This window comes from Bufo gargarizans, chromosome 3 (assembly GCF_014858855.1).
Source record: "Bufo gargarizans isolate SCDJY-AF-19 chromosome 3, ASM1485885v1, whole genome shotgun sequence".
NCBI classification, from domain to species: Eukaryota; Metazoa; Chordata; class Amphibia; order Anura; family Bufonidae; genus Bufo; species Bufo gargarizans.
The window spans coordinates 480,471,738-480,543,826 of record NC_058082.1 but is presented as its reverse complement, the minus strand read 5'-3'; the positions used below and the strand labels follow the sequence as shown (position 1 = coordinate 480,543,826).

At 44.4% G+C, this 72,089-nt stretch overlaps 1 protein-coding gene across 1 annotated transcript; it reads left to right on the top strand.

The window, feature by feature from the left end:
* The first annotated feature begins 50,287 nt into the window (after positions 1 to 50,287).
* PROCA1 (protein interacting with cyclin A1) lies at positions 50,288 to 67,202 on the top strand. The gene is made up of 4 exons (XM_044285762.1): positions 50,288 to 50,660; positions 54,951 to 55,083; positions 64,394 to 64,528; positions 66,518 to 67,202. Exons 1-4 carry the CDS (start codon positions 50,288 to 50,290, stop codon positions 67,200 to 67,202), a joined length of 1,326 nt encoding a protein of 441 aa, XP_044141697.1.
* Positions 67,203 to 72,089: the final 4,887 nt, after the last annotated feature.

Genomic DNA, 72,089 nt, shown 5'->3' with positions numbered 1-72,089 from the left:
AAAAAATACTTTATTTATACACAGAACACCCCATCCCCCGTATGGTGGAGGTAAGAATTAATGAAAAAGACAGTGTGCAATTATGACATGTTTGTATAAAGCGTCCCTACGCGTTTCGCCCTGTTGATGTTATTCCCATAGAAACAGGGGGCAACACTAGGTAAGCGATCCGATGATCGCACTATAGCAGCCGCTTCATTCCAGCGGCTTCTACATAACAGGGACCCGGTCTCCAGGACGCTATTACAAGTCACATGACCGCTGCTATGCGGTCATGTGTCTACACGTCACACCCGGAAGCTGTGCTTATCTAGCACAGCCGGCGTCTCCCAGTTGCGGCCGCGTCTTCATCTGGATACCGGTCACGCCGGGACTCCTGCACACCAGCATTTCCCAGCCCTCCATGAAGTGATACCATCACCCACCAGAGCGGGCCATCCATTAACAGAGGCATTTTTTCCTTTACCTGGACACGCAAGTTCCTGTGTATTACTATATAGTAGCTATTCAGCCCTATTTATATCTATAATAGGTTTATAATGCCGCCATACTATTGCTGCTAGGTATCAGTATCCTACTTTGAATAATGTATTAATATATTCACAGACTGAGAGGGCATTGTCATCACAGTGACTGGATTCCACTAATAATGTAACTGGATGGGACATGCAAATTCTCTTGTATTACTGTACATGACCTTCCAGCCCCATCTATATCTATAATAGGCTGCTATTGCCTGCCACACCAGTACTGCTATCTATTAGTATTTTGACTTTTGAATAACGTATTAACATATCCATAGATTGAGAGGGCATGTGTTACTACAGTGACTGAATCCCACTAATAATGTGATTGGATGAATATCGCCACCTTTCCAGCTGTATCATCTGGCATGCTTTTTGCCTCTTTCTATAGCTGGAGTTCCGCATGCTATATTTTAATAGCTATCTGTAATTAAGTGACCAGAGCTTCAAGCTATATAAATATATTGTGGTCACGTATATGTATCTTTTTCTCTGCTACTTTGCTTACTTTGGTTTATGGTGTTGGACACTCCGTATGTTTTTTGGTTTTTGTCCCCTGAGGAGCCCAACATCAACAGGGCGAAACGCGTAGGGACGCTTTATACAAACATGTCATAATTGCGCACTGTCTTTTTCATTAATTCTTACCTCCACCATACGGGGGATGGGGTTTCTGTGTATAAATAAAGTATTTTTTATTTTTGGCTCACCTGTAGACTAGTATTGGCCTCTAAATAGGAATAGTATCATCTGTCACCTGTATCAGGGTCCTCCAGGGTAATACAGGAGGTACGAGATACGGGATCGCCCCTATCGGGGCGGCCATTCCGTTTCCAGGCAGGGCCGAAGCATTAGGGGAAAACATTAGGGATATTGCCCCTATAGATTATTCACTTGGTATCCTGCCACTTAAGAGACAAATGTGATAGATTTTACTTTGCTTTATTTTTTGTTTATTTATTTGTTGTATCAAAAGGGTCTAAAATTTTAATCATGAATATTAAAAGTGAAGTTTTAGAATTAATGGTAATTCTGTGATACCCGTTTATTAATTGACCTAATTCTACTATAGTCCCGTGAACAGGGTTTTTGTTCATTCTGTGAGTCCATCCTCCTGACTTGTTGACCTAACAAAAACCTCACTTATTAACTGTGTCTCATCTTCATCATCAACCTCTTGAGACACTAATTGCGGTTGACTTATTGGCAACTGTGTCTCATCATCATCATCATCCACCTCGTGAAACACTAATTGCCGTTCCCCACCGTCATCTTTTTCTGACTGTGGATGCTCAAGAGTTTGGGAATCAGGGCACAAGATCTCCTCATGTCCCTTTTCAAGCGGCCTTGGCGAGAGGGCCAAATCAAGGAATGGCGCTGAAAAGAGCTCCTTGGAATATCCGAGTGTGGGATCACTTGTTTGCCAAGACTCTCCATGGTGGGAGGAAGGAGGATCAGGGTGAGGATTCTGTTGACTAGACTCTTGGCTACTGAGACTGGACCTTGTGGAAGACAGGGTGGTGCTTAACCGATGGGAATCTGCTGCAATCCAACCGACCACCTGGTTGCACTGGTGTGATGTCGAGAGTGGTGTCCTGCACCGCCCTGCAAACTGGGACATGAAGCTAGGTATCACATGCTCTGCATGCACCATCAGTAGCACTGCCACTTCTTCGTCCCATACTGCTTGCCTTCCGCATATTAAATGGTATATATGCTTGCAAGTATGTTACACGTACAGTAGCGCAGGTTTTGTAAGTGTATGCTCAAATAAATTAGACTGAATGTCACTGATATTTAGGATGGGCAAATGTTATACAGTAGATGTAGCGCATGTAATGTCGCTGCCACCAGCAGCGAAAAAATTACACTGAATGTCACTGATATTTCGGATGTGCTAACGTTATACTGGTGATGCAGCGCAGGTAATGTTGCTGTCACCAGCGGCGAAAAGATTACACTGAATGTCATTGATATTTATAGGGATTCTGTCACCAGGTTTCACCCCTGTCAGCTAAACATATGCTGATGTTCAGGGACTCATCACGATTCCTAATGTGGGCTTCTAAATGTGATCTGTAGTCTTATTTTGCTAAAAAACTGCTTTTACTAACCTGTCACTCAAAGAAATAAGGTGCCCAAGGGGATGTCAAGGGATGCAATGTGCCGGCCGCACCCGCCGTTGTTCGTGTCCAGCGCCGCCTTTCCAGACTTCTGCGCCGCATCCTAATCCTCTGTGCCGCCTCTCGCTCTCCCTCCCTCCCCCTCCTCCTGCTGCAAGATCTCGCGCGTGCGCACAGGGCTCTGCCTGATGCACCCGTGCGGACTTCTCCATTTGGCTTCTCACAGCGAAGTGCGCATGCGCCGGCACTGTATGAGTGCAGGTCATACAGGGGTTGAGCGAAGTGCCGGAGCATGCACACTTCTCTGTAAGAAGCCAAATGGAGAAGTCCGCACGCGCAAGATCTTACAGCAGGAGGAGGGGGGAGGGAGGGAGAGCGAGAGGCGGCACAGAGGATTAGGAGGCGGTGCAGAAGTATGGAAAGGCGGCGCTGGGCACGAACGGCGGCGGGTGCGGCCGGCACATTGCATCCCTTGACATCCCCTTGGGCACCCTATTTCTTTGAGTGACAGGTTAGTAAAAGCAGTTTTTTTGCAAAATAAGGCTACAGATCACATTTAAAAGCCCACATTAGGAATTGTGATTAGGCCCTGAATATCAGCATATGTTTAGCTGACAGGGGTGAAACCTGGTGACAGAATCCCTTTAAGATGCGCTAACGTTATACTGGAGATGTAGCGCAGGTAATGTCGCTGCCTTTAAAAGGCTAAAAGGCATTCTGTTTGCTTTCCATCCTAATAGAAGTCTATGGGAAAGCATAACGAATCCATCTGGGTCCCGTTATGCAGAAAGGACAAAAAAGTCCTGTCGACAGGACTTTGTTTTCCGTCTTGCATAACAGGAATCAGATGGCTTCATTATGATTCCCATAGACTTCTATTAGGACGGAAAGCAAACGGAATGCCTTTTTAAAGGCTTCCGTTTTGCATAAGGAGCGAGCTCCGTACAGTGTTAGAATGTATTGGCTCTGATGAGCCGAATTTATTACGTCGCGAAGTCTCGCGAGACTTTGCCTAATAACTTGATAAATTAATTTGGATTGTAAAAAAACATTTACCGAACTCTGGTTCGGTTTCAAGTGGTATTCAAACAAAGTATTATGCAAATCAACTTTTGATGTTTCATCCGAAGTCGATTCGCTCATCCTTAGTCAGTGTCACAATTAGTGCCAAAGTTATTGCTCGAAAGAACAATATAATCATACTGACCTGCAAGATAAAGTTATCATGTCTACTGCAGGTGAACACCATTAAAATAAAAATGTATAAAAGTTATACATTAGATATACCTCAAAATGATGCCATTAACAAATGCAACTTTTCCCACACAAAAAAAGCCCTTATACACCTGTATGTCGAATGAAAAATAGAAAAGTAAGACTTTTTTAGTTTTTTTTAAAAATGCACAGATAAAAAATGTGTCCTTTATTGGTAGTGTGTACTTTTTCAGGAGGCCTGTCCTCTCTCGTGCTTATTTCTCCCTGTAACTGTCACAGCTTTCAGAGGCAACAAATGAAGAATGGATCAGAACATGTGTGACCTGCTTATTCTGCTCATTAGAAGAACATGCATATCACTACACACATTAAACACCAGGGGGTGCTATTATAATGAAGTAAATTTTTAAAACAAGTAAACCCAAAGTAATTTGTTCGTCATGCTGAATTGTAATAAAATAACATTTAATGTTGGGACAACCCTTGTAATACCAAACTATGAAAAGATATGTGTTACTAAAAAGAGAGAAAGGGAACGCAGTGATTTCTGTACTACAGTACTATAGCATTCTGGCATCAGAATTTATGAAAAAAATTGGCTCATAGTTGGTGTAGCGAGTGCAGCAACCTGTCAATTCAGCTAAGTCCAGAAGGAGGTCTGCAGCCTGGTGGAAGGATAGGCAGTTGGTTCTGTTGGTTCTGTAGCAGTTTCAGAAGTCCTCCAGTGTGATGTATTGATTGTAAGTGAATTGCTGTTTGTTGACATAGTCCTCCAAGACTGGCATTGATGCTGTGGAGTCTTAGGCCCCTTTCACACGGGCGAGTTTTCCGCGCAGGTGCAATGCGCGAGGTGAATGCGCATTGCACCCGCACTGAATCCGGACCCATTCATTTCTATGGGGCTGTGCACATGAGCGGTGATTTTCACGCATCACTTGTGCGTTGCATGAAAATCGCAGCATGCTCTATTTTGTGCGTTTTTCACGCAACGCAGGCCCCATAGAAGTGAATGGGGCTGCGTCAAAATCACAAGCATCCGCCAGCAAGTGCAGACGTGGTGTGATTTTTCACGCATGGTTGCTAGGAGATGATCGGGATGGGGACCCGATCATTATTATTTTCCCTTATAACATGATTATAAGGAAAAATAATAGCATTCTTAATACAGAATGCTTAGTAAAATAGGGCTGGAGGGGTTAAAAAATAAAAATGTAACTCACCTGATCCACTTGTTTGCGCAGCCCGGCTTCTCTTCTGTCTTCTTCTTTGCTGTCCAGGAGGAAAAGGACCTGTGGTAACGTCACTGCACTCCTCACATGGTCCATCACCATGGTGATGGATCATGTGACGGGCCATGTGATGAGCACAGTGACGTCACCACAGGTCCTTTTCCTCAAAGAAGAAGAAGAAAGAAGAGAAGCCGGGCTTTGCGAACAAGTGGATTAGGTAAGTTGAATTATTATTATTTTTTTAACCCCTTCAGCCCTATTTTACTAAGCATTCTGTATTAAGAATGCTATTATTTCCCCTTATAACCATGTTATAAGGGAAAATAATAAAATCTACACAACACCTAACCCAAACCCGAACTTCTATAAAGAAGTTCGGGTTTGGGTAACAAACATGCCGATTTTTCTCACGCGCGTGCAAAACGCATTAAAATGTTTTGCACTCACATGGAAAAATCGCTCATTTTCCCGCGACGCACTCACATCTTATCCGGCCCAAATCCATGACGCCGTGTGAAAGAGGCCTTAGAGTGGTTTAGAGACACATTCAGTCTGTGCACCTATTCCATATACTCAGCGAAGCCCTGTTGCTCTGGGAAAAAAGGCCAAATACAGTATTGTGTTCCCTTTATTACCATTAGTTGCTCAAGATGTTAACCAATGCCATATACTGCAACCATTAAGCTGTGTGCCTGCCATAGAACTGTAACCACTAAGCTGTGTGCCCATCAAAAAAATGGAAAGTGTGTTCCGATTGAATAACTGTGACCACTAAGCTACACTATATTAATAAAAGTATTGGGACACCTACACATTACACCTACATGAGTTTTTGCGACATCCCATTCTAAATCCGTAGTCATTAATATGGAATTAGTCATCCCTTTGCAGCTAACTTAGCTTCCACTCTTCTAAGAAGATTTTCTACGAAGGCTTTCTACAAGATTTGGGAGTGTATCACAACCTCCATTTTTGTTTATCCCAAAGTTTTCGATGGGATTGAGGTCAGGGCTCTGTGAGGGACAGTCAAATTCTTCCAAACTAAACTTAGCTTTGTGCACTAGGGAACATTGTACTGGGACAGAAAAGGGTCCTCCCCAAACTGTTCCTACAAAGTTGGAAGCATACACTTATCCAAAATGTCTTGGTACTAAGAGACACCTAGGACAATCCTTAAAAACAACCCCATAGCATTATCTCTCCTCCACCAAACTACAGTTGGTACAAAGTAGTCAGATATTGTTCTCTTGGTATTTTTCAAAACCCAGACTCGTCCATAAGACTACCAGATAGTCCAGTGAGTGCAGTGGCGGAGTGTTTTACACCTCTCTATCTAAAACTTAGCATTGCGGTTGTTGACATAAGGCTTGTATTTGGAGGTCTGCCGTTAGGGAGCTCAAGGAAGCTGGCTTTCATTTAGACCAGCGCTGGATATGCTGAAGATATGTAGAGGCCGGCACCTCTACATAACTTCAGCGGATCCACCGCCAGCACAGGGGCTTAATAAGACCAGCTTCTAAAACACCATTCTTAATAAATGACCCCCTATGTGCCTCAACACTTGGTGACCCCGCTCTGTAACTTTACATATAGTCTCCACTTAGTGACTGAGTTGCTGTGGTTCCTAAACACTTCCACTTTGCAGAAGTACCTCTCACAGTTGATGGTGTAATATCTAGGAGGGAAGAAATGTCACACAATGACTTGTTGCAGCGGTGGCATCCTGGAATTCAGTGAGCTCTTTAGAAGGACCCATTCTTTCACAAATGTTTGTAAAGGCAGACTGCATGGCTACAGGCTGGATTTTATACATCTGTGGCAATGGCACTGAATGAAACACCTGAATTCAATGATAATATTGTGTATGTGCTGATGACAGAACTGCAACCATTAAGTTGTGCATTGTTCTACTTAACCACCAAGCTCTGTACCCACCTGTGATTGTAACAGCATAGAGTAGTCTAAATAATGCTATTATAGAAAAATTTCGATATAGATTAAACCCCTGCAGAAAGAGAAGACCTACCATGTTCTGCACCTACCATTAAAATAGCCCAAGTTATAATTTTCCTAAATTGCTTGCTTTTAATGAAATAAAACTTTAATTCTGATGCCATGGATGTATGTTCTTGGCTTACAATGAAGGTGAACAAGCTTATGGATCAGGAGTAATGGAGCCATAAAAGATCATGTTCTGGACAGCTTATCTAGAAACTATTCTACATAATGTCAGGTAAAATTGGGACTGGATATCTATCTATCTATCTATCTATCTATCTATCTATCTATCTGTCTAACGGAAAGTTGTACTTTGTCCCAGTTTCTAAATCCAGTTAGAGTTTTTGACCTAGATGTAAAATCTATAATATGCCTACACCCCAGCCGGCAACTGATATTCACAGAACTGCTGTCCCGAGTATAGAGGCAACTGAGACATCTGCACCCCCTATGACTATATCACTATATCCCCATAAGTAACCTGAAAAGTAAAATGATCAGTAAATGGATGGCAGGTTGTCTATGACTGTTTTCAAATAAGGTCTCTAGAAAGTTTATTTCTGGGGGGAAAACATATTCCACACTTGTGCATCCAGATTTACATTGCATTAGGCAAGCAATGAGAGGATTAATAGACAAGCAGCAGGAAAAGTTTGGAACTGGCAGTACACAGGGGAGGGAGGTGGATTAGAGTCAGATCTTTAAAGCATATTGTACAAATCCCCTCTTCAGTGGGGGTCTCCTCACACCATCTCACGCCACTTTCTTCTTTTTTTTCTTCACATTTCGAAATACAAAGCTTCATTCTGCACTGAGCTGCCTCCTAGAATGGCAAGTATGCTGCCTCAAAGAGGATTGTGTGCGACGCACTGGAGGTGAATGAACGGGAAAGACCTCTGGCAGGCTGGAAATATTCGGGACACTACTGACTCTGAACCAATCAGTTTGCACCCTGTACAGTAATACGATCATTAGCTTCATTACTGGCAATTTGCATTTATGGCTAATTAGCTTCTTTTGAAATGTTGGCATAAAGCACAGTAAGACAATTATGGGGTATGATAATGAGATCTAGAATAAAGGTCTGAGGGTTCTAGCGCACAAATCCCTACTAATGTAAAGAGGGAGACCACCCACTGGACTCTTAAATTCAGAAAATTCTGAGATTACAATAAATGAACTACAAGTCATACTCCATTTTTCTTCCAAAAAAACTGTATATTAATCTGCTCAGCTCTTTTTGTTCTATAGCATGCTGGAGATTGGACTTCATTTTCATGGCAAATTTGTACCCATGAAACTGGCTGGCCTGTTACATGTGCGCCTTGCAGCTGAAGACATCTGTGTTGGTCCCATGTTCATATGTGCCTGCAGTGCTGAGAAATATGATGTTTTAATATATGCAAATTACACCTAGAGGCTCTCTTCTCTCTGCAACTGCTCTGTCCTCTCCACTTCAATTGACAGGACCAGGCAGTGAAAACATAATCATGCCTGACCCTGTCAAAGTGCAGAGGGTGCAGCAGTTACAGAGAGAGCTGAGCCTCTAGGTGTAATGGCAACGCCCCCGTTGCTCCTAGAGGCTCATTTGCATATATTAAAACATCATTTTTCTCAGCACTGCGGACACATATGTACATGGGACCAACACAGATGCCTCCAGCTGCCAAGCGCACCTGTAACAGGTCAGCCAGTGTCATAGGCACAAATCTGCTGACAGATGACCTTTAAAGATGACCTTCATGTTTTTTTTGTTTGTTTTTTAGCCACATGCCTCTATATAATGCCACCTGATTTTCAGTGATCTCACTGTTATTTTAACCTCCCGTGCTGTCCCACTCCTGGTCCCTGCTCCTTTTTGGCATCAGATATGCTAATTGGCAGAGAGAGAGAGGGGTGGAGACCATTTCTGTCCTCAGTAGGCGTTGTGTCCTCCTTTGCTCTGATACCATCCAATCAGAGTGGACAGACCCGCTGATCTCGCAACATTTACCTAATGTTCTGTCATCAGCTGCTGTAAAGGCTTTAGGTCTTCTGCATGGCTCAGATCGCACATCTTTAGAGTGATGTAGGAGGTGTAGCCTCAGAATCTCTGTACTTTGACTGCCTGTTAGCATTTCCAGCACCAAAACTGGGCTGAGGCTATAGCAGGACAATGGAGAAGGGCTAAAAAATAAATAAAAAATTACTGGAATCAGGAGGAAGGTTTCATGAAGAGGAGGTAGGTAGCTAAAAAAAAAACACTTGACAGGCCATCTTTAAGTATCAGATTATAATACCCTTTATATCGGTGGGGAAAAATTTATGGTCAAATAATATACTTTCTAATATCAGACTAGAATGTGTGTTTATAATAAAAGCCTGATTTCCGGGAAAAACTATTTCTTTCTCCCCCATACAGAATCACTATTTTTTATTTGATGAAGATTCACGGATGAATACCTGCATTTCTCCCCGTCAGTTCTGCAGGTACAAGGACAGCTTTAATTTACTCTATCCTGACAGAATTTTTAAATCAGAGTTTTATATGAACCATATAATACATGCACATTTTGTTGCTACTTGTTTTATTTTAAGGGATTGTCTAAGTGTTTTATAGTGCTGGCCTATCCTTTTCCTAGAGCAGTGACGACGCGATCATTGGTCACATGGCCCAAGTGCAGCTCAGTCCTATTCAAGTACCATAACACTGTACAGTGGCTGGCGCTGTGCTTGGTAAGCTATGAGGAGACAGTGGGGCTCATAGGAGCACCTCATCCTCTTTAAACAGTTGGTCAGCAGGGGTGTCGGGAGTTCGACCCCCACTGATCAGATACTAATGACCTATCCTAAGGATAGGTCATCAATATTAGACATTCCAAAAAACACTTTTACCTTCAATGTCACTATCTATTTCAATAATAAAAGAAGCTTCGTTCCCAATTTTGGCTGTTATACAGCAAATCTCTAGGACTGCTTTTGAAGTAGAATATCTGCCCTCATAATCATGTACAAAAATTGAATCATAAGAAAAAACATATATACAGTTGCAAGAAAAAGTATGTGAACCCTTTGGAATAATATGGATTTCTGCACAAATTGGTCATAAAATGTGATCTGATCTTCATCTAAGTCACAACAATAGACAATCACAGTCTGCCTAAACTAATAACACACAAAGAATTAAATGTTACCATGTTTTTATTGAACACACCATGCAAACATTCACAGTGCAGGTGGAAAAAGTATGTGAACCCTTGGATTTAATAACTGGTTGAACCACCTTCCCGGGCTACTTGAGAAACCTTGACGTGGTGCCCGGGCTTAGACATGTTCTACACCGTAGGACATGTTGACTAATCTCTCAATTTTAAAATCAGTTTGAGGGTTTAGTGAGACCGCAGAGTGCACCTGTATTTGTTGTTGTTTTGTTATATTGTTATATTGATTATTACATCCGCACTTGTTACCTTGTGTGAGATGTCTATTGTGGTACTTGTGGTTCGCTGCGGGCATCCTCCACCGTATGCATTTTGCTGGGGATCGCCATTAGCAACGGACCACAAGTGCAGGATTTGCTCCCCTATATATATGCACGACTGCATGTGGGTTTGAGCACCTCCTGCTAATGCCACCTTGTCTTTTTTGGTTTGTATATATAGATTCCTGGAGGTGTATAAACTCCAATTTAAATGTGCCTGTTTTCCATCTACAGGCCACATTTAGGTGCACCTGTGAGGCCTGGGCCATATCAGTCAGTCTTGAGTGGGACTCACAGACTCCTCCCTCCTCCCATTGCAAGCATGGTTACATGCTGGAGGTAACTGGTGAGCTGTCTGTGAGTCGGCCTCATGCTCCTGTAATTTGCCCACTGGCTCCTGGTGTCGCCCATACGGCGCAGGTAGGAGAGCGTTAGGTCCCGGGCTACTTGAGAAACCTTGACGTGGTGCCCGGGCTTAGGCTACTTTCACACTAGCGTTCGGGCGGATCCGTTCTGAACGGATCCGCCCATAATAATGCGGACGGAGGCTCCGTTCAGAACGGATCCGTCTGCATTATATTAGCTAAAAAAAGCTAAGTGTGAAAATAGCCTGGGACGGATCCGTCCAGACTTTCAATGTAAAGTCAATGGGGGACGGATCCGCTTGAAGATTGAGCCACATTGTGGCATCTTCAAACGGATCCGTCCCCATTGACTTACATTGTAAGTCTGGACGGATCCGCACGCCTCCGCACGGCCAGGCGGACACCCGAACGCTGCAAGCAGCGTTCAGCTGTCCGCCTGTCCGTGCGGAGGCGAGCGGAGCGGAGGCTGAACGCCGCCAGACTGATGCAGTCTGAGCGGATCCGCCTCCATTCAGACTGCATCAGGGCTGGACGGCTGCGTTCGGGTCCGCTCGTGAGCTCCTTCAAACGGAGCTCACGAACGGAAACCCGAACGCTAGTGTGAAAGCAGCCTTAGACATGTTCTACACCGTAGGACATGTTGACTAATCTCTCAATTTTAAAATCAGTTTGAGGGTTTAGTGAGACCGCAGAGTGCACCTGTATTTGTTGTTGTTTTGTTATATTGTTATATTGATTATTACATCCGCACTTGTTACCTTGTGTGAGATGTCTATTGTGGTACTTGTGGTTCGCCGCGGGCATCCTCCACCGTATGCATTTTGCTGGGGATCGCCATTAGCAACGGACCACAAGTGCAGGATTTGCTCCCCTATATATATGCACGACTGCATGTGGGTTTGAGCACCTCCTGCTAATGCCACCTTGTCTTTTTTGGTTTGTATATATAGATTCCTGGAGGTGTATAAACTCCAATTTAAATGTGCCTGTTTTCCATCTACAGGCCACATTTAGGTGCACCTGTGAGGCCTGGGCCATATCAGTCAGTCTTGAGTGGGACTCACAGACTCCTCCCTCCTCCCATTGCAAGCATGGTTACATGCTGGAGGTAACTGGTGAGCTGTCTGTGAGTCGGCCTCATGCTCCTGTAATTTGCCCACTGGCTCCTGGTGTCGCCCATACGGCGCAGGTAGGAGAGCGTTTGGTCCCGGGCTACTTGAGAAACCTTGACGTGGTGCCCGGGCTTAGACATGTTCTACACCGTAGGACATGTTGACTAATCTCTCAATTTTAAAATCAGTTTGAGGGTTTAGTGAGACCGCAGAGTGCACCTGTATTTGTTGTTGTTTTGTTATATTGTTATATTGATTATTACATCCGCACTTGTTACCTTGTGTGAGATGTCTATTGTGGTACTTGTGGTTCGCCGCGGGCATCCTCCACCGTATGCATTTTGCTGGGGATCGCCATTAGCAACGGACCACAAGTGCAGGATTTGCTCCCCTATATATATGCACGACTGCATGTGGGTTTGAGCACCTCCTGCTAATGCCACCTTGTCTTTTTTGGTTTGTATATATAGATTCCTGGAGGTGTATAAACTCCAATTTAAATGTGCCTGTTTTCCATCTACAGGCCACATTTAGGTGCACCTGTGAGGCCTGGGCCATATCAGTCAGTCTTGAGTGGGACTCACAGACTCCTCCCTCCTCCCATTGCAAGCATGGTTACATGCTGGAGGTAACTGGTGAGCTGTTTGTGAGTCGGCCTCATGCTCCTGTAATTTGCCCACTGGCTCCTGGTGTCGCCCATACGGCGCAGGTAGGAGAGCGTTAGGTCCCGGGCTACTTGAGAAACCTTGACGTGGTGCCCGGGCTTAGACATGTTCTACACCGTAGGACATGTTGACTAATCTCTCAATTTTAAAATCAGTTTGAGGGTTTAGTGAGACCGCAGAGTGCACCTGTATTTGTTGTTGTTTTGTTATATTGTTATATTGATTATTACATCCGCACTTGTTACCTTGTGTGAGATGTCTATTGTGGTACTTGTGGTTCGCCGCGGGCATCCTCCACCGTATGCATTTTGCTGGGGATCGCCATTAGCAACGGACCACAAGTGCAGGATTTGCTCCCCTATATATATGCACGACTGCATGTGGGTTTGAGCACCTCCTGCTAATGCCACCTTGTCTTTTTTGGATTGAACCACCTTTGGTAGCAATAACTTCAGCCAAACGTTTCCTGTATTTGCAGATCAGACGTGCACAACGGTCAGGAGTAATTCTTGACCATTCCTCTTTACAGAACTGTTTCAGTTCAGCAATATTCTTGGGATGTCTGGTGAGAATCGCTTTCTTGAGGTCATGCCACAGCATCTCAATCGGGTTGAGGTCAGGACTCTGACTGGGCCACTCCAGAAGACATATTTTCTTCTGTTTAAGCTATTCTGTTGTTGATTTACTTCTATGCTTTGGGTCGTTGTCCTGTTGCAACACCCATCTTCTGTTGAGCTTTAGCTGGTGGACAGATGGCCTTAAGTTCTCCTGCAAAATGTCTTGATAAACTTGGGAATCCATTTTTCCTTCGATGATAGCAATCCGTCCAGGCCCTGACACAGCAAAGCAGCCCCAAACCATGATGCCCCACCACCATACTTCACAGTTGGGATGAGGTTTTGATGTTGGTGTGCTGTCCCTCTTTTTCTCCACACATAGTGTTGTGTGTTTCTTCCAAACAACTCAACTTTGGTTCCATCTGTCCACAGAATATTTTGCCAATTACTGCTGTGGAACATCCAGGTGCTCTTGTGCAAACTGTAAACGTGCAGCAATGTTTTTTTTTGGACAGCAGTGGCTTTCTCTGTGGTATCCTCCCATGAAATCCATTCTTGTTTAGTGTTTTACGTATCGTAGATTCGCTAACAGGGATGATAGCATATGCCAGGAACTTTTGTAAGTCTTTAGCTGACACTCTATGATTCTTCTTCACCTCATTGAGCAGTCTGCGCTGTGCTTTTGCAGTCATTTTTACAGGACAGCCACTCCTAGGGGGATAGCCGCAGTGCTGAACTTTCTCCATTTATAGACAATTTGCCTTACGGTGGTGTTACCACCAGACATCTGAGAAGCTCTGACAGACGTCTAGAACCTCCTCCTTGAGTTTCCTTTGTTTTGATTTCATTTTATCATCTCGTTAGCCTCTCTCAGCTGTCATGTAGTTGCACTGATTGCATCCCTTTAAATCCTTTTCCCATAGTGCATCACTTTGCCGTTTATACAACTTCCTGGAGTGTGTGCATGTTGTTCCTACTTCTGAGTCTTCTACAAGATAAGTTTTGTTCATTTATTTGTGTCTTTCTGTTTGCTGGATCCCAGGTGACCCTGACTCCCTCCGTATCTAGAGTAGGGAGCCGGTGGTCATGTCTCCTCACTATTATAGGGTGTTCAGGTGTTATACAGTCGAGGTATGAGGATATGCGATCATCTACCATTGGGATTTTCGCATAGGCTGAGCAGTCAGGGAGAGAGCCAGGTCTGATGCAGGGCTCTCCCTTTTTGTTCCTTAGTTTTGGATCCAGTCAGTCGTATATTCATTTTGTGTTTTCTAGTTTCCTGCACACCTTCCGTGACATTATAAACCGCCAAAACCGTCTCAAGCATGGATCCGGTTTCACTTTTGACTGAACGCATGCAGGGTCTTTCATTGGAGGTAGCAGATCTCCGTAAGCCTCTTTCTCAGTTTCAAGTGACCGGTTCAGCTTGCGTTCATGGAGCTTGTTCTGAGCCTAAGATCTCGCTCCCGGATACGTTCTCCGGGGGGTAGTGAGAATTTTGTGCGTTTTAGAGAGGCTTGCAAACTCCATTTTCGCCTACTTTCCCATTCCTCTGGTGATGGGGAACGGAGGGTGGGGATCATCATATCGCTGCTCAGGGATAACGCTCAGTCCTGGGCCTTTTCGCTGCCGGTGGGGGCACGGCCCCTCCGTTCAGTGGATGAATTCTTTTTAGCCCTGGGTCAGATATATGATGATCCGGATCGTGTTGCTCTGGCTGAGTCTAGACTACATCTTTTATGTCAGGGTAAACAATCCGCAGAGATATACTGTTCAGAATTTCGGAGATGGGCAGCTGATACTGGTTGGAATGATGCTGCACTCCGAAGTCAATTTTGCCATGGTCTTTCACAGGGATTGAAAGATGCATTTGCCTTTCATGAGAGGCCTACCTCCTTGGACTCTGCCATGTCTCGGGCCGTTCGTATTGACAGGCGTCTTAGAGAGAGAGGAGAGATCACTCCTTCCTGTCATACTCAATCCCAGGACAGTGCGGCGGTCTCATTCTGTGCACAGGGGTCTCAGTCGCTGTCAACCCCTTCTGAGCAGGAGCTCATGCAGCTGGGTTTGATTGCCTCTAACAATAGAAGACCTCATGGGAAGGTTTGTTTCTGTTGTGGAGGTATAAATCATTTGGCAAATGTTTGTCCCTCTAGGAGATTCAGGCAGTTTTCTGAGAGTAAAAAAGAAACAAAAAGGAAAAAATCCTTTAAAAATGTTCCATCTGTTACCATTGGCAAGGTTGATGCGGAAATTGAAGGTTTTCCGTTTGCTTGTAGTTCCCGTTTTGTCCTACCTGCCAGGGTGGCGCTAGAGAGCAAGAACATTTTTGGTGAGATTTTTGTAGATAGTGGAGCAGCTGTCAATCTCATTGATAATCAATTTGCTATAACTCATGGTTTCCAGGTATGCACTTTGGGAAAGGATATACCTGTTTTTGCTATTGATTCCGCTCCACTTTCTCAGAAATCATTAAAGGGCATAGTTCACAATATCCGTTTGATTGTGAGTGATGCTCATGTTGAGGATGTGTCATGTTTCGTCCTTAGTGGGTTGCCTACTCCTCTAGTGTTGGGGCTACCCTGGCTCACTAAACATAACCCCACCATTGATTGGCAAGTGAGGCAAATAAATGGTTGGAGTGACTTTTGCAGAGAGAATTGCCTCACGACATCTGTTTCTGAGGTTTCTACTAAGACTGTACCATCTTTTCTCTCAGAATTTTCGGATGTCTTCTCTGAGAGTGGTGTTCAGGACTTGATACTCAACAAATAAAAGTGAAAAAAGATGAACAGGAAAAGTAAAATTAAATAAGGAACTCTAATGGAGATCATTGTGAGAGGCCCTCAAAAGCTAAAACAATAAACATAATATTAGGTACTACAAATGGCAAAAATCGTGGACAGAGAAATGTCATCTATCCAATCGGACGGTACGAATAACAATAACAAATGAGGTACTGACCTATAATCCTTGATCCTGATGGACATTCTAGGGAGAAAGATATTCGAGGAAAGGAGGAAAAGGAACCTATAGAAAAATAATAATGAAATAATTATAAGCAGACATTACAGTATGAATGAGAGGAAACAACAAGAATAAAATTGGGGAAGGGAAAAAAAAGGGGGGGTAAAGAGATAAAAAGAAGGAAAAAGAAAAAAGGAAAAAAGAACAAAAAGAGAGACAAAATAATAAAACAAATAAAAATTCATCAAAAACTTAAAAAATAACAATAATAAAAAAAAAAAAAAAAAAAAATAATAAATAAAAAAATAAAAAAACAAAAAACAGAGATAAAAAGATAAAAATTTGAAAAAGGAATAAAAGAAAAGAAAACATTAAAAAATAATATAAAATAAATGAAAAATTTAAAATAAAAAATAAACAATAGGATTAAGATGTTAGATAATCCAATAGGGATTAAAAAATAAAAAATAAAAAATAAAGAAAATATCTATAGGACATATAAAAGAATACAATTCTCTCTATGTAAATAACAACAAAGAGTGATACAAATATGTAATATAAGTATCATAAAATAAGCTTAGTTCTCTTCTCTCCTCCTAAGAATTAATATAGGAAGGAAATTAATTTGAAAATAACAAATCAATAAACAATGAATAATATGGATTAAAGATATAAAAAGTTCCCCTATATATATATATATATATAAAAAAAATAAAAAAATAAAAATAAAAAAATAATAGATGAGATATTCCCTCTGAAGTGGGAAAAATGTAGGCAATGTCAAAATTAGTTCCTCCCAATGGTCCTCTCTCATTTCTCCCTCCACCTTCATCACCCACCTTCTCCTATAGAAAATGATAAGGTTCGGGCGCAAGCGCAGGTAAGGCAGTCGGGGAGAGAAACCGATCGAGACGTTGAAAATCTCTAAGTCTTGGCGCATGCGCGAAGCAAGAATGTAAGGCGAACCGAAAGAACAAGTACACGTCATCAGAGGAGGACCCGCGACGCAGAGCAGAGACGTCACGGGTAGGCGACGCTGAGTCATCAAAGGTGGACTGATGACGTCAACACAGGATACCGGCAATAAACGTCTATTGGCCGTAAGGAGTGTCAATCAAGCTGAATCTTGCAGCGATTGGCTGGACGACACTCGCCCACACAAAGAGAAGGCATAAAGCCTTGGAATAGCCTCACACACGTTGTTACCTGCACGCCATCCCCTGAAGAAGCCGTTTGTACGGCGAAACATGTAGGGATGCAGGAGTAACATTGATTTTTAGTTCAATATTGGAGAGAAGGGAACCCCAACAGGGGAGAAAGTGTATACAGTAAAATAAGAGCCGAGATATTAAATAGACTGACAGATAGGAGTAGGATACATGAAGAGAAGGGAGACAGCACTGAGAAGATATCAGGCACCCCAATAAGGAATAAGTCCGTATGTCAGTACTATACATAATTCCCATCTCTCCAACATTTGAGGAATTTTAAATTTAGAGTGGAAATAAATAAATATTTTAAAATGAACCATTAAAATGTATGTTTTATGAAAACAATTAGTCAGCGAGGTGAGAAAAAGTCACACTTCGGTCCTAGTGACCACTGAATTTCATATATATATAAAAATATAGTGTGACCACCTCCTGAAGGACCCAAAAGTCTGTTGAATACAGGACTTGCCCCCGCACAGGGAGTACGATTGCCCTATTAATCTCATCCCAGGCGCCAAGCTACCTAAATCTCGTTAATACAATCTCTCCCAACCTGAAAGGGTCGCTATGCGTGCTTATATCTCTGAGAGTCTGAGAAAGGGACACATACGACCCTCGAAGTCACCTGTTTCCGCTGGTTTTTTCTTTGTTAAGAAAAAAGATGGTTCTTTAAGACCATGTCTGGATTTCAGGGAGCTGAACAGTATCACAATTCGTGACCCTTATCCACTTCCTTTGATCCCGGACCTGTTTAACCAGATTGTTGGGGCTAAAGTTTTTTCCAAATTGGATCTAAGAGGGGCATACAACCTGGTCAGAGAAGGAGACGAATGGAAGACGGCCTTCAATACCCCTGAGGGCCATTTTGAGAATTTGGTTATGCCTTTTGGTTTGATGAATGCTCCAGCCGTCTTTCAGCATTTTGTGAACAGCATTTTTTATCATTTAATGGGGAAATTTGTATTAGTGTATCTGGATGACATTTTGATTTTTTTCTCCTGATTTCAAAACTCATAGGAAACACTTACGTCAGGTCTTGCTCATCCTGAGGGAGAATAAATTGTACGCTAAACTGGAGAAATGTGTGTTTGCGGTTCCAGAAATTCCATTTCTGGGGTTTCTTCTCTCAGATTCTGGTTTTCGCATGGACCCCGAGAAGGTCTGCGCTGTGCTTGAGTGGGAGCTTCCTGAGAATCAGAAGGCGCTGATGCGTTTTTTGGGCTTTGCCAATTATTACAGGAAGTTTATTTTGAATTAATCCTCTGTTGTTAAACCACTCACTGATATGACTAGAAAGGGGGTAGATTTTTCCTCCTGGTCGGTAGAGGCACGTAAGGCCTTTTCTAATATCAAGGAGAGTTTTGCTTCCGCTCCCATCTTGGTACAACCTGATATTTCTCTACCCTTCATAGTTGAGGTTGATGCTTCTGAGGTGGGTGTGGGTGCGGTCTTGTCTCAGGATCCCTCTCCTGCCAAATAGCGACCGTGTGCCTTTTTCTCGAAGAAACTCTCCTCCGCAGAGAGAAATTACGATGTGGGAGATAGGGAGTTGTTGGCCATCAAATTGGCTTTTGAGGAATGGCGCCATTGGCTAGAGGGAGCCAGACACCCTATTACCGTGTTTACTGACCATAAGAATCTGGCCTACTTGGAGTCAGCCAAGCGTCTGAACCCGAGACAGGCCAGATGGTCTTTGTTCTTTTCCAGGTTTAATTTTGTTGTCACGTTCCGCCCTGGGGTTAAGAATGTGAAGGCAGATGCCCTGTCACGTTGTTTTCCGGGAGGTGGGAATTTTGAAGACCCGGGTCCCATTTTGGCTGAAGGTGTGGTGGTCTCTGCTCTTTATCCTGAATTAAAGGCAGAGGTTCAGGTAGCCCAGTCAGAGGATCCTGATCTTTGTCCTCCTGGGAGGTTGTTTGTGCCTCTCGCTTTAAGACACAAGATTTTTAAGGAACACCACGATACTGTCCTTGCTGGGCACCCGGGGGCAAGAGCCACAGTGGATCTCATCGCTCGGAGATTCTGGTGGCCGGCGCTTCGTAAGTCGGTTAAGGGTTTTGCGGCAGCCTGCGAGACCTGCGCTCGTGCCAAAGTCCCTCATTCACGGCCATCAGGTCCTCTCCTTCCGTTACCCATTCCTTCCCGTCCTTGGACACATCTGTCCATGGACTTCATTACAGACCTGCCTCGTTCCTCGGGGAAGACTGTGATTCTGGTGCTGGTGGACCGTTTTAGCAAAATGGTGCATTTCATCCCTTTTCCTGGCTTGCCCAATGCTAAGACGCTGGCGCAGGCATTTATTGATCACATTGTCAAATTGCATGGTATTCCTTCAGACATAGTCTATGATAGGGGCACGCAGTTTGTTTCCAGATTCTGGAAGGCTTTCTGTTCTCGCTTGGGGGTTCGGTTGTCATTCTCTTCTGCTTTCCACCCGCAGTCGAATGGCCAGACGGAGCGCGTCAATCACAATCTGGAGACATATCTGCGCTGTTTTGTGGCGGAGAATCAGGAGGATTGGTGTTCTTTTTTGTCTCTTGCTGAGTTTGCTTTAAATAACCGTCGTCAGGAGTCCTCAGATAAGTCACCATTTTTTGGTGCATATGGGTTTCATCCGCAGTTTGGGACATTCTCGGGAGAGGGGTCTTCTGGTTTACCTGATGAGGACAGATTCTCCTCGTCGTTGTCATCTATTTGGCAAAAGATTCAGGATAATCTAAAGAGCATGAGTGAGAGATATAAGCGTGTGGCGGATAAGAGACGTGTGCCTGGTCCGGACCTGAATGTTGGTGATCTGGTGTGGATGTCTACTAAGAATATCAAATTAAAGGTTCCCTCCTGGAAGTTGGGTCCTAAGTTTATTGGGCCTTACAAAATCTTGTCCGTCATCAATCCTGTTGCCTACCGTCTTGATCTTCCTCAGAATTGGAAGATCCATAATGTTTTTCATAAGTCCTTATTAAAACCTTATGTCCAACCCATTGTACCCTCGTCTTTGCCTCCTCCTCCGATTGTGGTTGATGGTAATCTTGAATTTCAGGTCTCTAGGATTGTGGATTCTCGTGTTGTCCGCGGTTCTCTCCAGTACCTCGTTCATTGGGAGGGTTATGGTCCTGAGGAGAGGATGTGGGTCCCAGTGACGGACATTAAGGCCGCTCGTCTCATCAGGGCTTTCCATAGGTCCCATCCTGAGAAGGTGGGCTCTGAGTGTCCGGAGTCCACTCGTAGAAGGAGGGGTACTGTCACCACCAGATATCTGAGAAGCTCTGACAGACGTCTAGAACCTCCTCCTTGAGGTTCCTTTGTTTTGCTTTCATTTTCTCATCTCGTTAGCCTCTCTCAGCTGTCATGTAGTTGCACTGATTGCATCCCTTTAAATCCTTTTCCCATAGTGCATCACTTTGCGGTTTATACAACTTCCTGGAGTGTGTGCATGTTGTTCCTACTTCTGAGTCTTCTACAAGATAAGTTTTGTCTTTCTGTTTGCTGGATCCCAGGTGACCCTGACTCCCTCCGTATCTAGAGTTGGGAGCCGGTGGTCGTGTCCCCTCACTATTATAGGGTGTTCAGGTGTTATACAGTCGAGGTACGAGGATATGCGATCATCTACCATTGGGATTTTCGCATAGGCTGAGCAGTCAGGGAGAGAGCCAGGTCTGATGCAGGGCTCTCACTTTTTGTTCCTTAGTTTTGGATCCAGTCAGTCGTATATTCATTTTGTGTTTTCTAGTTTCCTGCACACCTTCCGTGACAGGTGGACTGATGAACTGCAAGGCTTTTGGAGATACTTTTATAACCCTTTCCAGCTTTATGCAAGTCAACAATTCTTAATCGTAGGTCTTCTGAGAGCTCTTTTGTGCGAGGCATTATTCACATCAGGCGATGCTTCTTGTGAAAAGCAAACCCAGAACTGGTGTGTGTTTTTTATAGGGCAGGGCAGCTGTAACCAACACCTCCAATCCCATCTCATTGATTGGACTCCAGTTGGCTGACACCTCACTCTAATTAGCTCTTGGAGATGTCATTAGTCTAGGGGTTCACATACTTTTTCCACCTGCACTGTGAATGTTTACATGGTGTGTTCAATAAAAACATGATAACATTTAATTCTTTGTGTGTTATTAGTTTAAGCAGACTGTGATTGTCTATTGTTGTGACTTAGATGAAGATCAGATCACATTTTATGACCTATTTGTGCAGAAATCCATATAATTCCAAAGGGTTCACATACTTTTTCTTGCAACTGTATATATATGTTTTTAGTTAAAAGGTTTTAGCAAAAAGAAAATCTAGTGATACATTCCCTTTAAGGCCATTGCAGATAACGTTAAATTTCCAGAATTAGCCATAATGGGTCTACTTGATTAATGACCTTAAATGTCTGAACACAATTTTACCTGTATTAAGCATTTTTATCAGTTTTCCTCCTCTGCTCACATAGTTTTTAGTTGTTACTTTTTCTAGAGCTTATATCTAGAAGATATGGACAGTATTTGCTTTTATATTCTCCAGTACTGATATCCCCAGCCCACAGTTCTGTATCTACTTCTAATGGACCAGCAGACATACCAATCATTGTCCTGGGTGGGCTGCCCAAGTTCATCTAGCCTCTATACCGAGATCAATCATATGTTCCTCCTCACGACATGAAAGTCTACAGACCGACCTTCCACAGACACTGCAGCAAAGTTTTTACCACATTATACAGTAACTAGAATTTTACACTAAAATGAATGAGCAGGGCTCTAAAAATGGTGTAACATAGTGCAACATTTAATAGATGATCGGTTCTACAGGCAAAATAGATCCGCTGTGTATGTGTGTGTGTTCTCGCTCCCTCGTCTGCAGGTTTTCTGCTCTGTGTGATATGATCCCTTGGTCAAAAGCTCGAAAAACTATTGTACCTCATACTTGTCCAGTCTTTTAAGTGCAGCAATTTTGGAAAGTTACAGACAGTGCAGTGGCGTCTCTAGCTTTTAAATTTTGGGAGGGCACACTGGGGGTCAGAACAAAAGTAGGGGGGGGGGGCAGCTATAACAACGATATATTTTTACAAGTATGCTTAGAAATGCTGCAATACCTACTACCTTAAACCGCAACAGGGAAGAAAAGTCCTGCTGTATGTAGTTTTTACAAAAAAAAAATCGCTCAGATTTCAACATGTGCTAGTTGCCTGTGGATGATACTTTTATAGGGAGGGGGATCTGTGGATGACACATACCGTATATAGCATCTTATGCCATATGTGTCATCCACAGATCCACCCCATGACAGTGTCATCCCCATTTCCCCCTCCATAACAGTGTCATCCACAGATCCCTCTCCCTATAACAGTGTCATCCACAGATCCCCCTCCCTATAACAGTGTCATCCACAGATCCCCCTCCCTATAACAGTGTCATCCACAGATCCCTCTCCCTATAACAGTGTCATCCACAGATCCCCCTCCCTATAACAGTGTCATCCACAGATCCCCCTCCCTATAACAGTGTCATCCACAGATCCCCCTCCCTATAACAGTGTCATCCACAGATCCCCCTCCCTATAACAGTGTCATCCACAGACCCCTTCCCTATAACAGGAGTGTACATTTGACATTTCTAAACTGTAATCCATATCCTGCAGTAACTTTAACTTTAAATCAGGATTCAGCGGCCGCTCATCTCTACTAGTACCTTAACCTTACACCACTCGGCTAGCTTTGGTAACAGGGCCAGGCTACAGCCTACAGGCACTGCCTGTTAGTTGTTACCGAGCGAGTGCTGATTTCTGCAGGTCAGAAGATACGGATTACAGTTTAGAAGAAATGTACACTCCTGTGAGCGGTCCAGTGGCGGATCCAGAGCCTGGTCTCGGGAGGGGCACTTCCAGATTATTTTCTGTCCGCCGCCACAGAACAAGGGTGCTTATAGAACAGACTCCACAGTGTAGAGGTATACTGTATATTGTGTGGCACAGTGTAGAGGTATACTGTATATTGTGTGGCAGTGTAGAGGTATACTGTATATTGTGTGGCACAGTGTAGAGGTATACTGTGTATTGTGGGGCACAGTGTAGAGGTATACTGTATATTGTGGGGCACAGTGTAGAGGTATACTGTATATTGTGGGGCACAGTGTAGAGGTATACTGTATATTGTGGGGCACAGTGTAGAGGTATACTGTACATTGTGGGGCACAGTGTAGAGGTATACTGTACATTGTGGGGCACAGTGTAGAGGTATACTGTACATTGTGGGGCACAGTGTAGAGGTATACTGTACATTGTGGGGCACAGTGTAGAGGTATACTGTACATTGTGGGGCACAGTGTAGAGGTATACTGTACATTGTGGGGCACAGTGTAGAGGTATACTGTACATTGTGGGGCACAGTGTAGAGGTATACTGTACATTGTGGGGCACAGTGTAGAGGTATACTGTACATTGTGGGGCACAGTGTAGAGGTATACTGTACATTGTGGGGCACAGTGTAGAGGTATACTGTATATTGTGTGGCACAGTGTAGGCTATATGTGTATAACAAACATATTTCATATGAAAACTTACAATTACTTGGCCCTTGGGGATCTCGGACACCACTTCAACACTTGGCCGGGTCTCGGCGGAGCTGATGTTGTGTTTTATCCTAATGAGAAAGATTTCATAATAAGGATTTGGAGAAGGGGCAGAGGGATAGCCGAGCAGGGAGAGGCTGGTGCTGCTACTAGGGAGCTATACTATGGTGGAGTAATAAAGCCCACCATAATGCCCCCCCCCCCTTCCCCAGTAGAAATAATTTTCGTTATAATGTGACAATGCAAAAAATACCCCCTTGTAATGCCTCCAGTTGAGCTAATGTCCCCATAATGTGCCAGTATAAAATACCCCTATATAGTGCCCCCAGTAAATGCCCCTATAGTGCTCCTCTCCCCCTTCCTCCTAGTGCCCCCTATAATGTACCAGTATAAAATGCCCCATATATCGTACCCCAGTAGATGCCTTCAGTGTCCCCCATAATTTGCAAGTATAAAATACCCCTTCTTAGTGCCCCTGTAGATGACTTTATAGTACTCCTCTCCCCCTTCCCCGTAGTACCCACCATAATGTGTCCCAGTATAAAATGCTACTGTACAGAGCCCCCTATATAAAATACCCCTTCTTTGTGGCCTCAGTAGATGCCCCTATAGTGCCCATCAATAATGTGCCAGTAATAAGTGCCTCCAATCACGTGCCAGTAACAAGAGCCCCCCAATGTGCCAGTAATAAGAGCCCAGCCCCCCATCATGTGCCAGTAATAAGAGCCCCCCAATGTTCCAGTAACAAGAGCCCCCATCATGTGCCAGTAATAAGTCCCCCATCATGTGCCAGTAATAAGCCCCCCATCATGTGCCAGTAATAAGCCCCCCATGTGCCAGTAATTATCCCCCATCATGTGCCAGTAATAATCCCCCCCAATGTGCCAGTAACAAGAGCCCCCCTAATGTGCCTGTAAAACTATATATAAAAAAAAAAAAAAACATTTATACTTACCTCCATGTCAGCGATGCGATGCAGGCCTCTTCCGGCCTGTGTACCGCGCTGTATGGCTCAAGCGGCGCGATGACGTCATCACGCCGCCTGCGCGGGCCTCTGGTAGGCTGCCGGCCTAGTGCCTGCAGCCTATCAGAAGAAGGGACATGCCTCTCCCTCCCCTGCCCCGCCACAGCAGATGACTATGGAGATGAGCGCAATGGAAGCGCTCATCTCCCTGTGCCCGGCTGCAGCCGCTCAGTTGGGGGGGCATTTTAGTTGGGGGGGCACAGCCTGATGTAGGGGGGGCCGTGGCCCCCTCTGGCCCCCCCTGGCGACGCCACTGGTGCAGTAGCCAGGTATGTGAAGAAAAAGAAATCTGATAGCTGGAGAATGAGGCATTTATCTTTAATACAAAATGTTTCACAACACTAAAACAGGTATATTGATGCACTAAAATGTGCTGAAATGCCTAATTACAAATGGTAAAAACATGGCAACTGTGTCTTAGGCCAATTGCTCTGAATTTGCAGCGGGATTTATGCTATCGATGCTGGGGGTACTGGTAAAAAGGCCTATAAACTGCAGAAGCGTGAGTTTAAAAAAAACAAAAAACGCTGTCTGGCTGGTCATATTCAGAAAAAAATATGTTGTAGAATTTTGTAATGTAGACCTTCCCTGCAAGCTGTATGAAATAACACAGAACTCTGAGTGACTCTCTTTCTCTCTATTTTCCTTGATAAAACCCTAAATCTAATTATATCACTAGACTCTCCCCTAAACTGTCTCTATCATACCTATATTTCTAGCGTGTGTCTGCCATAACTTTTTGGCAGACACAACAAAAACACTTGCTTTAGGATCACTAGCTCTGCACAAAATGATGTTTTTTCCTTCTGAGCAAAAGGACCTGCAAAAATTTTGCACCCTGATTGGTTGATCAGGCTGTCAGCCTCTGAGCCAATCAAGGCAAACCCCCTCTCCTTCCTTGTGTCATGTGATCCTTCATCTTAATCCTCCCACCTATTTTCCCTGCCAATTTTCACAGTACAATACGGCTGGGTGCCTTTTTGCACTACTCGCTCAAAGCGAATCACCAAAATTTCAGATTTGTTTGGCAGACATATTTTTTAGAAATTTTTAACAAATCTGATTAGTTCCCTTCCAGCATGCATCCCCAACCAGCACACAGCCAGTACCTGAACCACTGAGAAATGGACGAGGACAAAACGCAAACACCAGTGACGGTTCACACCAACTGCAACCAACTGTCACAGGGAACCGCACTGTTAACAGCGTCTCACCTTTCACCCTCCCTCTGGAGGATAAGCATGTGCGCCAGAAAATGGCAGGCGACACATGCTGGGCCCTCTTCCAAAGGCTCCAAGCAAGGAGCCTTTGTGGTCATACTGTCACGGCGGGGAGTGGGGAAAACTCCCCACCGTGCGATGTCAAAGGGTAAAAGGGAATCAGCCTGGCCAAAAGGAGTAATAAGGGAGCAGGTCACCTCCTACAGCGTCCCTAATCCTCTCCCTGACTCCTCACCGTATGAGTGGACCCCGATGGTAGGACGACTCATACTCTGGATTCCTAGAGACCCTAAGTCGTCCTGGTAATCCCTCACCAAGGAGCATGGAAGAGTCGACCTGTTCATCCCAGTCATGGAGGAACAGGAGTCTCTATCTGAGGCCAGGCTGCAAGGAGAGGGGAACACATACAGCTTAAGGAGATGGCAGGTAAGCGACACCAATAACACACTTACCTGCCACAGACACACTGACTGGAACCCGTGCACTAGTGCTGCTGTCCACACCAACATTAAAGGACACAGCACACACCACAAACCACACAGGAACCCAGGACACCCATGGCTGCAATAACATGAGACAGGGGAATGTCTAGTAAAGAAGCTGGACACCAAACACCACCAGACATGAAACACCAAACTAGACATACAAACACCCTGAACTTAACCCACTCCATACAAATAGGGACAGGAAGGGAAGGAGACACCGGGATAACATTGGTGACCACAAGGGTGGCCCTCACTGGACAGATGGAACACCCTGCACTGGGGCAGAGCTCCAGCACCAACAACAGCTGAAGTACCACTGACTCCAGCCAGGAAACCACAGAGGAAATAAGCCAAGTGACCACACCCAGTGAGGGAGTTAACCCTTACTGCACCAGACAGAGGGAGGCTACAACTAAAAGGGGAAGTGCATACACAAGCATACAAAACCATACGTTATCACCAGCAACAGCATGCGTGGCAACCATGTGACGGCAATCACCCATAAGGCCGAGACACTGCCACTGCATGCTCTCACAGCAACACGTTGCCGCAGGCAACCGCAAGTGTGGCAATAATGTCACAGCGTACACCATAGGCTGTGACAAAACTTGGGACGAGAAGGTCACCCACCAAAACTCACAGACCGGGAAAGAAGGGCATTGATCAGCGATTGATCAAAGATTCAAAGATGATAACTAGAGATGTCGCGAACATAAAATTTTCCGTTCGGGAATGGCGAACACGATTTTCTGCAAATGTTCGCGAATGGGCGAACCGCCATTGACTTCAATAGGCAGGCGAATTTTAAAACCCACAGGGACTCTTTCTAGCCACAGTCGTGATGGAAAAGTTGTTTCAAGGGGACTAACACCTGGACTGTGGCATGCCGGAGGGGGATCCATGGCAAAACTCCCATGGAAAATTACATAGTTGACGCAGATTTGGATTTTAATCCATAAAGGGCATAAATCACCTAACAATCCTACATTTTTTTGAACAGCGTGGTTTAAAACATCCAGTGTGTGTATACGATCAGGTATGATGTTGTATCGATCAGGTAGTGTAAGGGTTACGCCGGCTTCACAGACATTGACAGACCAAACTCCCCTTTTAATGCACCGCAAACAACCGGAAACAGTCCATTTGCCCAACAGCAAACTTCCCATTTGCACAAGGTTGGATACCAAGCTAGCCATGTCCCGTTGATGTCATTGAAGGTTTCTTCCTCCACCCAGCCACGTACAACACCAAGGGTCCCCGAAAGGTGAATTGAATTGATTTTTCGAATGGGGAGATGGTTAAAAAAATGCTGGCTCCCTCCCCTTTGTTTGAATCCACGCCACAGTCACTGCGTCTGCGCCGTGCAATTTACTGTCACACCCGATATGAGTGGTATTTTCTTTAGTACTATTCTCAACAGTTTAATCCCTGTTACGTGACATCCCCAATCTGGGGTCCATTTATTAAATAGATTTTTCGAACGGGGAGATGGTTAAAAAAAACACTGGCTCCCTCCCCTTTGTTTGAATCCACGCCACGTTCACTGCGTCTGCGCCGTGCAATTTACTGTCACACCTAATATGAGTGGTATTTTCTGTAGTACTATTCTCATCAGTTTAATCCCTGTTACGTCCCCTATCCGGGGACGTGTGTCGAATTGATTAATCATTGTCGAATTAACGACATCCTAAAATAATTTTGTTCTGAGCTCTGTACTTGCTTTGCATTGGAATTGATGGGGATTTTTTTAATTGTCTGCATTATTTCTAATAAGCTATTAAGATACTTTATTATGATTTTCTTATTTTATGTATTAAAAACCCATACAACTTAAAAAAAAAATGTTTTTTCCATGAAAAATTATCCAGCCGATCGCTTTTAGTCTGATCATAATGAAGCAACGGCCTTATCTGGGGTGTGGCAACATTGCCAACACACTCATAGAGGTGATGATCATCGCTTCATTGTGATACGCAAGCCCCTTCACCACAACAAGGTACCGATCACGAAGGGGAATTAACACATGTATGTGCCCTTTTTTTGTTTTATTTTTGCAGCCACAGTGCAGCACTAGAGGCCATAAAAATTAGGCATGTACACATGCCTGAAAAATGAGGTATTGTTGCTGTAGCAGTGGCCGGAAAAATTGATGTTTTCCAGGCAGAAAGGTGACTAAAACATTGCGGCTTGAACCCTAGTTGGTGGCGGAGAATTCACGAAAGTCATCCGGTATGCAGACATTAAATACAGCAGCGTGGGGACCATTTTGAGGCCAAGGCATGTCATCAGGCCTTTTGTTAGTCAAACGTATCCCCTACTGTCAGTCCCTTCGGGATCCATGCCTCATTCATCTTAATGAAGGTGAGGTAATCAACACTTTTTTGACCAAGGCGACTTCTTTTGTCAGTGACAATGCCTCCTGCTGCACTGAAGGTCCTTTCTGACAGGACACTTGAAGCGGGGCAGGCCAGAAGTTCTATCGCAAACTGGGATAGTTCAGGCCACAGGTCAAGCCTGCACACCCAGTAGTCAAGGGGTTCATCGCTCCTCAGAGTGTCGATATCTGCAGTTAAGGCGAGGTAGTCTGCTACCTGTCGGTCGAGTCGTTCTCTAAGGCTGGATCCCGAAGGGCTGTGGCGATGTGTAGGACTGAAAAAGCTCTGCATGTCCTCCATCAACAACACATCTGTAAAGCGTCCTGTCCTTGCCGCCGTGGTCATGGTAGGAGGAGGATTACTTTCCCCTCTTCCCCTGTTAGATTCCCGTTGTGCTGTGACATCCCCCTTATAAGCTGTGTAAAGCATATTTTTTAGTTTGGTTTTGAACTGCTGCATCCTTTCTGACTTCCGGTAATTTGGTAACATTTCCTGCCACTTTCTGCTTATACTGGGGGTCTAGTAGCGTGGCCACCCAGTACAGGTCGTTCTCCTTCATCCTTTTTATACGAGGGTCCCTCAACAGACATGACAGCATGAAAGACCCCATTTGCACAAGGTTGGATGCCGAGCTACTCATTTCCCGTTCCTCCTCCTCACTGATGTCATTGACGGTCTGTTCTTCCCCCCAGCCACGTACAACACCACGGGTCCCAGATAGGTGACAACAACGAGCACCCTGGGATGCCTGCTGTGGTTGGTCTTCCTCCTCCTCAAAGCCACATTCCTCCTCTGACTCCTCTTCCTCATACTCCTCTTGCAGCGTTGCCGCAGGTCCGGCAAGCGATGATGACAAGGCTGTTTCTGGTGGTGATGGTGACCACAACTCTTCCTCTTCCTCTTCACGCTCATCTACAGCCTGATCCAGCACTCTTCGCAGGGCACGCTCCAGGAAGAAAACAAATGGGATGAGGTCGCTGATGGTGCCTTCGGTGCGACTGACTAGGTTTGTCACCTCCTCAAAAGGACGCATGAGCCTACAGGCATTGCGCATGAGCGTCCAGTAACGTGGCAAATAAATTCCCAGCTCCGCAGAGGCTGTCCTAGCACCCCGGTCATACAAATACTCGTTGACGGCTTTTTCTTGTTGGAGCAGGCGGTCGAACATTAGGAGTGTTGAATTCCAACGTGTCGGGCTGTCGCAAATCAAGCGCCTCACTGGCATGTTGTTTCGGCGCTGAATGTCTGAAAAGTGCGCCATGGCCGTGTAGGAACGCCTGAAATGGCCACACACCTTCCTGGCCTGCTTGAGGACGTCCTGTAAGCCTGGGTACTTAGACACAAAGCGTTGTACGATGAGATTCAACACATGTGCCATGCACGGCACATGTGACAACTTGCCCAAATTCAATGCCGCCAACAAATTGCTTCCATTGTCACACACCACTTTGCCGATCTCCAGTTGGTGCGGGGTCAGCCACTGATCCACCTGTGCGTTCAGGGCGGACAGGAGTGCTGGTCCGGTGTGGCTCTCTGCTTTCAGGCAAGTCAACCCCAAGACAGCGTGACACTGTCGTATCCGGGATGTGGAATAGCCCCTGGGGAGCTGGGGGGATTCAGTTGATGTGCAGCCAGACGCCGCAGCAGAAGAGGACTCAGCCGAGGAGGTTATGGAAGAGGATGGAGTAGGAGGAGTAGAGGAGGTGGCAGTAGGCCTGCCTGCAAGTCGTGGCGGTGTCACCAACTCCGCTGCAGAGCCACGCATTCCATGCTTGGCAGCCGTCAGCAGGTTGACCCAATGCGCAGTGTAGGTGATATACCTGCCCTGACCGTGCTTTGCAGACCAGGTATCAGTGGTCAGATGGACCCTTGCCCCAACACTGTATGCCAGAGATGCCATGACTTCCTTTTCAATCACTGAGTAGAGGTTTGGGATTGCCTTATTTGAAAAAAAAATATTGTCCGGGTACCTTCCACTGTGGTGTCCCAATAGCGACAAATTTTTTGAAGGCCTCAGACTCCACCAGCTGGTATGGTAAAAGCTGGCGGGCTAAGAGTTCCGTCAAGCCAGCTGTCAGACGCCGGGCAAGGGGGTGACTCTGTGACATTGGCTTCTTACGCTCAAACATTTCCTTTACAGACACCTGACTGTGGGCAGATGAGATGGAACTGCTGAAGGTGAGAGGCGGAGTGGCGGGTGGTTGAGAGGGGGCAAGGAGGACAGCAGTGGTTGACGTGGCTGAAGATGCTGGACCAGGAGGAGGATGGTGGCTTTGAGCTTGTGTGCTGCTTCTACTCGTCATCATGTGTTGATCCCATAGGCGTTTGTGATGTGCGATCATGTGCCTTCGCAAAGCAGTTGTACCTAGGTGGGTGTTGGATTTCCCACGACTCAGTTTCTTTTGGCACAGGTTGCAAATGGCATCGCTGTTGTCAGAGGCAGACACACAAAAAAAATGCCACACTGCTGAGCTTTGCAATGACGGCATTCTGGTGGTGGCAACAGCATGCGTTGATTGGCGTGCTGTCTGGCTGACCCCGGGTGCCGATACATGCTGTCTGACTGTGCCACTAGCTCCTTGCGACGACCTCCCCCTGCTTCCAACTCGTCTCCTCCTTCTCTCTGTCTCCCCTTCTGAACTTTCCCCTCTTCTTCTTCTCTTCGAGCAGGCACCCACGTGGCATCCACGGACACATCGTCATCATCAACCACTTCACTTGTATCTGACACCTCAGCAAAGGAAGCAGCAGCGGGTACAACATCATCATCATCATCACACTGTACGTCCATGTGTGTAATGTGTGAGACATATCCCTGTTATCTACATCCCCTGGCAATAATGGTTGCGCATCACTAATTTCATACAACTGATGTGTAAATAACTCCTCTGAGGGATCAAGTGAAGCAGCTGTGGTGGCTGTGGGGGTGGTTGGCGGCGGGCGGGAGAGTGGTGACCAAAGCTGAGCTGGAGGAGGATGGTGCGTCAAGGTTCTTAGCGAAGGCTGTTGAAGATTGGGTGTCCTGTGTAAGCCAGTCAACTATTTTCTCCAAAGTTTTTGGGTTCAGGGTACATTATTCCAGGGCCAGTGGAAATCACAGCACCAAGTGGTTTATGCATGCAAGGCACTGTGCCACCCTATATAAGTTGTGGGCAGTGGGCACAGTACAGTCTGTGTGGGCCTTACACACACGGGCTTGCAATTTGCAAAAGTGGTAATATCACAGAAAAAATGTATAGAATTTTTTTTATCTGCAAGGTATTTGAGTGAATGACACCCTGTAACGGTATGAGTGGAGGCCTAGCCAGTGGCCACAATACAGTATGTGTGGGCCTGACACACACACAGGCTTGCAAATGTGATTATATCACAGAAACATTTTAAATATAATTTTTTTATCTGCAAGGTATTTGAGTGAATGACACCCTGTAACGGTATGAGTGGAGGCCTAGCCAGTGGCCACAATACAGTATGTATGGGCCTGACACACACACGGGCTTGCAAATGTGATTATATCACAGAAACATTTTAAATATAATTTTTTTTATCTGCAAAGTATTTGAGTGAATGACACCCTGTAACGGTATGAGTGGAGGCCTAGCCAGTGGCCACAATACAGTATGTGTGGGCCTGACACACACACACGGGCTTGCAAATGTGATTATATCACAGAAAAATTAGACACAAAGTGAAAAAATAGAATTTTTTTATCTGCAAGGTATTTTCTGTCACACCCTGTATGAGTGGTGTGCACTGTGCACACAGTGCTGTCTGTGACTGAGCCTGCAGCCTCTCACACACGGGCAGCCAGGCAACTGCAATATATATATATATATATATATATATAGAAAGAAAAATCCAACGGGAGCACCATCCAGAGAGCGGCTGCAATGTCCAGCAATGGGTTACGGCAATACCCAATATTATAAAAAGGAGAAAAAGTAGGACTGCACTCCTGAATTGTAGTGAAAACAATAAAAACTTTTATCCACCCATATTGTGGCAAACCTGCGACGTTTCAGCTCACATGAGCCTTCCTCAAGCTTGAGGAAGGCTCATGTGAGCCGAAACGTCGCAAGTTTGCCACAATATGGGTGAATAAAAGTTTTTATTGTTTTCACTACAATTCAGGAGTGCAGTCCTAATTTTTCTCCTTTTTATATATATATAAATAAAAAAAATAAAAAAAAAGCACACTGATGTACCAGCCCTGAAAACGGCTTTTTGGGGTGCTGTCAGGACGCTGTCCTTACAGCAGATGAGTCTGTGGACACAGAACAATGCCCTAGCTAACGCTTTCCCTATTGAATCAGCAGCAGCACTCTCCCTCCTCTCACTGTGAATGCAGCTTCCGAATGAATCTAAAATGGATGCTGTCCAGGAGGTGGGAGGGTCTGGGAGGGAGGGTCTGCTGCTGATTGGCTGGAATGTGTCTGCTGACTGTGAGGTACATGGTCAAAGTTTACTCAATGATTATGTATAGGGGGCGGACCGAACATCGCATATGTTCGCCCGCAGCGGCGAACGCGAACAAGCAATGTTTGCCAGGAACTATTCGCCGGCGAACAATTCGGGACATCACTAATGATAACACTGATGGAGCTCCAATGATACAGAGCAGAGATGGAAGTATCTGTTTATAGGACCACTATAAGCCATACACTCTACAGAGTGGAGACTTATGGAAGAGTGGCCAGAACAAAAGCCATTGCTTAATCAAAAATACATTTGGAGTTCACTAGTAGATATGAGCAAATGAATTCTAAACTAATTGGATTCAACCTGAATTTTATAAAAACTTGAGGTGGATCCAAATTAGAAAATTAGAGACAAGAGGGAAAACATAGTTTAAGAGACGTCAGGCCAATTGGAGCACTTTCTATTCAGGTACTCATCGCTACTAGACAGCATGTGGCAGACTCCCCTCACACATGAAAGAAGGTCCTCTGGTCAGATGATGTTAAGCTCTGACAGGCAAGTTTAAGGAAAACAGAGAGGATGTAAACCCACTGGCAGGTAGCAACTGGGAACGAGTTACTCAAGCACAATTCCGGAATAGTGAGGCAAAATCCAAGGCGGAATGCACAGGGTCAGAAGCAGAGGTTGGTCAAAGTTGGTACACGGAAAGTCAGCAAGGAACAGCGAACAAAATGCCTAGGAAGCTTTGTATATCTCACCATAAGGTGGAATAAATCGAGTCAGGATATAATAAGGTCTTTATAGCCAGAGGGTAGGGGTGTGAATTGGGAACCTCCACCAGCAAGGCACAGCTATATCTAAATATGCGCAGTAGCTGCTGGGGCGCCCATGTTTCTGCCAGGCTGAAGGAAGGCCCGTATCCCACTCCGCACGCTCCGACCCCGGGGGGAGATGACGTCCCCCGGCTTCCTGACAGAGCCCCCCACCAAGGAGCGGCCTCCGGACGTGACCTCGGGAAGGCCTCTCGGTATGGGCCTGATGGAATGCCTGTACCTTGGCATCCGCATGGACCCCCTCCAAGGGCTCCCAGGAACGCTCCTCGGGGAATGGATTGGCACAGTGTGGCTTCAGTAAGGACACATGAAACACGGGGTGGATGCCTAAGGATGCGGGCAACTGTAGCTTAGCAGCAACCTCATTGATCATGTCCATGATGGGAAAAGGACCAAGGTAGTGGGGACCCAGTTTCTTGGAGGGGCAGGAGAGCCGAAGGTCCCCTTTCTTATACCGTGGGGACACCATCCTCCGGCGGTTGGCTTGTATCTGGGCAACTTGGAGCTGCCGCAGGAGGGTCCGCCGTAGTTCTCGGAGGTGTCAGAGCCACTGGGTCACCTCTAGTACTGGGGCGTTAATAGGTAGGTCCGGAAGGGTTAAGGGGTGATAGCCGTAGATGGCAAAGAATGGAGAGAGACCGATGGATGAATGCCAGTGGTTGTTGTACGTGAATTCAGCCAGGGGAAGATGGCTCATCCAATCATCCTGCAGATATGAGAAGTAACACCTGAGATATTGCTTCAGTGTTTGATTGGTCCTCTCGGTTTGCGGATGATATGTGGAAGATAGGCTGCGAGTGATGTGGAGACTCCGGTAGAAGTGGGTCCAGAATCGGGACGTGAATTGGGAGCCCTTGTCAGAGACAATGTTATCCGGGAGGCCATGGAGCCAGAACACATGTTGTAGGAAGAGGTTAGAGGTCTCCTGGGCAGTAGGAAGGTTAGACGTTGGGATGAAGTGGGCCATCTTGGTCCACCGGTCCCCCACCACCATGATGGTGGTACAGGATTGTGAAGAAGGTAACTCCACGACAAAGTCCATTGTAATATCTCTCCAAGGTGCCAATAGTATTGGCAGAGGTTGTAGTAGGCCGACAGGTCAGGTAGTGGGACGCTTGTGGAATGCACAAATAGAACAGGACTCTATGAAGGGGCGTACATCCACCGCCAGAGAAGGCCACCAGAAGTAGTGTAGGACATACTCCTGAGTATTACGCCAGCCCCTATGGCCTGCTGTAGGGTGGTCGTGGCAATGTTGCAGTACAGGTACACGTTGGCAGGCTGGAACGTAGATCCATTGAAGGTGGTAACACAGTCCCTGTTTGAACGGTAGGTGGGCAGCCTCCTCTGGAACCGGTGAACTGGCCTTTCTGATTCCTTCAATTAGGGAGTGATGGGTAGCTAGGAATAAATCTGCTGGCAGGATAGGTTCTGAAGTTCTTGGTCTCGGAACAATGCATTTGGGATAAGGCGTCAGCCTTGCCGTTCTTGGACCCCGCCCTGTAGGTGATCTGTAGAGGGAAGCAAGAGAAGAAGAGGGCCCACCGGGCCTGTCGGGGTCTCAATCGGTTAGCGTTATGAAGATATTCGAGATTCCGGTGATCTGTATAGACCACCACCAGGTTTTCTGCTCCCTCGAGTAAATGGCGTCACTCTTCCAGGGCATTTTTGATGGCGAGTAATTCCCACCCGCCGACGTCATAATTGCGTTCATCCCCAGTGAGTTTGCGGGAGTAGAAGGCCACGGGGTGTAACAATTGCTTCTCCCCTCGACACTGGGAAAGCACTGCTCTGACCGCCCCCTCCGAGGCGTCCGTCTCCAAATAGAATGGGTGGGCGGCATCTGGCTGTGCCAAGACAGGATACTATACTATACTATGCTTGTGGATTGCACAAATAGAACAGGACTCTACGAAGGGGCGTACATCCGCCCCCAGAGAAGGCCACCAGAAGTAGCGTAGGACATACTCCTGAGTATTACGCCAGCCCCTATGGCCTGCTGTAGGGTGGTCGTGGCAATGTTGCAGTACAGGTACACGTTGGTAGGCTGAAACGTAGATCCATTGAAGGTGGTAACACAGTCCCTGTTTGAACGGTAGGTGGGCAGCCTCCTCTAGAACCGGTGAACTGGCCTTTCTGATTCCTTCGATACAGTAGATTTTTTTAAAAACATTTGAAATCTCTTATGCTGTCTTCATTTGCACCAGAAAACTGGCACAAAGGAAGAGAAATGCACTGGCTCTGGCCTCATCCCAGACCCTTTTCGAGAAAATATTGGCGTAAAAATGACACTAACGACTGAACTTGTTGCAAGTGTTTTATAAAAGGTTGCAAACACAGTGTTTGTGACTAGAGATGGCCTTGCGGTTCGCCCGGCGGTCGTTTCGCTGCGAACTTTGCGTGTTCGCGATTCGCCGAACATGTGAACATATGGAGATATTTGCGTCCGCCATATTCTTTTACATTGTGAAGAACTTTGACCCATGACACATCCATCAGGTCGTACAGGACAGCCAATTGAGACGTTTCAGCACATGGACATACCCCCTACCTCATAAATAAACCTGATCTGGCCGCCATTTTACATTCAGTGTTTTGCCAGTGTAGGGAGAGGTTGCTGTGTGGAGCAGGGACAGGCTGTTAGGGACACCAAACGCTAGCTAATAGGGCCACAAAAGTCATTTTAAGGACTGGTATAGGTGTGCTATCGATAGGTGTGATACAAAGAGGGGTGCGATATACAGTCATATGAAAAAATTAGGACACCCTTTGAAAGCATGTGGTTTTTTGTAACATTTTTAATAAAAGGTTATTTCATCTCCGTTTCAACAATACAGAGAGATTAAAGTAATCCGACTAAACAAAGAAAACTGAAGAAAAGTCTTTTCAAGATCTTCTGTAAATGTCATTCTACAAAAATGCCTATTCTAACTGAGGAAAAAGATAGGACACCCTTGCCCCTAATAGCGAGTGTTACCTCCTTTGGCTGAAATAACTGCAGTGAGACGGTTCTTGTAGCCATCTACCAGTCTTCGACATCGGTCTGAGGAAATTTTACCCCACTCCTCAATGCAGAACTTTTTCAGCTGTGAGATGTTTGAGGGGTTTCTTGCATGTACAGCCCTTTTCAAGTCACCCCACAGCATCTCAATGGGATTCAAATCTGGACTTTGACTTGGCCATTCCAGGACTCTCCATTTCTTCTTTTTCAGCCAATCTTTGGTTGATTTACTAGTATGTTTTGGGTCATTGTCATGTTGCATGGTCCAGTTCCGCTTCAGCTTTAATTTTCTAACTGATGGTCTCACATGTTCTTCAAGCACCTTCTGATACACAGTAGAATTCATCGTGGATTCTATGATGGTGAGCTGACCAGGTCCTGCTGCAGCAAAGCAGCCCCAAACCATGACACTTCCACCTCCATGCTTCACAGTTGGTATGAGGTTCTTTTCTTGGAATGCTGTGTTTGGTTTACGCCAAACATGTCCTCTGCTGTTGTGTCCAAATAATTCAATTTTGGACTCATCTGTCCAAAGAACATTATTCCAGAAGTCCTGGTCTTTGTCAACTTTATCTCTGGCAAATGTCAGTCTGGCCTCGATGTTTCTCTTGGAAAGCAAAGGTTTCCTCCTTGCACACCTCCCATGCAAGTTAAACTTGTACAGTCTCTTTCTGATTGTAGAGGCATGTACTTCTACATCAACAGTAGCCAGAGCCTGCTGTAGTTCTCGAGATGACACTTTAGGGTTTTTGGAGACCTCTTTTAGCATCTTGCGGTCTGCTCTTGGGGTGAACTTGCTGGGGCGACCAGTCCTGGGCATGTTGGCAGTTGTTTTGAAAGCCCTCCACTTGTAGACTATCTTCCGGACAGTGGAATGGCTGATTTCAAAATCTTTTGAGATCTTTTTAAATCCCTTCCCAGACTCATAGGCTGCTACAATCTTTTTTCTGAAGTCCTCTGACAGCTCTTTTGCTCTCACCATGGTGCTCACTCTCACTTCAACAGTCAGGAGCACACCAAACTAAATGTCTGAGGTTTAAATAGGGCAAGCCTCATTCAACATGCAGAGTAACGATCTACTAATTATGTGCACCTGGTGTGATATACCTGTGTGAGATCTGAGCCAATTTAAGAGGGAATACATGTGAGGGTGTCCTATCTTTTTCCTCAGTTAGAATAGGCATTTTTGTAGAATGACATTTACAGAAGATCTTGAAAAGACTTTTCTTCAGTTTTCTTTGTTTAGTTGGATTACTTTAATCTCTCTGTATTGTTGAAACGGAGATGAAATAACCTTTTATTAAAAATGTTACAAAAAACCACATGCTTTCAAAGGGTGTCCTAATTTTTTCACATGACTGTACTTATAATATACTTTTATAATGAGTCAAAAACACATAGATCTATATAGTGATCATCTGGAAGTCAGGGGCCTAGGGGCTAGGGGCTTACTAGGGCCATTTTTATATAGGGTAAGGTTCCGGACGGGGTCGCTCTTATCAGGGCGGGTGGTCTGTGGTTAGGCTATCAGGGTCAGAATAGCACCCCCCTGTAGGGCAATATCAGGGACAGTTCTTTGCCCACCCTGTCCTCTAATACCACATCATCATCTAGCCCAGGGATAGATGTTTTTTGATTTCCCTCCGGGATTCATGGGTGCACTGGAACCCCCCAGATTGCGGTAGGACATATGGTTTCTGATTTAGTGCCGCCGAGCACTTGTTATTGCCTACCACATCTATGCTTTTTGCTTAACTTTAATAATTTAATTTATTTTCATTTTGAGGGCTATCTTTTCCATTCACACGTCCACAAAATGGGTCCGCAATTTTGCGGAATGGGTGCTGCCCCATTCATTTTCAATGGGGCCAGAATGTGCTCTCCGCAACCGCATTTGTGGATCCGCACTTCCGCATCCGTGCTTCCGTTTCCGCAAAAAATAGAACATGTCCTATTCTTGTCCGCAATTTCAGACAGGATTAGGCATTTTCTATTATAGTGTCGGCGATGTGCGGTCCGCAAATTGCGGAATGCACATTGCCGGTGTCCGTGTTTTGCGGATCCGCAAAACACTTACGGACGTGTGAATGGACCCTGATAGTAACATTATTAAAGGAAGGTTACATTTTATCTTTATGTATATTCTAACGGATTGCCTTCCGTGTACAATGTTATAATATACTTTCTATGTTAGAAAGTATATTATAGTGCATTTGTATTGTGCGGCAGTTGTGTGCGATTCTACTGCGATACTGCAGGTATATAGGGGGACAAGCGTTATTGGAACAAATAATTTCTACTGGTGTGATATACCAGTCCCCCCCCCCCCCCCTAAAAATTATGGGGATATGTGAGGTTTTAAGGTGTTTTCTGTTTTTGGGGAAAAATGTGTGTTTTCTGCCTGTGAGTGATTAAGTTAGGACATTATGTTTGGTAACTGTATCACAGGCAGAGCCCATTGTGTTTTGGTAATTGTATTTTGTTGATTGTGTCAAAGACAATGCCTATTCTGTTATTGAGTGCGTCACAGGCAATGCCATTGTGTTTGTTAATTGCGTCACAGACAATGCCATTGTGTTTGTTGAATGTATAGTTTTTGTGTTTAAACTGTAAGGATTGGCTGCTATGTTATGTCCTCAGTTCCCAACCAGGTCCACCGGGGTGGTACCCTTGTTGGAAAATATGTATATAAGTCAATGCTTGTGTGTTCAATAAGGAGACCTGCTTTACCCCTTCATGAAGTTTTGGCTCATGTTTGGGGGATGGGATAACTACACTCTTGGGGATTGCTATATCACAATACTCCCCTGAGTATAAGCTCTTGTAAGAGCTTGTTCATGGTTCCTGCTCTCTGGATTTAGGAGAGGTTCACCCACTGGAAGCTGAAGCCTGGTCTTGGGTCCAGCGTGGGTGGAGGACGGTGAGACCCCAACCAAGCTGCTGCGGTTCGTGGGGTCTCTGGTGGTTATGGTGTCAAGTTGAGTGCTTGGAGCCCTCAGGAAGCACTAGGAGCATCTATCAAGGGTGGTACCCAGTACGTCCATCACTATTTGTGACTTTTTTGCCAGAAAAGTGTCACAGGGGAATGATAAATCTCTCCCTATGTGTGCAGCAAGCCAGGCGCGTAACTACCATAGTGTCAGACCATGTGACTGCTATGGGGCCCAGGGCAAGAGGGGGCCCAGTTGGGATCATCCCCTCTTCTACTGGGGGTGAAAACTTGGTCAGGACTCTACCATCTAAAGGAACAACTTTTAGCAAATGAAGCAGTAGAAAAAATGGCCCAAGGTGGTTTAGGTGGAAACTCTTCTGTCCTGTGTGGAAGGTCTGGTTTGATCCTTGCTATATGGCCCTAACTTCTCTATGTACACCACAGCAGCAAGCCCAATACTTCCTTCACCCCAATATCACTATTTTCCACAGTAAAGTATGTTGGTGGCAGAATCATACTGTGGTGATGCCCTTCATGGTCAAGGACTAGAAAACTGGTCAAGATTGAAGGAAAGTTTTATGTTAGTAAATATAGAGCAATTCTTGAGGAAAACCTGTTTCAGTCTGCTGGAGATCTGAGACTGGGATGAAAGTTCACCTTCCACTTGGACAATCACCTTAAACATACTGCTAACGTTATGCTGAAGTGGTTAAGGGGGAAACATTTAATTGTCTAATCAAAGCCCAGGCCTAATCAAAGCATGACTTGAAGACTGCTGTACAACAACACAACCATCTAAATTAAAGGAGTTGAAACAGTATGGCTGGAAGAATGGACAAAAATCGCAGCATTTGGATGTGCTAATCTAATATTGACATACCCAATGAGATCTGCATTTATATTTGCAGTAAACGGTGGCTTCACTTAGTAGTGACTTTCAGGGGGTGAATACTTACGCATATAAAATATCTCAGTTTTTTTTTAATTAATTTTTGTTTGTGTCACTGTAAAAAATATTCCACCTTCAAAGTAGTAGACTATGTTCTGTTCAACCCCCCCAACAATCCAATTTTGTTCCAGGTTTTAATGCAACAAGTTAGAATGCATACAAAGACTGGTGAATATTTTCTCAAGGCAATGCAATCATCTAGGATATTAGAGTTACTGGGCCAATAATATTGTATGCATAAAAATGATAACATTTCATTTGAGCGTTTGTTGAAAAACTAGAAATGGCTCTTTAAAGGTTGTAACACAGGAAGTTTCTACATGACCGGATAACAATATTCCCTTTAATTCATTCACCAAGAAGCATTATGACCTAGAGTACTTCCTGGCGTCTTTGATTTGCTGCTACAGTCAAGGCCATTATTGCTTCCCATGTGTTCACAATAGAGGGGGCATAACCAAACGTGGTTTTCTCAACAGGGCACAGAAGACCCTCCATGAGAATATTGTTCAAGGGTCAGACATGACTAAGTACATTGTGTGGCATGTTGTAGTGAGCACCATATAGCATCTGTGCGCTTCAGTCTCTGAGCTGCAATAAATAGATGTAGGTTATAGAACTGCATATACAGTTATTCCCTAATATTTGTGAGCTTATTGACAAAAAAATAATGCACCAAGAAGAAGTTGTTGGAATCAAATGAAACGTTCTAGGTGTGAATGTAATGATGATGTATGCAAATGATTACAATATTAGAGCAAAAGAAGACGTTTTTTGGGAAAACCTTTCAATTAAAAGGAGGCTGTAGGACCCTCGCGCCTGGTTACGGATAGGCATGGAGGCATACAGGTTCTGTATGGTATCCTGTGGCAAATTTGCCCACCGAAGTTGCAGATGAGCCTGTAGATCCTGCGCATCAGAGGTATAACTACTGGCTGCTATGGGGCCTGCACTAGCAGGATACCCAGGCCGCCAGAACATCAGGCCCACGACAGCAGGCATGGCAGGAGGACTATTATTATTTACTACAGGGTGTGCCATCCAAGCATCAGAGGGCCCCAGACCCGGCATACCCTACAGTTGGACTCTTCTCTCCAGTGGTCCGCTACTACTAGTAAGCATCAGAGGACTCAGGAGAACTTTGAGTTCCCTGACACTGGGAACAAACATTATGACGCTAGCCTTCACTATTATGTTCTTGACCTATTATGGCACCAGAAACAGTTTTCAGCTAGGAGTGGAGGTGGAGATCAGCAGAGTGCAGCTACAGTACACGGTCCCTGGTCTGGAACTTAGTGTGCGTAAGTGGCACTAATTTTCACATGCTCTGTCACTGACTTGTGTATTGTAGATCAGTGACAGGAGACAGTGTAAGTTAAAATGAGTGGAGCAACACAGGAGGGGGGAGATAGGGGGACACTGGACTAGCATGTATGGGCTCATGAATCCAGCTTAGTGCCTACTAGTCTGAAATAACATTTGGGAAAGTGCTTCTGAGTTTTGGGGTGCTGCCAATGCCGTGTGTGGGACCTATTAAGAGGGTTTAGCTCTGTTGTTTATGTCTGAAGACTTGTTTATGTCTGGAAAAGCGGTTTAGTCATTCCCATATACTTGCATTGAAACTCTATACAAGTCTATGATAGACAGAAATTGTAACAATGTAACAATTGGGCGAGCATTATCCTGCTGAAAAATGCCAGTTGGAAACCCTGCCATGAGAAGTAACACATGTGGCTGCAGGATGTCCTGCGCATATCGCTGAGCTGTTAGTGTCCCTCGTATCATGATTAGGGGTGACCAGCTGTCGTATGTGATGGTTCTCCAGATCTTTCACACCAGCATTTGGGGAAGCGTGTTGCTCTACAGCAAAGGCAGCATTTAAGCGCTTACAATATAGCATCCATACTCAAACCTGACCGTCGTATGATCCCAAACAGAACCTGGATTTGGCGTTAAAGAAAATAGCAGTCCAAGTTTCTCGTTTACAACATTACTGCAAACAAAGGCGATGGTAGCTGTCAATGTCAGGATGCATAATGGGTGCCGTGACACCAAATTTCCTTTTCTAAGTGCCTGGAAATGGTCCGGGCAGAGAAAGTGGTATGTAATTAAGGTGCCACCAGTGCCATATAGATACAAAGGGGGAAATTTACCAAGACTGGTATTTAGATGCCAGTCTTAGTCCCTGTCCAATTCAGCTTGTTATGTGGAAGTTATGTAGAGGTGCCGGCCTCTACATAACTTAGGCGCATGATCTGGCGGCTGAATAAAGCTACAACAGCTCCCTTGCTTGCGTAGATTAAAGTCATTTTCTACACCAAAAACGGGTGTAAAAAATGATTATTGAGAAGAGCCTGCCAGCCCACCCAGGTCATGCCCCCTTTTCTCAGAACTCAAGAAAAGAGGCGTAAGGTTCAGATTTTGTGGCGTATATTTTTTCATAAATGACCCCCCCCCCCCAAGTACCTATATGCCAGTAAAATAATGAATGCCAACATAATATGAAGAAGTAACTGCAGATCCATATATACAGCATTTTGTTCGCCGCCAACTCCAACGCACATTTTTTCACAGCCTTCCTCTGGAGGAAAAGTACTTTTAATCCATATGCAAAGGAGCAGTTAATTGCAACGAGAGCATGCCCAAGTCACTCTGTTCACCCTTACTCCTCCTGCTTCCTCTGCCAACCTCTCCCTCTCTTTCTTGATTTATGGGGTCAGGCAAGATGACTATGAGGGACCGAACCCAGTCAATCAAGATGGAGAGAGAGAGAGGGGCTGCAGGAGGCGCAAGGGTGCACAGAATGGTTTGGGCTCACCCTTGATCACTTAGCTGCTCATTTGCATATGGATTAAAAGTAATTTTTCTCCAACTAAGTGAAAGCTCATTATAAGGTATCATTACATTCAGATGAGCTACTCCTACAAGGCATTGTGCCTGGTTTATCAGTGAATTTCCTGGTGTCAGTCTCCCTTTAAACACCCATGCTTCTGCAGCATCCACCTGAAATGACCACTTTCAGCAACCCTGTCATATGACGTCAGACGCAGATGAGAGCGGGGAATCCTCAGGGATTGTTATTCCAAACAGGTTTCCTCTTAATGCTTGACTTATACAGAAAATGGGTTCCCTTTTATGTAATACCTGGGTAATACCTGGCACACAAGAGTACCAAAGGATCCTCAAGAGTGGACCTCAAAGAGAAGACAAAGAGAAGACAACCCTATTTTGAGCTGACTTTGGAGCTAATCACTTGGACTGATTACAATGCAATGGAAAGTGGAAGAGCATGTTCTCTATAAATGGGGTTGGAAAAGACCTCAGAATCATTTTCACAGGTGGGTCTAATGAACCCTAGTCTAAGACTATGTAAAGCATCCAACATGACATCATAATACAATATAATACATAATAAATATCAGTAATTATTAGAAGGATCTTTTGATTCAATACCATGGTATTTTTCTGCAATAGGCCAACAGGGTTAGGATGTGTCTATTCCAATATAAATTAGTGTGGAGGAAGAAAACTGGTAAAATAACTAGGAAAGTAGATGGGAGTCACTAAAGTGAAATCCACATGAGGTTCATGATGTGATTTGTCCACCAGTGGCATACCTACCATGGAGGCTGACCCCATGACTATAATGGGGTCTGGCACTAAACCCCTCTTCCCAACATAAATCCACAACATTTCTTACAGCCACCACTATCGGGAGCTTAGTGTAAAGTTATTTTTTTACAGCTGTTATTGCATTCAATGGTAATTATAACAATTCCTATGCACTGAGCCCCACCAACAGCCAGTTTTATAAAAGTGGGGAAGCACCTAACACAATGTACTATTTATCGAACAGGTTCCTTATTAATTTATTAATATTCCAACACAAAATTTGGGTAAAGTGGGCAAGACAGAGCGTGAAAACTAGGTAGCATAACTCTCACTTGGGGCATGCAAAGTTTTTCTATGGGGCCCTATGAGATCTGTATACACCCCTTGTGTATACCTTGGCTAAATGGGATATATGAGAGCTACTAACAGCACTTATGTGTGAGAATTCTGTAGGAATCACACGTCTGGAGAAAATGGATGGGAAGGTAGTGAAACAGCTGATAGGACTTGACCAATGGCAGAGCAGGCGGCTGGTTCCCTGTGGAATGTATCTTACATACTTCACAGCTTTCCCTGTAATCCCCCATCAAAACTGGCCGGGTGTTTAATACAACTTTGATTAATGTGCTGTAATAAAGAGACTCTTTCTTTTCCATTCCCCACAGATCACAGACTAGAAATAGGTCACAGCCTGTGCCACTGTGCACAATAGGCTCCTTTCCCCGAGGGCGGAGGGAATAGTAATAATAAAAGACACAACAACATGAAAGGCAGAATGACAAACGAGGTGGTGGTTGGGGACTAATAGAGAAGAGAAGAATCCTATGGGTCCATTTGCATCACACCACCAAACCACCACAGCAGCACTTCCAGCGTCCGCCCCTCCTACCAAAAGCCTAGGGAGTTGGGCGAGCAAGTTGAGGAGGTAACTCAAGTTCACGGAGCTCTGGGAAAGGGATTAGTATGGCACACAAGGACACAATCTGCACTCCCAGCTGAACGTTTTGTCTAACATTTTCACTCTCAGTACCTAGACAAAGCAAGCAGACAGATATGTTGGGGGGAGGGGGGGGGGGTTTACAAATTACAGTTAAATTCAGAAATATATTAATTTCTTGAACACAGTAGCAATTGTTCTTCAGCTCCAGGATGCTGAGTGCAGACCTCACTGTTGCGGAATTATGACTCATTCAGAAACAGTCAGTGTTTGGTCAGTGATTTCTATCAGTGATTTTGAGCCAAAACCAGGTGCGGCTCTAAACACAGGTGCAGATCTTTCCCTTATACCTTATGTCTGTGGAGGCTCCAATCCTGGTTTTGGCTCACAATCACTGATGGAAATCACTGACCGAACACTGACGTGTGAATGAGGCATTAGTGCAGAATTCTCTAAGTGAAAAATTTAACATGTGTACAATATATGTACAATACTTGAGATAGAAATGACGGCAATGTAAAATTAAAGGGGGAATTTATCATGAGTGGAATTTTTTAAGTCAATTTTTTCTTGCGTCTGTGTTGAAATAATTTGCTTCAAATTTACCAAATATTATGTGTTGTTTGTTAAATTTGGTGCATCTTTAAAGGGACAGTTCAACCTAGAGGACCTTTTTGGCAGAGCCGCCCCCATGGCTCCAAAGCAGTGGAGGGAATCATCATTAACTGCTTTACACTGCTCGGTTCTGGCTCCTTTGCTCCCCCGCCACTGCTGCCTCCATCCGGTTTGATGCAGGTCATGTTGCCGCTGCAGCCAATGACTGGCTGTAGGGTGTCATGTGACCCAATGACATGACGCATGTGAGACACATCACCACTGTAGCCAGACAGTGGCTGCAGCAGCCACATGACCTGCGTCAAACTCAGTGGCATAGCATGGGTTGCCAGCACCCGGGGCAAGCCAAGTATTGCGCCCCCCCCAACCTGTGACCACGCCCCTTTTTACAGAGTAGATATCACCTGCAGTCCTATGTAACACCACACATAACACAGTGATAACTCTCTGTGTACAGATAATGTCGTAGATGGGTGTGAGGCCCCAGATTTCAGAATACGCACAGTGGAACCTGAAGTCTGGGGCCAGGCTGCTACAGTGTGGGCAAATTCTATATCCATCCTCCCATCACTACAGAACATACAGGGTAATACAGCGCACATACCTCTTACATCCAGTGACGTCTCTTTGATGTAGAAGTCCCTTCCCTCTTTCCTCATCTTTTCCTTTCGGACCTTCAGACCAGCCCACCATTTTTCAGCTATTTCTCGTCTCTGCAGTTTGACAAAAATAAATCTTAGTTTACTACTTTTCCATCATCCTCCCATCTTCTGGACAAATCTTCATACCACCCCCAATACTGTGCCACTGTGCTCCCTAATATTAAACTGCAGAAACAGATAAACCCCCTGATAATAGTAGTACCATGCAGATAGTGCCCTTAAATAATTATTGGCACGGTCCCCCAAAATAACTGCACCCAGCAAATCGTGCCCCTGACACTAATAGTGTAAACATAATGTTCCCCAAAAATAATTGTGGTAAGCTGATACTGTGCCAAGGTGCCCCCACAGTAATGGTGCTCCCAAATGTCCCACCAATAGGAATAGTTCTCTGCTAGAGCACACATGGCAGTAATGGTGCTCCCACAGTGCCCCCAACATGTTCCCACTGTGCCCCAGAAGTAATACTGCTCCGATAGTGCCCATACTAATAATCATGTTCCCCCTAGATCCCCAGTAGTAATACAGCCCACCATAATGCCCCCCAGTAGTAATAATTCTCCTTATAATGTGACAGTGCAAGAAATAGTCCCTTTTAATGCCCCCAGTTGAGCTAATGTCCCCATAGTGCCCCCATTATGTGCCAGTGTAAAATACCCCTATATAGTGCCCCCAGTAAATTGCCCCATAGTGCTCCTCTCCCTCCTTCTTCCTAGTGCCCCCCATAATGTACCAGTATAAAATGCCCCATATATAGTGCCCCAGTAAATGCCCACAGTTTTCCCGATAATTTGCAAGTATAAAATACCCCTTCTTAGTGCCCCCATAGATAACCCTATAGTACTCCTCTCTCCCCTTCTCCATAGTACCCACCATAATATGCCCCTATACAGAGCCCCCATATAAAATACTCCTTCTTTGTGGCCTCAGTAGATGCCCCCAATAATGTTCCAGTAAAAAGTGCCCCCAATGCTCCCCAATGTGCCAGTAAGATGTGCCTCCACAAATGTCCACCAATCATGTGTCAGTGAAAAGTGCCTCACATAGATGGCCCTCCAATCATGTGCCAGTGAGAAGTGCCCCCCATAGATGGCCCCCCAATCATGTGCCAGTAACAAGTGCCTCCCAATCATGTGCTAGTAGCCAGTATTGTACCATATAAAAAAATAAACACTTATACTTACCTCCATGGCAGTGATGCGGGCCCCTTCCAGCCTGCGTTCCGTGCTGTACGGCTCAGGCAGTGTGATGACTTCTTCATGCCGCCTGCACCGGCCTCTGATAGGCTCCGCCTGCATCGGCTGTCCTGACGGCGGCGATACAGATGACTATGGGGATGAGTGCTTCCACAATGGAAGTGCTTATCTCCCTGTGCCCTGCCGCCGCCCCCCACTTGTGAGCAGGGCCGCGCCCCCTTAGGCGATCGCCTCACTTTGCACCGGGAGCAACGCCACCCCCCCCCCCCCCCCCCGCTACACCACTGGTCAAACTGGACTCACAGAGACCAGAAAGAGATAGCGGCTGCAGGGGACTGATGGAGCCGGGGGAAGGTGCCTGCCCGAAAAAAAGTACCCCTGGGTAAACAACCCCTTAAACCTAACACTTTTGTCTATAAATACTACTCCAGTTTTTATGGAGCACAGCTGTAATACCAGACACAACCCTACGACAGGTGTGGCCCTGTTTCTAGAAGAAAGAAGCCAAGTTTTTCTATCCTGTATAAACCCATTTAAATCATAATGGGAGCTTTCAGAACATTTTTTTGGCTCTTCTTAACGTGTTATCTCTAATAATGTTATTCACAAAAAGCAAGGTTTTGGTGTCCTCGAATTAACCTTCATAATTCAGCATTAGTGGTTGTAAAGTATTACATAGTTCAAGCACACTCTCAATTATTTGGTTATATGTTATAATTAGTTCTATAAAGAGAATGCAGCACTTCAGGGAGCACTTTGGCTTCTTGCAGCTTACCAAGCACAACGCCATCCATTGGACAGCAACTGTACTTGGTATTGTAGCTCAGGCCCTTTCACTTGAATGGGATTGGGATATGCCTAGGCCATTTGAATGATGAACATGATGTCAGTGGCGATGGGTGAGCTGCAAGGACGCTATGGCACTCAACGGAGTGCCAAAGCTTATTCGAGAGGCTGAACGGTGTGGGGGGGGGGGGGGGGCTGGAAGTCAGACCCCTACCAATCAAATACCGATGACTTATCCTGACGATTGCAATTAAAGATTTCAGGCAGGGAAATGTAAAAAGGAATGGAAGCATTTGGGAAGGAAGGGTGAATCTCACAGGCTCATCAGTGTATGGAGAGACAATTACTTTGACTGAAGAAGCAAGTACACACTTCTTATCATAAGGATTTAATTTAAAGAATAAGGGAGAAGAGATTATTGTGGGCTATAGAAGGAAAAATCAGTAAGGGAATGAAGATGTGCTGATACAGGAGAGCTAGAGAAAGCAGCAGAACCCTGGACACACAAGTCTTACAAAAAATATGTATTGCTGGAAGGGACATAACCACATGAGCAAATTCTGAAACTAGAAGCATAATGCAAATAGAATATCAGGTGGTCTGAAGATGAATTGAGGAATTACAGATTGAACCATGGTATAAAATACAGATAAAACCACCCTTATTTTGGCTGGATTAACACATTTTTGCAACAAGAACATTACAGTAATAGAATGGTTACATCAGCAATTTTTGCAATGTAAAAGGAATCTATAGCCATGAATTCAGATGTAAAAGATCCATGAGGAAGCCCAGCTTCATGAATGCTGCAGGATGATGTAGCAGCTCCAGCAATTCAGTGAACAAACTTTTCATCTCTCATAAAACAACAGGTTCCTGAGTCTGACTCAATAGATGAAAAGACCTGTATTTGTATGTATAGAGAAATAGATATATGTGGGAGGGTTAGTTATTTGATCTTCCAGGATTTATTCCAAACCCATAGCAGCAACACAGATTCATTGCTAGAACTGCAGTATTATAAGGGGTAGATCCTAATATTTTCTGTGGGGAAGGAGAGAAACATTACTGATCCACAAGTCCCTCCTTCTAAATGATCAGACCACCTTGCAAAGTCCCCTTATAAAAGCAGTTGGCTCTGGACTGGTGCTGTCTCCTTATTGTGGTGCTGAACTTACTGGAGAGCTGGGGGGAGATGCTGGCTCTCTTATTATGTGCCTTTGTATGGGGGGTGTTGGGGGATCTTGGTGACCAGGGCAGTATGGGTTTCCCTGACTGTGCCCAGCTGTCCTTTCAGGGTCACCAAGCTCAATACCAGGTGACTAATGGTGAAGAACTGGTGACCTCCATATGGAACAAGAGGAGACAGCTACTCTCATGCTCTCTGGATGAAGATGCTGAAACTGTCAGACAATTTCTCTCCCATTGCCATAGGAAAAGACAAGATAGTATGTGGGACCCTGACTTTGGAGGTTTTGCAGAAGTCAGGATGGCATGCTTGATCTTCTTGAGTGCAGATACCTCTAGAAAGACAGACTTCAAAAGGCAGCATGTCAGAGTCAAGAGGGGCTTCACCTACCCAGGAACACTCTGGTGTGGAGCAGGGAACAATGCTGAAAAAGAAAATGATCTAGGTAAGAAGACTGGTTTTACTGCTACCATCCTACAATGACCTAAGACTGTGAGAGCTGCAGGTGCATTCAGGTAGGCTTGCTGAAAACTATTGCTTGAGTGATAGAGGAGACTTACAATGTAGTCTTTATAGTCTCATCTTTTGGCATAACCTTATATTAATCATCCAGCTTTGCCCATATACAAGAGAAAGCAAGAACACATTTGCATCAATAACTTTCAGCAATTTACCAAAACCAAATATGTGAGCTATTATATACTGCGGTCATCCCACTGAAAGAATCAGAAGCTAAAACCCTGCAACTTATGTCTGTGTGAAACACATCAATTTCTTAGTAGAGCTACAATGTTGCAGAGTATGTATCAGTGTATTGTAGAACTCCTCCAGTGACTATTACTATTGAGCATGAACCACACTAGTAAATACTGAACCATATGCACTTCAGTACTTTACAATGTTGATATGTTGAATAGAAGGATGATTCTGGCACTTAGTTTTTATTATTAAGCTATGTATTTTGTAAAAAAAAAAAAAAGCTTTAAAATAGAAACAAAACAAAAAAATTCTCTTAGAATTGCACCATGTACACAGAGATGCGCACATTTGCAGGGTGTAGGTAAAAGTGCTGGTTATTTTCGGATGGACTTGTAAAAGGAATTAATAGATAATAGTGGAACATTGGGGGAGGGGAGTGATCTGTGAATGAGCTAATCTTACATGCATCAGTAGCCGAAGCAACCAGTAAAGAAGAAACTGAATGGAAAAAGTAGGCGAAGGAACAAGGAGCATCAGACACAGCCCCAGTTCTATAGAATCAGCTGCCAGGATATTCAGGACCTTCCACAAGATTACCAAATTAACTTCCTCTAAAATGTATACAGAAACACTGACAGAAGCAGTTTATCAAAGATTATACTTTCAACGGAACTTCAGTAGCCCCCTATGGAGACCCATTCTCATAATAACACATCGCACATTTGGTCATTTCCTATCATCTTGTTTGGGGTAGATTTCCCCTCTAAAATGAATAAGTAAAGGCACTTTCACACTTGCGTTGTTCGATTCCAGCAGGCAGTTCCATCACCGGAACTGCCTGCCGGATCCGGAAATCCATATGCAAACGGATAGCATTTGTAGACTGATGCGGATCCATCTTACAAATGCATTGCAATACCGGATCCGTCTCTCTGGTGTCATCTGGAAAAAACGGATCCGGTATTTATTTATTTTCACATTTTTAAAGGTCCGGAAAACCGGATTCGTTTTTTCGGAACACTTGGTGCCAGATCCGGCATTAATGCATTTCAATGGAAAATAATGCCGGCAAGTGTTCCGGAATTTTGTACGGAGAAAAATTTTCTCCGGCCAAATACCATAAGAGTGACTGAACTGAAGACATCCTGATGCATACTAAACGGATTGCTCTCCATTCAGGATGCATTAGGATAAAACTATCATTTTTTTCCGGTATTGAGCCCCTAGGGCGGAGCTCAATACCGTAAAACTTTAACGCTAGTGGGAAAGTACCCTAAAATGCACTTGGATGATAGCAGCACTGCAGTAACCAGGCATGGCCACTGCACGGTGGGGGAGCTGTGTAGTTCCAGCACAGGAGCACCTGAATTTGGACTTCAAATAGTAAGTCCTGGGAAACCCCCTTTAAAGGGACACTATCATCGAAATTTTGTCACAGATTAGCAGCCTATAGGTGAATTTTTTATGTATTGTTTTAAATTAACAACAGGTGAAAGGTTTTCTGGACATAATAATTTGAAGTTGCTCCATTTATTCTACTTCCTGTCCTAAGTCTTTTACTTCCTCCTTTGTTTGGGATTTCAGCCCATCAAACACATGACTTTCTCAGTCAGAGCATCACTATAGCCAGAAAGGGAAGGGGGATGATTGAGTCAGTTAGAGCATCACAGGTTACACTGACAAGTGCTGTGCTCTTCTGCAGATATCTCTATCCAGGCCTAGCAAGAGAACGATACAGCTGTCATACCAATTCTACAGTCTACTATTATACTAGCAGATATCTTCCCTCACAGCAGCAGTGAACTGAGATTGGAATTTCTATCTATGTAGAAGTTTGAGCTCTCTGTGCTGGCTGCTACAGAAGGACAGTATTTGGTAATTCATTTTAAATGGAATAGTGCTGCCGGAATGGGAATGAAAAACAGTCAACAATAAAAAAAAAATATATCATCTATGAATATTGTGTTAAAAAATAACTCTTTCTAATAGAAATGTCGATTTAATAGCACTGATGTCTATATTAGCATGCACATTAAAGGGGTATTCCCATCACATACAATGGGGGCATATCGCTACGACCTGGGACCCACACCTACAAGGAGAACGGAGCGGGGAGAGTGGTGGCTGGAGGACCCCGGATTTCCCGAGGTCCGTCCACTACCAGGCATGCTCTCTGCTGCTTTCATACAAGTGAATGGGAACGCACACGCGGCCCCTGCTCCCATCCATTTCTATGGGGCAGATGGCTATTTTTGGCGGCCCCATTGAAATGAATGGAGGGCGGCTGCGCATGTGCAATGCACCCTCCATTCATTTCCCCGCTATGTTCTCGTTGTAGGTGCGGGTCCCAGAGGTGGGATCTGCAACCTATAAGACAATGGGGGCATATCCTAGGGACAATAAATGTGCATGCTGGTCAAGTTTAAGGGGGAGGTAAGATAGGTAACTCTCACTTGTATGGATGTTTGCCTGGCATTTGTATAAAGTCTATGGCCGACTTTACACTGTTCATCTTTTTCTAAGTTAAGAATTTGGTTTGGATATCCATTTCTAGCCTTTCTCTTTTACAATATTGACAGTAGCAAGCGGTCTTATTATAGGAGTAGTCACCCTACTGCCGGTAAAAGATGAAGTCACCACACTAGACAGGATAATGTAAGGACCTATGCGCACTGGTGATGTTTTTATTTCGGGGGAGGAAGAGAGAATGTAGGTGGGCGCACAGTGCAATATGACATTTATAGAGTTATGTGGCTGTCAGCAGCTTCTTGCAAGATACAAATGCGCATGGCTGTATGTGTAAAGGACAGCACAAGAAAAAAAATAAATAAATAAATATATATATATATATATATATATATATATATATATGTAAATACCAGTAATTATTATTACATTTATCGGCTCACCCCCTCCGTCTAGTTAAAAGGATTTTTCCAGGATTAGAAAAACATAGCTGCTTTCTTCCAAAAACAGAACAGCACCACCCCTGTCGCTTGTAGCAGTGTCGTGGTCTGTGTCTATGGTAAGTATACATGCCACTGGTCCTGGCACAAGCCTTAAAGAAAAAAAAAGTATTTTACGTGGGGCAAACCTTCAGAAAGAGTCGTTCGGAAGCTTTATATAGACAGAGTGCATGCATGCTTTATTTAGAAGTCCAGATCCACACAAAACATCAGTACCTTTTTATACATACAGTATACACCGTTCTATTATGGTCAGTTCATGATAGAAGTATATAGAGCAGGGATGCCCAACCTGCGCCCTCCGAATCTGCCCAACCTGCGGCCGTCCAGCTGTTGCCAAACTACAACTCCCAGTCCCAGCATTCCTGGACAGCCTACAGCTATTAGGGCATGCTGGGAGTTATGGTTTTGAACAGCTGGAGGGCCGCAGGTTGAGCATCCCTGATACAGAACTTTATCTTTATTTCTGCGTTAAGAATCTCTTGGCTGCTTGAGGTAAAACTTTATATTTCCATAATGTTACGTGTATCTAAAGAATAAATCAAGGCAACTGGACATACTGTAGATTTCTTGAAAACGTTTTTCACTCGTTCTTCCAACGAGCTTTCTCAATTCTGAGTGACTGTACAGGAATTCTGGGAATAAATATGTAACTGAATCAACAACTGGTAATTATACCCAGCATGGGGTCAAAGGTGTTGATTCCATTATCCTAATTGGAGGTTAGATATCTATTGTCTGCCACATACAATGCTGTCTTGATACCTTTTTCTGGGAAGTCTTTATCACCTACTGACTCCAATTAGGATAAGGGGATCAACACCTTTGACCCCATGCTGGGTATAATTACCAGTTGTTGATTCAGTTACATATTTATTCCCAGAATTATTGTACAGTCACTCAGAATTGAGAAAGTTCGTTGGAAGAGCGAGTGAAACGTTTTAAAGAAATCTACAGTATGTCCATGACCTGGATAAATAAGAACATTCACAGACATAATGTTACGTGGATTATATGACTATAATTTGGGCTCTTCTCTCAATGTCCTCTTTATCTCTGTCATCATATAGGTGAGCATAAAGAGACAGATGCGTGTTGTAGGACTCACGATCACTGTGAACATGTCATCCATCCCTTTACCTCCAGCTATGGCTACAGGAACTTCCTCTGGCATACCATCAGTCATTGCCAATGTGACAGAAGGTAAGTCCACTGCTGTATTTTTAGCTTTCAGCAAATAATTATGCATAACTGAGTATATATGTATAACTGTGTGTGTTTGTGTGTATATATATATATATATATATATATATACATACAGTACAGACCAAAAGTTTGGACACACCTTCTCATTCAAAGAGTTTTCTTTATTTTCATGACTATGAAATTTGTAGATTCACACTAAAGGCATCAAAACTATGAATTAACACATGTGGAATTATATACTTATCAAAAAAAGTATGAAACAACTGAAAATATGTCATATTCTAGGTTCTTCAAAGTAGCCACCTTTTGTTTTGATTACTGCTTTGCACACTCTTGGCATTCTCTTGATGAGCTTCAAGAGGTAGTCACCTGAAATGGTTTTCACTTCACAGGTGTGCCCTGTCAGGTTTATTAAGTGGGATTTCTTGCCTTATAAATGGGGTTGGGACCATCAGTTGCGTTGTGGAGAAGTCAGGTGGATACACAGCTGATAGTCCTACTGAATAGACTGTTAGAATTTGTATTATGGCAAGAAAAAAGCAGCTAAGTAAAGAAAAATGAGTGGCAATCATTACTTTAAGAAATGAAGGTCAGTCAGTCTGAAAAATTGGGAAAACAAGTTTATCCGAGTCACCAGCCTCAGAAATCGCAGGTTAACAGCAGCTCAGATTAGAGACCAGGTCAATGCCACACAGAGTTCTAGCAGCAGACACATCTCTAGAACAACTGTTAAGAGGAGACTGTGTGAATCAGGCCTTCATGGTAGAATATCTGCTAGGAAACCACTGCTAAGGACAGGCAACAAGCAGAAGAGACTTGTTTGGGCTAAAGAACACAAGGAATGGACATTAGACCAGTGGAAATCTGTGCTTTGGTCTGATAAGTTCAAATTTAAGATCTTTGGTTCCAACCACCATGTCTTTGTGCGACGCAGAAAAGGTGAACAGATGGACTCCACATGCCTGGTTCCCACCGTGAAGCATGGAGGAGGAGGTGTGATGGTGTGGGGGTGCTTTGCTGGTGACACTGTTGGGGATTTATTCCAGCATGGCTACCACAGCATCTTGCAGCGGCATGCTATTCCATCAGTTTGCGTTTAGTTGGACCATCATTTATTTTTCAACAGGACAATGACCCCAAACACACCTCCAGGCTGTGTAAGGGCTATTTGACCATGAAGGAGAGTGATGGGGTGCTGCGCCAGATGACCTGGCCTCCACAGTCACCGGACCTGAACCCAATCGAGATGGTTTGGGGTGAGCTGGACCGCAGAGTGAAGGCAAAAGGGCCAACAAGTGCTAAGCATCTCTTGGAACTCCTTCAAGACTGTTGGAAGACCATTTCAGGTGACTACCTCTTGAAGCTCATCAAGAGAATGCTAAGAGTGTGCAAAGCAGTAATCAAAGCAAAAGGTGGCTACTTTGAAGAACCTAAAATATGACATATTTTCAGTTGTTTCACACTTTTTTGTTATGTATATAATTCCACATGTGTTAATTCATAGTTTTGATGCCTTCAGTGTGAATATACAATTTTCATAGTCATGAAAATAAAGAAAACTCTTTGAATGAGAAGGTGTGTCCAAGATTTTGGTTTGTACTGTGTATATATATATATATACATACACACTGTATAGGCAATGGCTAAACTACCACTGTAATAGACTTCAAGGGACTTAGAAACTATAGGATAGTATTAGTACATTTGGGTCTGTGCATATACTATAAGCGGAGAATAAATAGTAACATTGAGAATCCCTGTATGCCGTTTTTGAAGGTGTAAAAAAATAATAAAACTATTTTGGCACATGTAAATTTTTCGCAAACATTTGCAACTTTTTGGGATTTTACACCGGGGTTCTGATATTCTGCTACTATTCTGGAACAGAATACTGTAATTGTGGCACAAATGTGAATTTAGCCTAAATCTGATGCAATGATGACTGAAGACCTCCAGTCATGGTGACCTTCACTCCTATTTATCAGTGGAATGCAATGTTTAAACACTGAACCACAAAACAAGACGCAATCCCCAAGGACAAGACGAGGAAAAAAATGGAATATACTGATAAGTACCCAAGTCCTTTATTGGGAGAACTGTGTTTGGTATGAACTAAATTGAATGTGCATACCATACTGCTACCGCTGCTCCTCTTACCCTGTCCTGTTGGTTCCTCCGCCAGGTCTGCTCAGTCCCTCAATGCAGGCTGTGGCCTGCTTGCACACAAGCCCTCTCCTCTGGCTCCTAAAGCGCCAGCCCGCATGCACATTCATCTTCACCAGCCAATAGCTGGCAAACCTGGGGTACTTTAGGGCACGTTCCCCTGTCTAGCTTGCTGGTTCACTGCGAAGACATGCCAGGACGTACAACAGCTGCGCGAGAGAGTCAAGCTTACCGAGACGCGAGTATCAGACCTGGAGGACTTGACTGGTCCCTTGCCGGCAAGACTCACTGCCGTGGAAGCGTCTGTGGAACTGTGCCGCACATCATCGGCATGCTTGAGCGGGCAGAGGGCCCAGATACAGCGGCTTTCCTGGAAGGGTGGTTTAAATCAGTGTTCCCCAATGCAGTTTTTTCATCCGCATACACAGTAGAAAGGGTGCACTGTGTTCCAGCCAGACCACTTCCTACTGGTGCCCCTCCAAGGCCCCTTCTAGCCCGCATGCTAAATTGGCGCGACAGAGATCTTATCCTGGCGCAAGCTAGGATCACGCAAACCATCTCGCTGGGATCGGTGAATATTTCCCTGTATCCAGATTTCTCAGCTGACCTGCAGAAGAGGTGCGATACTTTTGTCTCCATTAAACGGCGTCTTAGAGAGCTCAATCTCAAGTATTTGATGGCGTATCCGGCACGTTTGCGTGTCATGGACAGCGACAAGTCACTTTTTTTCTCCAACCCTGCAGAGGCGGAGGACTGGCTATCCAGGAGACCTAGCCGCTCCCCTCTCAAGTGATCCTGTTCGGAGACAAGGTCTCTATTGATATGTAGGAAGGGGATGAAAAGGTTCCTGCAAGGACTGTGTTAGGACCACTGATCTCCATTTTTCTTGGTTCATGGTTCGGTAACGTATTGCATTACATTTGTATGTGGACTCGGGGACACTGAGGTTTACTTACTGGTCGTTCAACGTTGAACGCACCTATGGGACTGGCAAGTGTTACTGTTATTATGGGGAGCCAGCTACCGTACCTGCACTGGAATTCCACCTTCTTACATCGTGCATGTCCCCAATGCACATGGCCATTTGCTATTCTGGTTATGCTTATGTTCTAATAGTTAACCCAGCGTTTGGGTGGTTGAGAGTATCTCTTATGTTACACGCTATTAGTGAACCCCAGTGGCTAGGTGCCTATTCTTATTACTTTGCCTGGATTCCACTATGGCAGATCTTAGAGTAATGTCCTGGAATGTGAGGGGTTTGGGGGCCTAGGAAGCGAATGGCGGTATTCACACATATCCGGAGTTATGCTCCACATATACTAGGATTGCAGGAAACACATCTTACCATGGAAAAGGGAGGGAGAGTCAAGAAACCCTGGGCTCAGTGGGTGGAGAGTGCTTATGGTAATTCATACTCTAAAGGGGTCTCCCTATTGATACACCAGGCAGTCCGGTGGGAACCACATCACACGAGTATTGACCCAGAGGGAATATATGTTTTGGTGTATGCTCATATTAATGAAATGCCATATGTAATACTAAATATGTATAACCCTCCTCCAGCTAGTCTCTCGCTGCTTCAGACAGCGGCCGGGTTTACCGCACAATTCCCATCAGCCGGGATTCTTGGCATGGGAGATCTTAACCTGCCCCTGGAAGAATCAAGGGACAGGTTTCGCAACCCGTCCAATAGTTCTATTCGCCGGTCACTCAATACTGCTCAGGCGCACCTTCTGTCTGAGCTGGGATGGATTGACATATGGAGAGAGAGGTACCCGGACCGAATAGAATTTTCTTGCATCACTCCCTCTAGGGGAGCTCTATCTAGGATTGATCACCTCCTGGGCACTCCTGGCACCTTTATGGCAATGCAGGACATACATTATGGGCCCCAGGGTCCGTCTGACCACGCACCTATAATGGCCTCAATCACTAACCCTTACACTGCTGTTCGAATCCCCAAGCAGCACATTCACCCGTTCTGTTTATCTTTAATGTCCCTAAACGATCGGGTACCTGACCAGCTCCATACCTTTCTCGCAAATAACTTAGATGACACTGATACTCCTGAACTGGAGGAATATCTCCAGAAGATTGCTCACCCGCATTTATCTGTTCCTGATAGGAAGCTGTTGGATGAGGAGATCACATTGGAGGAGGTAACCGAGGCAATCAAGGGGTTGAATCTGGGCAAGGCCCCGGGACCGGATGGGATTCCGTTGGAAGTTTATTCTAGATATGTGGACATTCTGGGACCGCAGCTCCTGCGTATGTATAAGGCGTCCCTGGCTGGTGGTGCGCTCCCGGAATCATTGTATGAGGCCTCCATTGTAGTTATGCTAAAATCTAACAAAAACCCTTTGGAGTGTGGGCTAAAAATTCTAGCCAAGATATTAGCAAACAGATTAAATAGGGTAATATCCTCCATTATACACGAAAACCAGTCCGGCTTCATCCCTGGCTGCTCCACTTCCAGTAACATAAGAAGGGCACAGGTTATTGCTCAGCTTGGATGTGCGGACCGGAAACAATGGGCTTTGGCTGCGGTAGACATGGCCAAAGCGTTCGATTCAGTAGAATGGCCTTACTTAGTACAGGTCCTCAGATACTTTGGCTTCGGTCCTGCATTCATCAGCTGGATTATTTTCCTTTACAAATCCCCATTCGCGAATAATATAATAAATGGCTCCCTGTCATCAAATTTTAAGCTATATAGAGGAACAAGGCAGGGTTGCCCTCTGTCTGCCCTTTTATTTGCGGTAGCTATTGAGCATCTAGCACTAAGGATCCGCCATGACGCCACATTTAAAGGAATATCTCTGGGGAATAGGGAGGATCGGTTAGGCTTATATGCTGATGACCTTATTTTATACATGGACTCAGTGGAGTCTACATTGCCCAGGGCAATAACCCTTATTGAGCAATTCGGCTAATTTTCTGGTGTTTGCATAAACTGGGCAAAATCGGCCATTATGCCTTTATGGACCTCAGACTGGCCTACCGTTTATTATAATTTGATGGTAGTAGACAGATTCAAGTATTTAGGAGTCATTATCACGAAAGAACCACTTATTTCACATGAACTAAACACAATCCCCTTGGTGTCATATTTCGCGGATACATTTAAATCCTGGAACACCCTACCGTTGTCCACCATGAGTCGGATAAATCTAACCAAAATGATTCTCCAACCTAAAGCTCTATACTTGCTAGAACACGCCTGTGTCCCGATCCCGTGAACATTTTTTGATAAATTGCACTCAATTATGGCGACATTCATATGGGGCAAGAACAGATGGAAACTGGCCATTCAGTCTCTGCAAAGGAGCTGGGACAATGGGGGAGCGGCCTTGCCAGACCTATTTTTGTATTTCCTTGCTGGTCAGTTGCGATATTTGGTGCCATGGGTGACCCGGGATGTGCTTCCCAATTCTGAATACTATTTGCAAGAACATTTGCGGCTCTCCAATCTGTGGCCCGTTCTTGAAGGCCTTGCATCTATATCAGGTTCACTTCTACAGATCCATAGACTTGCGCACCAGGTTTGGAGAGCTGAAAAGCTGCAGCAATACAATGACCTATCGGATGATATTCCACTGTGGAATAATCCACTGTTTCCTCATCTGTTACATTGTGAAGGGGGAGAATGTATGGAAAGGATATGGGGTACATTATCTGAAAGATCTATATGTAAATGGTATCCTATTTTCCTTTTCTCAGCTACAGACCAAAGTTGGAATCTTACGCCCACATTTCTTTAGATATTTACAGCTAAGACATGCCCTTCAGGCCCAATTGTGGGCTCTTAAAAGTTCGGTCTCAACCTATCCACTCATTGGGGTTTTTAGAACCCAGGGGCCAAGGGGACTAATATCTGCCCTTTACACTTACCTGCTAAACCTCAGAATCTCAATTTCTCCCTTGGGTGCGGAGAGTAAGTGGAGAGGCAACATACCCACTTTATCAGCTGAGGAGTGGAGCGAGGCTCTAGAGGCCCCGGTAGCTGTATCACCGTCTCTCACTAATAGGCTGACACAACTCTTTATCCTACATAGATGTTACCTCACTCCGACTAAACTTTTTAAAATGGGTAGGAGGCCCCATACGGAATGCCACAGGTGTGCGCAGCTAATTGCGGATTTCTGGCACCTCATATGGGACTGCAGCTACATTCGCCCATTCTGGAGGGCAGTGGTGGATGTTATATCTACCATGATCCCAGATACCCTAGAGGTATGCCCCAAGGCTTGTCTCCTGGGGATACTTGAGGACGACTTGCGCTCACATTATACACTCACCTTTATCAGGGAAACTCTTTTCCTTGCCAGAAATGTGATTGCTCTCAGATGGATGGCGAATAGACCCCCCACGGTTGGCCAATGGAAGTCCCTAGTCAACAACATTATTCCCCTGGAGAAGATTATTTATTCCCGCAGGGGGATGTCCTCAAAAATTCCAAAAGATATGGGGGCCGTGGTGTGCCTCTCCGCTGACTGTTACGACGGCCCACTTACACTCTATTTGGATTTTTTTTTCATCTAAAGTCTAGTCATATTTATCAAAAAGGCTCTTCAGTTTGTACCCTATCAGGGGAGTGGAGAACCCTTGCAACTTTATGTAAAAAGTCATAATGATTAGTCTGGCTACAAATGTAGTTCTGCCCGCAAAAGAAACCATAATGCTTTAGGTAAACAATGGCAAGAAAATTTAGACTTTTTCAATGGTTTTCAATAGCTTCCGTTTTATCACAATTCCTTTTAGCTCTGCTACATCTGTAGTTTCTTATCTCATGTACATCTTTCCAATGCTTTTTTTTTCAATTTGGACTCTCCTGACCCGTTTTCACCATGTAAGGCTACTTTCACACTTGTGAAAGAGTGATCCGGAAAGCAGTTCCGTTGTGATCCGGCAAAACATATGCCAACTGATGGCATTAGTAAGGGTACTTTCACACTTGCGGCAGGACGGATCCGACAGGCTGTTCACCCTGTCGGATCTGTCCTTCCGCTATTTTGCCGTGCTGCCAGACCGCCACTCCGTCCCCATTGACTATAATGGGGATGGGGCGGAGCTCCGGCGCAGTACGGCAGTTTGCGGTGAGAGGCCGCCGGACTAAAAAGTCGGACATGCAGGACTTTTAGTCCGGCGGCCTTTCGCCATGCACTGCTGTGCTGCGCCCCGTCCCTATTATAGTAAATGGAGACGGAGCGACGGTCCGGCGGCACAGCGAAATAGCGGAAGGACGGATCCGACAGGGTGAACAGCCTGTCGGATCCGTCCTGTCGCAAGTGTGAAAGTAACCTAAGACTGATCAGGAACCTGATCAGTCAAAAAAATGCATTGAAATGCCAGATCCGTCTTTCCGGTGTCATCCGGCAAAACGGATCCGGCATTTATTTTTTTCACCAGTATTCTGAATGCCGGATCCGGCACTAATACATTCCTATGAAAAAAAAAGCCAGATCCAGCATTCAGGAAAGTCTTCTGTTTTTTTCGCTGGAGATAGAACCGTAGCATGCTACAGTTTTTTATTTTGCCTGATCAGTCAAAATGACTGAACTGAAGACATCCTGATGCATCCTGAACAGATTACTCTCCATTCAGAATGCATGGGGATATACCTGATCAGTTATTTTCCTGCATTGAGCCCTTTTGATGGAACTCTATGCCGGTGTTCTGTCATTCTAGTGGACCTTATTGAGCTTGACCATGGCGCGGGTGCTGCCCCAAGACTAGGTGCTGTGGGCACAGACGCCGAGCCTATTGGACATGGCAATATCTATGGCCATGAGGGAGTTCCAGGCAATGCCTTTAAAGGACGGGTTGAGCTGCATGCAGTCCTCCCCTGCCAGGACCCGCCTACATTTGCACGCGCAGGATAGTGATTGGAGGATTTGCAGGGATGTGTGACTGTGTGTGAGGCTGCTGATTGGTGGATTTCGGGGTGTGTGAGATCAGCTAGTTTTTATTCAGAATAACATAAGCAGCACTTCAATAATACGTCTGTACAGGAAGGCAGTTATCAAAGAATAACAATAACTGTTGTGGAAAATCTGATAAAACTGTCTCCAATGTCTCCTCAAGTCCAAGGAGAAATAAATAAATTTAAAAAGAAGAATAAATAAAAAAAGAAGAGAGACGGGAGAGAAAAAATAGCAGGGAGTGAAAAGAAGGATTGAAGTAGAAGTAAACCTGGGGCCACTTCTGTGAAAGAAAAATATAAAGAATTAGCCTCTCGCTCTTTGCTGTCTTTTGTTCAGCAATGTTAGGTGTTGAGATGTGAAAAGGTCTGACTGTGGACAAGTTCCACCTAAAATTAAAGCTGCATTTACATGGCCCGATTATCTGGAATGAGCATTCCTACAAATTGGCCAGTGTACATTTGGTGCAGTTCAGCAGATGAATGAGCAAAACGCTCATTCATCGTGTAAAATGATATTTGATGTGGACACCTCAATCATCATTCCTGGGCAGCAGATAGATTTTGTACGGGGACAAGTAATAGCAGCAGCCATTGCTCGACCTCATACTGTGGAGGTGATCGGCGGAGGTAATACCGTGGAGCACTTTACTTCCACTAAATAAGCTGCTGATTGTCTGGAAGTAACGCTTCTGTCCCGACAATCGGCTGCTCCTCGCAGCATCTGAATGCAGAGAGTTGGCTGCCAGTGATGGCCAGTTCGCTGTGTTCGCCCGCGAACACATGCGAGCTGCCTTCTTAACTGACAAGTCCGGCAATGCACAGGTAAGTCCTTACCTGTGCCTGTGCGTGAGCCGGTCTGAAATGAAATGCGGTCACCGGGAGCAGGCAGTTCTGAGAATAGCCGCCAGGGGCCTTCATCGGGCTGTTCCCGAAACTGCCTGCACCCAGGACTTGCCTGTGCATCGCCGGACTTGTCAGTTAAGATGGCAGCTCGCATGTGTTCACGGGCGAACGCGGCGAACTGGCCATCACTGTTGGCTGCTATGTAGTAAACTCAATTGTAGTTGGATGGTATCGAGTAAAAATTAAGATGATTGTGCTGGAAAACAGTCTGATTGCTCTATTCAGGATCTTGGTTGATTCAGGTCTGCATCATCCACCCATTAAAGACCAATAGTTCTCAAATAATTTTTACTGGCATATTTTGCTTCTGTTCTTTAGGTTTAAAGACTGCCTTCGAAGGGTGAATGATACGGCTTCCCGGGTTGTGGGACAGGCGTTCTTTAATGTCATCCAGGTGCAATGCTTTGAGTTCACACTTCAGGAGCAGTGTGTGGAGCGACATTGGTACGGCTGGTAAGTGACAGACAGGATTGGCACTGTCTGAAGTGCTTCTGCTTGGTGCCATCACAGATGCACTTGTTTGTAGGCCAGTATTTGTATTCATATAGCAGTATACTCTGTGATCAGCTTATCATTTGAAAAAGTATTGATGAGCACGGACATTGTCATGAAAAAGTGGCCTTCAATACCAGAAGTGATACTTGAAGTACCTGTATGCAGAATAAATAGTAGTAAAAGGGGAACTGCACTTTGGAATAACTTTTGATATGTCATAGTGACATAATATATAATGAGGAGACAAACGTTCAGCTCCTTTCTTGCAGCTGCTTTTATTTCTTATACTCCAAGACATCCCCTTTAGGCTGGGTTCACACGGGCGTGTCCGGATTAGGTCTGGATGCGTCCCGGTGTATTGCGGCAAACCCGCGCGATTTAGGTACGCAATTGCAGTCAGTTTTGACTGCGATTGCGTTCCGATGTTCAGTTTTTATCGCGCGGGTGCAATGTGTTTTGCACGCGCGTGATAAAAAACCGACTGTGGTACCCGACTGTTGTGTAGATGTTATTATTTTCCCTTATAACATGGTTATACAGCAAAATAATAGCATTCTGAATACAGAATGCTTAGTAGGTGATCAATTGAGGGTTAAAAAATAAATAAAAAAATTAACTCACCTTCTCCTCTTGATCGCGTAGTTCCCGGTCTCTTCTTTACTTCTTTAATGATGAACTACCGGCTAGGACCTGTGGTGACGTCAGATCACATGCTCCAATCACATGGCCCATCACCACGGTGATGGACCATGTGATTGGAGCATGTGATCTGACGTCACCACAGATCCTTTATCCGACAGCTCATCATTAAAGAAGTAAAGAAGACCGGGAACTACGCGATCAAGAGGAGAAGGTGAGTTAATTTTTTTTATTTATTTTTTTAACTCAATTGACCACCTACTAAGCATTCTGTATTCAGAATGCTATTATTTTCCCTTATAACCATATCATAGAGCAGCAGGAAATGCTAGCAGAAAGCTTGGGTGTATAGCAAGAGGAATTACCAGTAGAAAGAGGGAGGCACTCATGCCGCTCTACAGGGCACTAGTGAGACCTCATTTGGAGTATTGTGCTCAGTACTGGAGACCATATCTACAGAAGGATATTGATACTTTGGAGAGAGTTCAGAGAAGAGCTACTAAACTGGTACATGGATTGCAGGATAAAACTTACCAGGAAAGATTAAAGGACCTTAACATGTATAGCTTGGAAGAAAGACGAGACAGAGGGGATATGATAGAAACTTTTAAATACATAAAGGGAATCAACAAGGTAAAAGAGGAGAGAATATTTAAAAGAAGAAAAACTGCTACAAGAGGACATAGTTTTAAATTAGAGGGGCAAAGGTTTAAAAGTAATATCAGGAAGTATTACTTTACTGAGAGAGTAGTGGATGCATAGAATAGCCTTCCTGCAGAAGTGGTAGCTGCAAATACAGTGAAGGGGTTTAAGCATGCATGGGATAGGCATAAGGCTATCCTTCATATAAGATAGGGCCAGGGGCTATTCATAGTATTCAGTATATGGGGCAGACTAGATGGGCCAAATGGTTCTTATCTGCCGACACATTTTATGTTTCTATGTAAATAATACAGTGAATAGACTGTCACCTAGCAATCACACTTGCTTGCGGATGCTTGCGATTTTTACTCAGCCCCATTCACTTCTATGGGGCCTGCATTGCGTGATAAACGCACAATATAGAGCATGCTGCGATTTTCACGCAATGCATAAAGGATGCGTGAAAATCACAGCTCATGTGCACAGCCCCATAGAAATGAATGGGTCCAGATTCAGTGCGGGTGCAATGCGTTCACCTCCCGCATTGTACCCGCGCGTAAATCTCGCCCGTGTGAACTCAGCCTTAGTCTTATGGCTAATTGGTGTATGTGCGTGTCGTCACTACAGTGAATCTAAGCTAAAATATTCACGTTGCTTTCCTTTCAGGTGCAAAAAGTACAAAAATGAAACCGTTGCCGTTCTCAGAGAGTCTGGACTCTATGATTATGGAGGAAATATTATAGATGCTCCTATAACTCCGAAGGACAAAGAACCTAGTCAAATGCCATCATTAGAGCTACCACCAGGACAACCGACTCTGGGAAAAGTCATGCAAGCCACTGAGGATCTCCTGAAGATCATGATGACAATTAGCCCAACCACTGCCCATGATCAGAGCACGACAAAGAAGAAGAAAGACAAAACTAAGCAGAAAGAGAGAAAGAACAAAAAGGGAAAAGGTCTTAAAGGTAAAAGAAAGAATCGGCTCAACAAAGAAAATATCAAATCTCCCTCAAAAGACATCTGGGGTGAAGAGACTGTCAAAAATGAGAGGGCGTCAGTGACCAACACACCACTAGACTCCATAGTGGACATAGGACACAGACAGGATCCATTCAATGATATCCTTAATGATGACCCTATGAGGAACATAGATTCTACGACTACAACCATTGCCCCTACTGTAAAGCACGATGAATTCAAAAGTATGACAACATCTCTTCCACAAGAATTAAGACCCTGCACTGAGAAGCCTAAAAGGAAAAACAGGAAGGAAGGAAAGGGTAGAAAAGAAAGAAGGAAGAGACCCAAGACAGTGTCCTGTGTCCAGCAGGTGTATAGTGGAGCATGATCTGTGATGTATTCTGTATCTGTACATGGTAATGGAGTTAAATTTGAAAAATATAATGTGCAAAATAATGACATTAACCACTCTGCTGCTAAACAAGTCTCAAATACTTCTATTCAAGAAACTTTGCTGCTTGCATATGGTAATATATACATTTTTGGATTTTATGAATGAGCTAGGGCTGTAGTGTATCTTTGCTGGATATCACCATATATTATCACAGAAGAACCACCTGAATGGGGAGGCAACAAGATAATAACTACACACCACACACTACCACCAGCATAGCATGGCACCAAGCAGGAACTTCTACAAAAGATTTACAAAGAATGACCTATTTTTAGCTTTTATACATAACAGATCCAGAAACCTGATTCTAAAGGATTGTGCAAAATTTTCCAGGATCTGGGGTATACTTTATCTCTTTATGGAGATCACCTAATTGGCGTGATGTCTTTTAGGCCAGGTGATGCTCCTCTGGTATTCTAGGAAGAGGGTGTGCAAATGAGCTCTTAACAAGCTCTGCCTCTGATACCACCAGATGTAAGGTAGCTATCCTATAAGTCAATGTTTGACCTTTTAAACAGGCCTTGAGATATGACCTAACTTAGTTATTATTCAAATAAAGTCTCAAAGGAGGATGCACCTAATTTATGACGAGGCTCAGGCTTTGTCATAAATTAGGCTCATCCTCTGGCAGTTCATGCGCCTAAACAGAAATCTACAGCAACTCTGAGCTGCCGTAGATTTCTCACTTCATTTGCGCTAGAATGCTGATGTAAATAAAGATACATTTGTTGTGGCTACTGGCTATGCCCCCCTTTCCGACTTTGCCATGCCCTCTTTCTGAAAAGTGCAGAGGGCGGCGGAAAAACTGGGCGATGTGACCATTTTGTAAAAAGTTGCATTGAAAATCGCAAACACATGGTTTGCGACTTTTTAACGCCACTTTTCAAGATTATAAATCTCCCCCATTACGTAGCATGTCCTTAGTACACAATGCAGACACTGAGGCATGGGAGAGTGGCCATACCCACCAAATTACTCAGGTAAGAGAAGGGATGTGATACAATCATGCTACAAACATACAAAGGCAATAAGGATATCTTCCAGCTTTAATTTTACACGTGTGCAATACACCTTAAATTAAGATGTGAATAGTTAGGCCTCAGATATCAAAGCTGTATGCATGTAGTCTGTAAAGCAGCACAAAAAAAGGTTCTGCTGGCCTTCTATGTGTCGATGTATAATGCCTCTCTATGGCATCAGGCTCTCCCATAGCAGCAATGCACCTAATAGACAATACTTCAGCTGTTGCAAAACTACAACTCTGCGCCTGTCAGGGCATGGTGGGAGTTGTGGTTTTGCAACAGCTAGAGCGCCACAGGTTGGAGACCACACTTTAATAGCGCATACAAACATAAAAACATTTCTTTCAAGGATTATGCATGCCTCTATAAACAACTAGAGGTATACTGATATATTATCCGCCCATAGAGTATTACGGGTGCCAAATTACAAATCATTCAATGGCATCACAAAAAATGTACATGGAAATGGGGACAAAACATAACTCTTCAATGTGTTGGTACTTAGGCTGCTGCTGTAGGTTCATTAGGCTGGGTTTGCACATTTTTTGCTGCAGTTTTTCTTAATCAGATTATGGAAAACCACAGCAGACAAAATGTAAACCCCAACAATAAATTCAGAAAAACAAGAATAATGATAGGATCTCCCTAGATAAACAGGAGCAGTAGAATGTTGTTATAATGCAGTGTTGTATGACTTGACCATGTTGAGCCTTTACCCTGAATATCCCTGATCACAAAATGGATCAGGGGGGAATTTGATTGGCAAGCACAAAGCATTGATCTCAACCCGACTGAACATCTGGAAAGAAGTGGAATACCAACTGTAAGCCATCGGTTATCACCCACCATCAGCACCTGATCTATCTCATGCTCTTGCAGCTAAACAGAACATTCTCCTTCAAATATCTCCTGACAGGTCTGACCAGTGGTGACTGCACCCTGTGATCCAGTCCATCATTAGACTTTCCCATCCATTGCCATTGCCATCCAGTGTTATCATTCCTCCATTCAGGGAATGAGAGATTCTGATGGAAATCTTGAAGATCCAAAGGTCTCTCAGAATACTAAATAGCATGGGCTCACAATTCATTATGGTGATAATGGTGGTTACAGAGCAGAAATTCCCACTGATGACATCTTCTGACATTTCAGAAGATAATTAAAGGTGAAGCTTCCCTTTAAGCTATGATTATAGAGAAATCAAGTGTGCTACATATGCTGGAGACCCACCAGGATAACGAAAATGTATTTACCAGAAATTTTCATTTCCTGTCAACTGTAGGCAGCACAGTCACGATTCAGGTTAAATCTCCCTAGGTACAATTACACAGAGACAAGTTAATAAGCAGTAATGATTAATCAATTAACCACTCACCATGCCCCCCTATATAGCTGGGCAGGAGGAAGGAGCCAGTGTATTTTTCTAAAGCAATATTATTAAGGAGAGGGAAAGTTGTGCTGACTGCAGACTACAGGAAAAGAACATTTCAGGCAAATATATTTTTGTTTTCCTGGATGTCCTACGGCAGCACAGTCACAAATCAAATTTACAAAGCAGTGTTAATGTGGGTGGGACAGAAAACCCCATTTAAATATTATATGGAAATTAGAGGCCTATGTTGTGAGACTGTCCATCCTGTGATCCTTGGGCGAAGATGTTGACCATGCAACAGCGTTGTAAATTTGTTCCAGTGCTATGTGAACATTTTACCCCAGGACATAGCTGTGAAAGAGGTAGAGTGACTGTCGAAAGTGATAGTATTGCTCAATAGACCCCTTGATCCACCAAGCTAGCGGCATTACTTGTTCCCTGGCCCTTTTTGGGCCTTTGATGCTGAAGAAACGGGGCCTCAGATTTTCTGACGGTGTCTGACCTTACGATATATAGTAAGACAGTTCTTCTGACATCAATGGAGTGCCATTCCTCCTGTTGCTGACCTTGTGGATTCTAAATCTAAGAGATATGGTCCCTTGTATGCAGGGATGTAGCTAAAGGCTCATGGGCCCTGGTGCAAGAGTTCAGCTTGGGCCCCCCTTCCCTCAGTGCTTGTTGGCAAGGGGTAGGGGAGCACATATCCTTCCTGCTGCCTGAGGCAAACATTAAAAGGGCACCCCCTCATGACAAATTCTTAACCTAACCCCTTCCCTTCAGCCAGAGGTGTAAATTGACCAGCATGCCCTTTTTATAATGCCAGTGTCTTATGTGGCACAAGGGTCTTTGGGCCCCCTCAGGCTCCTGGGCCCGGTAGCAACTGCTACCTCTGCACCCCCTATAGCTACGCCCCTGCTTGTATGTATGAATCCTGTAGTTCACTAATACACCTTGCAGAGTTGATCACAAGAATCAAAAAGATCTTGAATATGATGAATATGAGAGATGTTTTAAACTGATGGTTAGCCAGTGCAGCTAACACTATAGATAATTACAAGAAGGTGCAGGGAATGACCTAGAGAGAAATAATAGACACTGTCTCCATCCTCCTGCTCAGCTTTATAGGGGCCATGTTGACAGGTTAATTGATTGATGATTACTGCTTATTAACCTGTCCAGGGAACGAACACTGCTTCTTGCTATCAACCATGAGATGTTTAATTAGGCTGCGTGTTATGTGCGGAATTTGCAGTGGATTGTGAAGGAGAAAAGTCCATGGTGAAAATCTGTGGCATTTTTTAAACAGAATGAGCATGGTGTGGATTTGAAAATCTTTAGCATGATCTGATTTCCATGCGTAAATGGAGGTCAAATTTTTAAAGCCTCATCAACTTGTAACTGAACCGTGGATTTGCAGTGTACAACCTGCACTGTATGCCAATCATGTCCAAACCTATATACTATATGAGCGTCATAATATGTTGATAACAGTTCGGACAAAAGCCATTAGGCTACAGTCACACATTCCATTGTGGTTCACACAAAATTCACATCTCTAGCATACCAGAGAGATGCAAAACTAACCAAGGAAACGTAAAGTGTAGGTATTTAAATTTCACCAAAAAATCATGGGTTTATAGCAAACAGCAGTGCACATGACCTGCCCAGTGAAGGGCGAGGAGGACAACAGGAGGATCCTCTAGGTTCTAAGATAGCACAAGCTAAATATTTCTGTGGATTTCCTTGTGGTTGTGTTCTTCCCCATTCAAGTCAGTTGGTGAAAAATCTTCTAGTTTTTATTTTGCATAGTACATTCAAGATTTTTTTTCTTAAATTACATGCATGTGGATAAAAAAAAAAAAAAAAAAAAAATGTTTCTGACTCTATATACACTTACATATTACACCTACTGATACTTCTTTGACTCCACATTCTAAATCTTAATATGGAGTTGGTCCTCCCTTTGAAGTTAAAACAGCTTCCACTCTTCTGGGAAGGCTGCAAGTTTTTAGAGTGTGTCTTCTGCAAATTTTACACATCCAAAAGAGCATTAGTGAGGTCAGACAATGATGTTGGATGAGAGGACCTGGCTCGTAGTCTCAATTTTAGTTTATTCTAAAGGTGTTGGGTGGAGTGTGGTGAGGGCTCTGTGCAGTCCAGTCAAGTTCTTCAAACACAAAACTCACCCAACCCTGCCTTTATAGACTTTTCTTTGGGCACTGGGACACAGTCAAAGGCGGAAACAGAAAAGGGCCTTCCCAAAGCCATTCCCAACAAAGCAGTTTGCAGGAATCTATGATCTGAAAATGTTTTTTGTTCTAGGGAAGAAACAGCCAAATAGTCACACTATTATTATTAGGTGTAGGTGGCTGCCTCTCTCTGCCATCAGGAAGAAATGAGATCTCGCGAGCATTCGAGTGAGATCTT

What these genes read in the sequence shown, in the direction of transcription:
- PROCA1 (XM_044285762.1), top strand. Translation starts at nt 50,288, where the DNA reads ATGGGTTTCCCTGACTGTGCCCAGCTGTCCTTTCAGGGTCACCAAGCT. An exon ending in CATTGCCAATGTGACAGAAG is followed by an intron (nt 55,084 to 64,393) that starts GTAAGTCCACTG and finishes TCTGTTCTTTAG; the next exon opens with GTTTAAAGACTGCCTTCGAA. An exon ending in GAGCGACATTGGTACGGCTG is followed by an intron (nt 64,529 to 66,517) that starts GTAAGTGACAGA and finishes CTTTCCTTTCAG; the next exon opens with GTGCAAAAAGTACAAAAATG.